The sequence below is a fragment of the Kogia breviceps genome, chromosome 8 (genome assembly GCF_026419965.1).
Source record: "Kogia breviceps isolate mKogBre1 chromosome 8, mKogBre1 haplotype 1, whole genome shotgun sequence".
Lineage (NCBI taxonomy): Eukaryota > Metazoa > Chordata > Mammalia > Artiodactyla > Physeteridae > Kogia > Kogia breviceps.
In genome coordinates, this window is record NC_081317.1 from 51,154,641 (window position 1) to 51,226,729 (window position 72,089).

Here is a 72,089-nt window from a genome sequence, read left to right on the forward strand (position 1 = left end):
CTCCATGGTTCATCTTGCTTCATTTAGTGTGGTAACTAAAATGGGGCCCTGGTTTCTGAGGCAAGCTCACCAGTATCAAGCATGTTTATTGTTTGACTGCAGATGAGAAATACGAATGTATTTGTTTCTGTTTACACTCTTTTCCAGCTGAAAACCTCTCTTTTTAGCTGTCAACAATGTCACTTCCACATTTTCATGTGATGGGTTTCTACTGCTGCTTATTTTGAAACAGAGGTGATAATTAATCTTCCCACATTCAAGCATTGCAAACATATTTCAATTTCAAATGAGATAAGACCCAAGCTGAAACGCCTACACTTGTGTTTTAGATAGCTTTGTACCATGCATTGTAACTGGCCTGGATTTTCTCTGTGGCAGTCACATCATCGATGATGAGTGTAGAAGTCTTATTTCTAATGGACAGCATCTGCAGAATAGGGAGCAGACACATTAGGAAAAGTTGGAAGGAAGAAAGGAAATGGGAATCAGGTTAATGTTAGTCATTTTGCTGACCCTATACATTTCTCTGATTCATCTACTTGTCTTTAAGTAGAAGCCTAATTTTGAAACGTACCTGTAGCATCCAGTAAACACATCTCTTCCTGTATTCAATGTCCCTGATTTGGAAGTTGAGTCTGGTCAGAATAGAATCAGAACTGTAAGAGACTTGTCAGTCATATAGTTTTTATTTACCGGTATGTGTTTGGATACTGATTTCTGGACTAGGATTTTAGTAAACATTGGTTACAGGGGACTTCATACCACTAGTTATTATACATTCATCTCAAGCTGTAAAGAGTAGAGAATAAAATTTTTAAAGGGTTACATTCTAATAACTTCTGTGTATGTATGTTATACATAGTTCAGTTTTTTTCATGGATTTTCTCTTGAAGAAATCACAAATCCCATCTAGAACCCTATATAACATGACTGTAATTATAAGTATGTATTCCTAAAGAGGCCAGTGCAGGGTCTTACATGCATCACACACAGTTCTTAGCAGGCACACATTCTGGGTTCTCATATTTCACAGGCAACCATGAAAAATCTATCCCTCTTTTTCTCACTTCCTTTTGTTTCCTCAGATCTTTTATGTGCTTCCTGGCTGGAAGTGGCTTCCAGGATATCTGCGGCCACTCATGAGTCATGCAGGCTGCTTTGATGATGCTTGGGGTCCCAGCAACTTCATAGCACCTGTACCAGGAAGTGTACCATTTTCTCACTCTGAAAGTTATTATTACCAGAAATTCTTGAGATTTCCTGGTAAATACATTTTTCTTCATTTTATAGATATGTACACATATGTATGTAGATTTATAAATATTGATTTACAAAAACAAAGATGTTCATTCACCTTAGCAACCATAACTGAGTGAAACAAAACAGAAATATTAAGCAAAGGAAAAGGGAAAAAAAAAGGAGAAATAAAAGTTGTGTACTGCCTTTCCTTACTTGACCTATAACCCAATATTTCATTTGTCACATCCTGCTTCTAGATTGAGTTTTAAGATATTTATTTTAGTATAAAACATTATTAATAATTATCTATTTAGGTATTAGGTTTTAAATTTTATTTAAAAATACATGAGGCAATTCTGAAGAAAAAATCCCCCATTTAGGATTGTTTTTCTTGGCATATTCTGACTTAGACTTCTTTTCTCTGTATGTAGAGAACAGTATAAGAAAAGGAATGATATGATGGTCCAGGAAACAAGAAAGGAGTAATTTGGAGAAGAATAAATAGTGAAGTTTGGTAATTACTTGGTAATTTGAGGTATTGGTTTTGATCTAGGAAGATATTCTCAACATAAATTAGGAAATATGAAGATAAATCTTAGAACAGAATTGAGAACTTGAAATGTTAATTAAAAAATCTGTAATCTACAAGAGGTGACATTTAAGGACTAATAATAATGGCTAACACACATTGAGCACATTTTGTATGCCAGGGATTGTCCTAAATGCTTTGCATGAATTAACTCATTTAATCCACACAACAACCCTGGACGGTAGATATTATTATTGTGCTTATTTAACAGACAAGGGAAGGGAGGAACAAAAGGTTAAGTAAATTCCACAAAATCACTTAGCTGGGAAGTGTCAGAGTCAGGGTTTCAAACCCATGCAATCTAGTCACAAAGCTTGAAGTTCAGCCAGTACAGAGGATGGTAGAGAAAGAAGAGAGGTGGATCACAGAATATTATGAGATAATTTGCACTGATGGGCCAAATGAAGTCAGGGAATTGGTGAAGAAGAGAGCATGCCTTGGAGAGTCATTAGGAAAATATGAATTGTGTAGTTTCTGAATATCAAAGATAGAAAAGCATTTCATAAAAGGTGAGATCTACAGTGATGGGGATATCAAGGAGAATGAAGACCTAGTGAGGTTTGTTAGTTCAGGTGATTAGGAGAACAGTCTCTGCAGGAGAGCTACTTCTGGAGCATCTCGGACTGAAGAAAGGTGGTCTCCTCTATGGTCGCACTGTCAATGATACAAAGTCAGCATTAGTTTCATAGAATTGAAGATTCTAATGGTTGTAAGCAATTTAAAAATAGCCTGGTTTGCTGGGAAAGTGTTGAAAAAGAAATGAGAAGATAATTACACGGCCCACTTCTTCACTTCTTTCAGTTTTCACTTAAATGTTACTGAGGCCGTCCTTGAAGACACTGAAGAAAATAACTTTCCCCTACCTCCTTATCTCCCTCTTCCCTATCTGCCACTTTATTTTTCTTCATTGCACTAATCACTCTCATATATACTATATATTTACTTGTGTATTTGTTTGTCGCTTTTTCCCGCTCAAAGCAAGCCCAGTCAGAGAAAGATGTTGTTTTGTTTACTACTTTATCTCCAGAACCTAGAATAATGCCTGGCGTAAAGCAGACACATGATACATATTCACTAACTGAATGGACCATATAATGATTAGGCCCTGACTTAATGGTGTGGCTCATTGATTTGGGTTCTGTTTTTTCACAATCTATAAGATAGGGGGATGCCTGAGATCATTTTTAAGTCTCTTCCCTCAGTATATTCACAATTCTAAAATTTCCACCCCCTTCTCCCTACACCATTTTATTTCAGAAATGAGAGGTTGTATCCTGTTTCAGAAAAATTAGAGAGCCCGAAGGCTAAATTTGGATCTCCTCAAGATGTCAAGATGCCTGGATGTGATCTCATGCACCTGTTGGTCCTGAGTCAGCTATGAATAGTTCCGCACAATAGGAAGAGCCATCTTCTGCCGCTTTGTCTCAGGCGTATTGTTTCAGCACGGTTTAGTCAAGCTCAATTCTTTGAAGCTAGAGTTGTGATTCCTCTTCAGAAACTATTCATCACTATTGTTCAAAGTCATATTTGTAGAGTATAATTTTATTTTTGAAACAGAATTTTCATTATTGGGTGACAAATCCACTAACTCAAAGTAGCTGGGTACTTCTAAGCTCCCAAGTTCGACAACCTGAGTCGGCAAACTTCATAAAGTGCACAAGATTAAGGTGCTTTATTTTCTGGGACGTGTGCACTGGGTGCCAAATTAGTCACGTTTTGTTCTTACGGTATTACAGGTAATTATATCATGGATGCTTTCCATCTTTCTTAAAGAAATATACCCTCTTGGGCTTCCCTGGTGGCACAGTGGTTGAGAATCCGCCTGCTCATGCAGGGCACACGGGTTCGTGCCCCGGTCTGGGAAGATCCCACATGCCGTGGAGCGGCTGGGCCCGTGAGCCATGGCCGCTGAGCCTGCGCATCCGGAGCCTGTGCTCCGCAACGGGAGAGGCCACAACAGTGAGAGGCCCACGTACCGGCAAAAAAAAAAAGAAAGAAATATACCCTCTGGGGGACTTCCCTTGTGGTGCAGTGGTTAAGAATACGCCTGCCGATGCAGGGGGCACGGGTTTGAGCCCTGGTCTGGGAAGATCTGACACGCCGTGGAGCAACTAAACCCATGCGCCACAACTACTGAGCCTGCACTCTAGAGCCCGCGAGCCACAACTACTGAAGCCCGCGCGCCTAGAGCCAGTGCTCCGCAACAAGAGAAGCCACTGTAATGAGAAGCCGGCGCACTTCAATGAAGAGCAGGCCCGGCTCGCCGCAACTAGAAGCAAGCCCACGCACAGCTACGAATACTCAACACAGCCAAAACCAAATTAGTTAATTAAATAAATTTAAAATATATGTATACCCTCTGAAGAAACCAACTTTCTATTTCTAGGACTTTCTGGATACTGTCTGGATATCCTTTCTATTTATGTGAGTGAACTTTAAGCAGTTTATTTTGCTTTTCAGGAAAGGAGTAAAAAAAAGAGGGAGGTACCAGGGAACTGTCTTCTGGAAAAGGTATGTAATGCACCTAAAATTATTTTTCTTCATAGGAGAGGCAAAAAGGGACAATGAATGTGGTATCGCCAGGTGCTTTTATATTCCTGTGAAGAACAGAGGAAAGTGGGTTATAGTTTAGGTCTTCTGGGTCTGGAATAAGTGTATTAATCTTCCTCAATCCATTGGCATGATGTATCATGGTTTCTACAGGGTATTTTAAAAATATTTTATTGGTTACTTGAGGACAAAGTAAAAAAGTGTGGACTGGGAGTTGAGGCAGTTAGGAGGCTCTGCTGCAAGCTAAAAATTTCACCTCAAGAATGTTTTTTAATAAATTAAGTCACTCAAATTCAAAAGCAGGGTATAAACAAATGAAGAAAGGATTCATGTCATCCTGGAAGAGGCTTTCAGTACTGCATTCTTTAAACCATTTTTAAAAACTTTATTTTTGTACTTAATAAAGACTTAGAGAACTATATTGTAATTATCTCCCCTTCTAGATGGACAGTTGTTCAATAGATGAGACTGTTCCTTCTTCACATTGAAATGCCTGGTACTTAATACGAATGATTTTCACTAGACTACCCATATGGACAGTCAGTCTGTAAAGAATGTGGAGCTCATCCTTCAACAGCAACCAGTTTTAAGAGGGACACCTGGCTATTGTCCATGACATTAGGAGCATTTTCATAGTCAATATACTTCTTAATAAACTCCCAGCTATTTCTGACATATATATCTGTGTAGACATGAGAATATGAGGGAAATACAGCAAAGGAGAGAGATAAAGAAAAAGAATGGGCAATTCAATTTATGACTTCAATTCTTATGAGAATACTGGGGAAAATGACTATGTCTATTTGTAAAAGTCAGAAAAACAATATGATTCACTACCTTAACCTTTTTCACTAAAATAGAATGTTTTCTCCCTGTATTTGTGTTCAACTTCAACCAGAGAAAATTAATCTGAATGTGAGATTGGGAGAACACTCTTTGACATAAATCACAGCAAGATCTTTTTTGATCCACCTCCTAGAGTAATGGAAATAAAAACAAAAATAAACAAATGGGAACTAATGAAACTTCAAAGCTTTTGCACAGCAAAGGGAACCATAAACAAGATGAAAAGAAAACCCTCAGAATGGGAGAAAATATTTGCAAAAGAATCAACAGAGGACAAAGGATTAATCTCCAAAATATATAAACAGCTCATGCAGCTCAATATTAAAGAAACAAACAACCCAATCCAAAAATGGGCAGAAGAACTAAATAGACATTTCTCCAAAGAAGACATACAGATGGCCAAGAAGCACATGAAAAGCTGTTCAACATCACTAATTATTAGAGAAATGCAAATCAAAACTACAATGAGGTATCACCTCACACCAGTTAGAATGGGCATCATCAGAAAATCTACAAACAACCAATGCTGGAAAGGGTGTGGAGAAAAGGGAACCCTCTTGCACTGTTGGTGGGAATGTAAATTGATACAGCCACTATGGAGAACAGTATGGAGGTTCCTTAAAAAACTAAAAATAGATTTACCATATGATCCAGCAATCCCACTACTGGGCATATACCCAGAGAGAACCATAATTCAAAAAGACACTTCCACCCCAATGTTCATTGCAGCACTATTTACAATAGCCAGGTCATGGAAGCAACCTAAATGCCCATCGACAGATGAATGGATAAAGAAGATGTGGTACATATACACAATGGAATATTACTCAGCCATAAAAAGGAACGAAATCGAGTCATTTGTTGAGATGTGGATGGATCTAGAGACTGTCATACAGAGTGAAGTCAGAAAGAGAAAAACAAATATTGTATATTAATGCATGTATGTGGAACCTAGAAAAATGGTACAGATGAGCCAGTTTGCAGGGCAGAAGTTGAGACACAGATGTAGAGGACAGATGTATGGACACCAAGGGGGGAAAGCTGCAGTTTGGTGGGGATGGTGGTGTGCTGAATTGCGCTATTGGGATTGACACGTGTACACTGATGTGTATAAAATTGATGACTAATAAGAACCTGCAGTATAAATAAATGAACAAAACAACTAATACTAAACCTTCTTTGGGTTATTTGTATGGAAATATGTTAATATAAATATTTCAGACATTACATGAAATTTCTAAAAATCTTATATGTTCTGGTATAATGTTCTAAGTCATAATTCTAGTTATTACTTTAAAATGTATATCTCAGAAATAACTAAATCTCCTTGTCAACTGCATTATTATGAACTTTCATCAAATCTTTAACTGTGGTCATTTTTAAGTCTTTTGTCATTTACAGACAGTTCTGGGTGTACTCTGATGCTTTTGCAAATATGTTCCTATAAAAGGGTTTCATCTTCAAGGAATTCATGGAAAAGACTCTGACAAGTACAGGTTTCTGGTAACTGACTATACTGCTGAACTGAATGAATAAGCATTTTCAAAACTCTAATGGAAAACTGATGAACTCATAAAAGTGCTAACAAAAGATCAAGATAAAAAAAATAATTACATGGGACTGAGTGAACTGATGAGGATGATTATAATTTTTGTGACTTTCTGTTTGAATAAAAAAAAATATACCCCCCCCAAAACAAAATAGTCAAACAACAATGGGAAGTGAGTGGGCAGAAGCAAAGATGAAACAGGATTGGTAGAATGTTAATAATAGTTGAAGCTGGTGATAGTCACATTGAGCTCATTATACAGTTCTGTTTACTTGTATATACTTAAAATTTTTCATAATAAAAAGTTTTAAAAATAAAAAAAATACAATTACATGTCTTGTACTAAAATAAAATTGCTTATCAATAACATATCTTCAAAGGTGTGCTCTAAAAGGTGTTTTATTTCCACTTCGTACCCCTTAGAAACATTTTCCAGTGATCAGACAACTCATTTGGACCTTTTCTCTGCCTTTCTATCAACAAAATTGGCAAATGAGAGAACAGAATGAGAAGGCAGACTGCTATGAGAATAAGGGGAAATAGCATTAGGCAAAGTAGAAGGGAACAGTGTAAATCAATTAGTGGAGGGATATAGATGATTTATACTTTCAGAATATACCTCCTTGATTTGCATGAGAGTCCCGTTTGAACTCTATTACAACCAGTAAATAATTTCTTGCCTTAGATGCTTGTAATATATGGCTAAAGCAGTTAGAAACTATGAATACATAGTTACTCATGTGCTATCACTTTCTCCAATAAAGTCCTCACGGTAGCAACGGTAAGCTTCCAAACATCACAGCCGTTCCTCAGAAAGAACCCACAAAGAATATAAATTACATTTTTAGACTTTTAAATGGAAATAAGTGAATAATTCAATTCACTTCTAGATGACTGTGGATTTGAGCTACCTAAGATTTTCTGGGTAGATACAAGCAATATTGCTATATATCATGAGAAATAATATTTTTGGTAGTGTTAATTATAGAGCACACAGGACTTACAAAAATTACACCTGGAAAAAAAAAGAGGCTGCTGCTTTTGCTTTTCTGGAGCTTTTCAACAATCAATTTTTGATCAATTCTGAAACCTTTTCAAAACATTAAATACAGGAAAGAAAAAGACTAGTAAGATGGAAATGGATATCACAGTTTCTTTAATTTGAGGGTTCATATATTAATTTGCTGCTAGATTTCCTAAAGATCAATCTGAAACTCTTAATTTATAGTATTTGTTTACCAATACATAGGAAAACAATAAATGTCTCAAATACCATCTGCCTGTATTTTCCCTGAAGGGCTTTGCATATTTTCAGCAAGAAACAAGTCTAAGTATCTTGTAATTTTCACCAAAATGTTTCATAATTTCACAGCAGCCCTGCTAATGAAGTACAGTATGAGCCCTTATAATAAGCCAAAATGATTCCAAATTGCAGACAGTGCTTCCTAATATTGTGAAAACAGTGAGAACTGCTGGAGAGTAGGAGAGTTGTTTCCTGCTTTGGGCAGAGAAGAAGGCTGAAAGGAAATTTCATTTTGAAAGGGGAATGAGAAAGACTATCCACCTTAGATGAAGTTCAAGGAACTCAGAAAGTTGGAGAAATGAGTCTGAGAGGACTCAATATTAGCTCTGAGCACTGAGATCTAGCAACAATTTTGGGGATAGATACCAGATCATTTCCTCATATGTGGTATATGAACATCGATGTAGAAAATCAACATTTAGATACCTGAAGAAAGGAATATCGGAGATTGCAAAATTGAATCTGAAATTAATTTCCTGGTTTGCCACAGTCATAAATCCAGGCTTTCAACACAGAGGGGAGATAGGACAGCACATGGAAGCTTATTAAGTAAGGTTGGATTCATGGCATCAATATTAAAAAGTTACTCTGACCAAGTGGAAATGCAAACACAAGGACACTAATAGTTATAGCAGCTAGTGGCTCTAATTTATTAAGTACCTACTATGTGCCTAACACTGAGGTAGTCCCCTATACGGTGTCAAATTCTCATTATTCTCCTTCAGGGTAAGCATTACCATCTTCACTTTGCAGTGAAATCTGAAGTTCAGAGAATGTGAGTCATTTGCTCAATGACTTAAAGCTAGTATATGAAAGAAGTAAGAGAAAGATCTCTGCCACATCTCATGTTCATTGTACACACCTGCCTCTGGGATCATCAAGCCACATGGGCATTTAGTGTTAATTACTCTGAGTGTGGAATGGAATATGTGTACTGAGAGTGAATGAGGAGGATATTTTTAGATGACATTGGCTTCAAATTATATTATTTTTATAGTTATGTATTTATTTTAATAGCTATTATACAAATGTCAATAGCATACTATAATTCATATCCAGCTATATCATTTTTTAGGACAAAGTAGAAAATAAGGTAGGGGCATTCTAATCCAGTTTACACAGAACACACGAATTACTGGTATGGTACTGAGGGTGACCAAAAATGTTCCAAGTGTTAATTAAATAAAGTTTAGCTGAAAGTCTTCTGAGAAAGGTGATTTAGATCTATCTATCTATCTATCTACCCATTCATCCACCCACAAATCCATCTATCATTTATATATCTATCCATTGTCTATCTAGTATGGGTTTTCACTTTCTGAATTTCCAAGCCCTTCACTGTGTCCTTTTCAGCAGTGCATTAAAATTATCTTTAGTGCTAGTCAAATATAGCAAAATTCATGAAATAGTGAGGGACCGATGTTTGAGCAAAACTAATCTAATCCAGTGTTATTCCAAACTCTGTTGATGTACCAGTCAAGAATATTAAATTATTATAAATCTATATAAATATATTATATGTAAGACATACAAAAATAGACAACATAGTAGAATGTAATAATAAAAAATAAATGTGACCAGTGGAAACTCTTTTCACCCTCCTTCCACCAAAGGTATGCATATACTACTTTCAATGCCACTGACTCTTATCTCTTCTATAATTGAGGATAGAAGATACGAATATGTCTTAGTAATTTGTATGTATCAAGTAACATCACATACTTCATCTTTTAAAAATACAAAAATTTATGATCCAGTCTTTTTCTCTGTCACAAATAAAATCACAATTAAAGAAAAGTTTTCTGAGTACCTCATTAGTGTTGAATATTCTAGGTTCTCATAGGTGGTGGGTTACAGGTGATAATTATTCTCTAAACTGAACAAAGGAAGACATTACAGTTGAAGTTGGAAATAAACATACTGAGCATGAGATGCTATAGTTTGGATTACTAAAGAAGGAAGCATAAAGTAATAAGGGTAAGATATTTGGAATGTGTAAGAACTATATACATCCCTATAATGAAATCATGAAAACGGAACAGCTTGAAATAGCAAGTAGAGCATTTAAATTGAACTTCCAAAAGGTGAAACATCTGTCCAAATTGTGCCAAAACCTACCAGTCCCATATTGGTTGGATTAGTAATTTAATAACAAATAGAACAATCTTAGAAAAATATTACCATCATCTTCAAATAACTATTGATCATCATCTCTATATAAGGATGTATATGTGCTTCCAAAACTAGGAAAACTCAATTAGCAGTTTCAAACATGTGAACATGTGAACTAACTGATATTCCATGTATATTGTTATCAAATTAGAATAACTTTAAAATTCAAAGTGATTTTGTAATGTGCAAATTTTTTCTTAGACTTTTAAATGCAAAATTCTCAGGGCTAAATGATTTACTCTTTCATGGGAAAAGTTAGTGAAATATTCTGCCTGAGTCTGTGGTAGAAATTTTGCCTATGCCATTCTCCAAAATCATTGCAAATTATAATAAAAGATTAAGTACATGCCAGCTGCAGACTGAAGTGGTGAAAGAATCAAAACCCCAAACAAAGGGAAAAGTTTTGGTTTGAAATGTATATACAAAACAATCACTACCATAAATAAAAAAGACAGTAGGCAACATGAGGCAGAGTTCAATTGTAATTATGTTAAGGGAAATTAAATCTCTTCCATCTTTTACCAATGCAAACTTCACTTCCCACATTCTTGAACCTAGTTCACTATTAAATGATGGTGATGAAAAGAAGGTATTGTATGTTGGAAATGAAATTAAATGAATAATGGTGTCTAAAAGAATAAATCTTGTACTGCTGTTGATGAAAATGAACATAAAATACAGTCTAAGGAAGGATTTTTTAATCGTTCTGAAATAACACATGAACTCCTGGGTTCCGATTTGATTTGTACCTCCCTTTTCTCATACACCCTGTGTATATATCCCTTTATGTTCACAGTACTTACAGAATCAGTAGTATAAGTTTATGTGTCCATATCCTGCATCAGAACATGAATCCTTGAAGCTAGAGCTATTTTGTCATCTTTGTATCTGTAATACACAGCATAGAGACAAATACACAGGAGAGTGATAAATACTGCATCAGTGTTGGGGAAAAAAGTCAACAACCTTTTGCTGCCAAAGCTTCAACATATAATACATGTTCAATGCATTAGATGGATTTCCCCAAATATATTTTGAAGAACTGAGACCTTAAAGGAAGGGGCTGGTATCAAACCGCCTGGAAACAACTTTTGTACCAAATCACTTAAAGCCTATAAATACAATTTTTAAAATTTCACTCTAGAGGAAAAGAGACTGACTTGAACATCTGTAATCAAACAAGTTGTCCTTGAACTAGACTAGTGGTTTTGGTGGTTTAATACAGTTAGGTTGCTTCTATTCTCAAAAGGTACTCCCAGACAACTGAGAAGAGATATACTAAATGAAGGTTTACAAAAGTCACTCAAAGTTCATGTCAAATAAGTCTGGTCCATCAAAGCAATGGTATGAAAAAAATAAACAAGAAACAGAATTTCTTGTCTTAAATATGATTAAAACTCATAGTGTAGATGACAAGAAGCAGGTTGAAGTGTTTAAGTGGACTTGAGCTGCAATGTCTCAGACTGAGAAACCAGCCAAAGATCACAACTTCTTTCTGAATCAAGTAAGATAGAGGTAAAGCCAGTTATAAAGGGTAAAAGTACTACCTACTATGAATTAGGTCTATTGTGGCAATACCAAAAAAAAAAAAAAGAAAAAAGAAAAAAAAGAAAACATAAGCTATCATGAAAACGGAATCTAATTGTCAGACTTCAGTAAGCATAGAATTGTGACATGCTAAGTGCTATATGACAGTGGTCCCCAACTTTTTGGCACCAGGGACCAGTTTCGTGGAAGATAATTTTTCCATGAACCAGGGTGGGGGATGGTTTCAGGATGATTCAAGCATGTGATGTTTATTGTGTACTTTATTTCTATTATTATTACATTGTAATATATAATGAAATAATTATACAATTCACCATAATGCAGACTCAGTGTGAGCCCTGAGCTTGTTTTCCTCCAACTAGATGGTCCCATCTGGAGGTGATGTGAGACAGTGACACCCCAAGTGTGTTGCTTATGTCCACTCTACTCCATAAGATGCAGCCTAATTTTAACTTGCCACTCAATGATAGGGTTTTGATATGAGTCTGCAAGCAGTTGATTTATTATGGTCTCTGGGCAGTCAGACCTCTCTGCTAATGATAATCTGTATTTGCAGCCGCTCCCCAGAGCTAGCATCACCACCTCAGCTCCATCTCAGATCATCAGGCATTAGATTCTCATAAGGAGCACGCAACCTAGATCCCTCGCACGTGCAGTTCACAGTAGGGTTCAAGCTCCTATGAGAATATTATGCTGCCACTGATCTGACAGAAGGAGGAGCTCAGGCAGTAATGTGAGTGATGGGGAGTGGCTGTAAATACAGATGAAGCTTCACTAGCTTGCCTCTTGCCCGCCGCTCACCTCCTGCTGTGTGGTCTGATTCCTAACAGGCCACAGACCAGTACCGGTCCATGGCCCGGGGATTGGGGACCCCTGCTATACTTAAAAAAAAAAAAAAAAAAAGTAAAGGGGCTTATTTAGATTTTAGATATTCACAATGCACCTGGTTGCTATACCATAAATCTTCTCAAAGTATTTTCAATGTAAAGAATTAAAGTCTTTATATAACATATTATAGAAAAATTTTAATATAGTAATTATATAAAAATGGTTAATGTTAATTACCAATATTTCTGATTACAAAAGTAATGCATACTCTTTTTAAAAATAAATGTTGAAATGTATTAGGAATAATATATACCCACTATGATTCTATTAACCATGGAAAACTCCATTAACATTTTGTTCACATTTATATTATCTTTCAGAAATAAATAAAAAGTACACATATATAATTTATATAGTATTATATAATTTAAAAATCCTGCTGCATATTTTATGTCTGGCATTTTTTATTCAATAAAAAATGGTTAACAATTTCTCATGTTATTAAAATGTTTAAAACATTTTTAATTATAGCAAAATATACTATCTGTATGATGATTTATCTATTCATTCTCTACTGGAGGAATTTGCTTCTTTTTTCAAACTTTTGCAATAATAACAGCACTGAAATAAATTTCCTGATACAGTAAGTCTCCTACATATGAACAAGCTCCATTCTGAGAGCAGCTTTGTATATCTAATTTGTTTGTAAGTCCAACAAACTAAGCCTAGGTACCCAACTAACACAATTAGCTATATAGTACTGTACTGTAATAGGTTTATAAAACTTTTTACACAGATAATACACAAAAATCAAACACAATAAAGAAAACATTTTTAATCTTACAGTACAGTACCTTGAAAAGTACAGTAGTACAGTACAACAGCTGGCACACAGGGGCTGGCATCTAGTGAACAGGCAAGAAGATTTACTAACTGGAGGAGGGAGAGGAGGTGGCAGATGGTAGAGCTGAAGGATCGTCAGCAATAGGAGATGGAGGGCAAGCTGCAATTGCACTCATACCTGACGTTGATGGCACAGGTTCTGGTTCCTTGCTGGATTCAATTCTATCTATTCTCTTGAAAAAATGATCCAGTGATATCTGGGTAATAGCTCTTTCTTTTCTCATCATAGATGAGACAGTAGCACTGGATTGCATTCCAAATGGCTGCTGCAACCTTCGTGTACTGTTCTACATTTGGGTCCTGTACCTCATAGACTAACAGTGCCTCCTCAAATGAAGAAAATCTCCATGCCATTTCCTGCGTCGTGAATCTCTTTGGTTCTTCAGCTACTTCTTCTTGTTCTTGTCTCTTTTCATCCTTTCTCTGGGCCTCCAATTCCATCTTTTAGCCTCGCTCCACTCTCTCAATTATTTTCACTTACGTTTCCAACATTATCGCTTGGTGCTTCTTAGCAGTATCAGCTATATCACCGCTGCTTTTATGCTTGCTTCCAGTCATCCTGGGCTTGAAATAAAGATACTGTACTACTGAGAAGAGCACACAGTGGGCTGATGCCTGGGAGCCAGTCGGAAACATTCGCCTTTAGTCAATTAAGATGGAAAAACTAAATAATCCATAGGAGGGAGCTTCAAGATGGCAGAAGAATAAGACTTGGAGATCACCTTCCTCCCCACAAATACATCAGAACTACATCTATATGTGTAACAACTCCTACAGAACACCTACTGAATGCGGGCAGAAGACTTCAGACCTCCCAAAGGCAAGAAACTCCCCATGTAACTGGGTAGGGCAAAAGAAAAAAAGAAAAAACAGAGACAAAAGAATAGGGACGGGACCTGCACCAGTGGGATGGAGCTGTGAAGGAGGAAAGGTTTCCACACACTGGAAGCCCTTTCACGGGTGGAGACTGCAGGTGGCGGGGATGAGGCGGAAGCTTCAGAGCCACGGAGGAGAGCGCAGCAACAGGGGTGTGGAGGGCAAAGCGGAGAGATTCCTGCCCAGGGGATCGGTGCCAGCCAGTTCTCACCAGCCTGAGAGGCTAAGTTTGCTCACCTGCCGGGACAGGTGGGGGCTGGGAGCTGAGGCTCGGGCTTCGCTTGGATCCCAGGGAAAGGACTGGGGTTGGCTGCATGAACACAGTCTGAAATGGGCTAGTGTGCCACAGCTAGCCGGGAGGGAGTCTGGGAGAAGTCTGGAGCTGCCAAAGAGGCAAGAGACTATTTCTTGCCTCTTTGTTTCCTGGTGGGAGAGGAGAAGGGATTAAGAGCACCACTTAAAGGAGCTCATGAGATGGGCGCGAGCCGCTGCTAACAGCGCGGACCCCAGAAACCGGCATGAGATGCTAAGGCTGCTGCTGCAGCCACCAAGAAGCCTGTGTGCAAGCACAGGTCACTCTCCACACCTCCCCTCCCAGGAGCCTGTGGAGCCCGCCACTGCCAGGGTCCCGTGATCCAGGGACAACTTCCCAGGGAGAACACACCGCGCGCCTCAGGCTGGTGCAAGGTCATGTTGGCCTCTGCCGCTGCAGGCTTGCCCGAACTCTGTACCCCTCCCTTGCCACTGCGTGAGTGAGCCAGAGCCCCCGAATCAGCTGCTCCTTTAACCCCGTCCTGTCTGAGCGAAGAACAGATGCCCTCAGGTGACCTACACGCAGAGGCAGGTCCAAATCCAGAGTTGAACACCAGGAGCTGTGCAAACAAAGAAGAGAAAGGGAAAACTCTCCCAGCAGCCTCAGGAGCAGTGGATTAAATCTTCACAATCAACTTGATATACCCTGCACCTGTGGAATACCTGAATAGACAATGAATCATCCCAAATTGAGGAGCTGGATTTTGGCAGCAATGATATATACATTTCCCCCCCCTTTTCCCTTTTTAGAAGTGTGTATGTGTATGCTTCTGTGTGATTTTGTCTGTATAGCTTCGCTTTTACCATTTTTCCTAGGGTTCTGTCTGTCCTTTTTTTTTGTTTTTCCTGTGGTTTTTTTTTTTTTTTAAAGTATAGTTTTTAGCATTTATTATCATTGGTTGATTTCTTTTTTGGTTTGGGTGCTCTCTTCTTTCTTTCTTTTTAAAATATTTTTATTACTTAAATTTTTTAAAAATAATTATTTTCTATTTTAATAACTTTATTTTACTTTAACTTCTTCTTTCTTTCTTTTTTTTTTTTTTTTCTTCTCCCTTTTATTCTGAGCCATGTGGATAACAGGCTCTTAGTGCTCCAGCCAGGCTTCAGGGTTGTGCCTCTGAGGTGGGAGAGGCAAGTTCAGGACACTGGTCCACAAGAGACCTCCCAGCTCCATGTAATATCAAATGGCGAAAATCTCCCAGAGATCTCCATCTCAACACCAAAACCCAGCTCCACTCAACTCAATACAGTGCTGGACACCTTATGCCAAACAACTAGCAAGACAGGAACACAAACCCATCCTTTAGCAGAGAGGTTGCCTAAACTCATAAGGCTACAGACACCCCAAAACACACCACCAGACATGGACCTGCCCACCAGAAAGACAAAGTCCAGCCTCATCAACCAGAACAGAGGCACTAGTCCCCTCCACCAGGAAGCCTACACAACCCACTGAACCAACCTTAGCCACTGGGGACAGACACCAAAAACAACAGGAAATACGAACCTGGAGCCTGCAAAAAGGAGACCCCAAGCACAGTAAGTTAAGCAATACAAGAGGACAGAAAAACACAGCAGATGAAGGAGCAGGGGAAAAACCCACCAGAACAAACAAACGAAGAGAAAATAGGCAGCCTACCTAAAAAAGAATCCAGAATAATGATAGTAAAGATGATCCAAAATCTTGGATATAGAATGGAGAAAATACAAGAAATGTTTAACAAGGACCTAGAAGAACTAAAGAGCAAACAAACAGTGATGAACAACACAATAAATGAAATTTAAAATTCTCTAGAAGGGATCAATAGCAGAATAACTGAGGCAGAACAACGGATAAGTGACTGGGAAGATAAAGTAGTGCAAATAACTACCGCCGACCAGAATAAAGAAAAAAGAATGAAAATAATTAAGGACAGTATCAGAGACCTCTGGGACAACATTAAATGCACCAACATTCGAATTATAGGGGTCCCAGAAGAAGAAGAGAAAAAGAAAGGGACTGAGAAAATATTTGAAGATATTATAGTTGAAAACTTCCCTAATATGGGAAAGGAAATAGTTAACCAAGTCCAGGAAGCACAGAGTCCCATAGGGATACATGCAAGGAGAAGCATGCCAAGACACATATTAATCAAACTCTCAAAAATTAAAAACAAAGAAATAATATTAAAAGCAGCAAAGGAAAAAAAAAAACAAATAACACATAAGGGAACCCCCATAAGGTTAACAGCTGAACTTTCAGCAGAAACTCTGCAAGCCAGAAGGGAGTGGCAGGACATATTTAAAATGATGAAGGAGAAAAACCTACAACCAAGATTACTCTACCCAGCAAGGATCTCATTCAGATTTGATGAAGAAATTAAAATCTTTACAGACAAGCAAAAGCTAAGAGAATGCAGCACCACCAAACCAGCTTTACAACAAATGCTAAAGAAACTTCTCTAGGCAGGAAACCCAAGAGAAGAAAAAGACCTACAAGAACAAACTTGAAACAATTAAGTAAATGGTAATAGGAATATACATATCGATAATTACCTTAAATGTAAATGGATTAAATGCTCCAACAAAAAGACATAGACTGGCTGAATGGATACAAAAAGAACCATATATATTCTGTCTACAAGAGACCCACCTCAGACCTAGGGACACATACAGAATGAAAGTGAGGGAATGGAAAAAGATATTCCATGCAAATGGAACTCAAAAGAAAGCTGGAGTAGCAATTCTCATATCAGACAAAATAGACTTTAAAACAAAGACTATTACAAGAGACAAAAAGGACACTACAGAATGATCAAGGGATCAATCCAAGAAGAACATATAACAATTGTAAATATTTATGCACCCAACATAGGAGCACTTTAATACATAAGGCAAATGCTAACAGCCATAAAAGGGGAAATCGACAGTAACATGATCATAGGGGGCTTTAACACCCCACTTTCACCAATGGACAGGTCATCCAAAATGAAAATAAATAAGGAAACATAAGCTTTAAATGATACATTACACAAGATGTGCTTAATTGATATGTATAGGACATTCCATCCAAAAACAAGAGAATACACATTTTTCTCAAGTGCTCATGGAAAATTCTCCATGATAGATCATATCTTGGGTCACAAATCAAGCTTTGGTAAATTTAAGAAAATTGAAATCCTATCCACTATCTTTTCCGACCACAATGCTTTGAGACTAGATCTCAATTACAGGAAAAAAATCTGTACAAAATACAAACACATGGAGGCTAAACAATACACTACTTAATAACCAAGAGATCACTGAAGAAATCAAAGAGGAAATCAAAAAATACCTAGAAACAAATGACAATGAAAACACGATGACACAAACCTATGGGATGCAGCAAAAGCAGTTCTAAGAGTGAAGTTTATAGCAATACAATCCTACCTTAAGAAACAAGAAACATCTCAAATAAACAACCTAACCTTACACCTAAAGCAATTAGAGAAAGAAGAACAAAAAACCCCCAGAGTTAGCAGAAGGAAAGATATCATAAAGATCAGATCAGAGATAAGTGAAAAAGAAATGAAGGAAATGATAGCAAAGATCAATAAAACTAAAAGCTGGTTCTCTGAGAAGATAAAAATAATTGATAAAACATTAGCCAGACTCAAGAAAAAAAGGGAGAAGACTCAAATCAATAGAATTAGAAATGAAAAAGGAGAAGTAACAACTGGACCTGCAGAAATACAAAGGATCATGAGCGATTACTACAAGCAACTACATGCCAATAAAATGGACAACCTGGAAGAAATGGACAAATTCTTAGGAATGCACAACCTTCCAAGACTGAACCAGGAAGAAATAGAAAATATAAACAGACCAATTACAAGCACAGAAATTGAAACTGTGATTAACAATCTTCTAGCAAATCTTCTAACAAACAAAAGCCCAGGGCCAGATGGCTTCACAGGTGAATTCTATCAAACATTTAGAGAAGAGCTAACACCTATCCTTCACAAACTCTTCCAAAATATAGCAGAGGGAGGAACACTCCCAAACTCATTCTATGAGGCCACAATCACCCTGGTACCAAAACCAGACAAAGATGTCACAAAGAAAGAAAACTACAGGCCAATATCACTGATTAACATAGATGCAAAAATCCTCAACAAAATACTAGCAAACAGAATCCAACAGCACATTAAAAGGATCATACACGATGATCAAGTAGGGTTTATCCCAGGAATGCAAGGATTCTTCAATATAAGCAAATCAATCAAAGTGATACACCATATCAACAAACTGAAGGAGAAAAACCATATGATCATCTCAATAGATGCAGAGAAAGCTTTTGAGAAAATTCAACATGCATTGTAAAAACCCTCCAGAAAGTAGGCCTACAGGGAACTTTCTTCAACATAATTAAGGCCATATATGACAAACGCACAGCCAACATCATCCTCAATGGTGAAAACTGAAACCACTTCCACTAAGATCAGGAAAATGACAAGGGTGTCCAATCTCACCACTATTATTCAACATAGTTTTGGAAGTTTTAGCCACAGCAATTAGAGAAGAAAAAGAAATGAAAGGAATCCAAATCAGAAAAGAAGCAGCTGTCACTGTTTGCAGATGACATGATACTATACATTGTGAATTCTAAAGATGCTACCAGAAAAGTACTAGAGCTAGTCAATGAATTTGGTAAATTAGCAGGATACAAAATTAATGCACAGAAATCTCTTGCATTCCTCTACTCTAATGATGAAAAATCTGAAAGTGAAATTAAGAAAACACTCCCATTTGCCATTGCAACAAAAAGAAAAAAAAAATATCTAGGAATAAACCTACCTAAGGAGACAAAAGACCTGTATGCAGAAAATTATAAGACACTGATGAAAGAAATTAAAGATGATACAAATAGATGGAGAGATATACCATGTTCTTGGATTGGAAGAATCAACATTGTGAAAATGATTATATTACCCAAAGCAATCTACAGATTCAATGCAATACCTATCAAACTACCAATGGCATTTTTCACAGAACTAGAACAAAAACTTTTACAATTTGTATGGAAACACAAAAGACCCTGAAGTGCCAAAGCAATCTTGAGAATGAAAAACGGAGCTGGAGGAATCAGGCTCCCTGATTTCAGACTATACTACAAAGCTACAGTAATGAAGACAGTATGGTACTGGCACAAAAACAGAAATGTAGATCAATGGAACAGGATAGAAAGCCCAGAGATAAACCCATGCACATATGGTCTCCTTATCTTTGATAAAGGAGGCAAGAATATACAGTGGAGAAAAGACAGCCTCTTCAATAAGTGGTGTTGGGAAAACTGGACAGATACCTGCAAAAGAATAAAACTAGAACACTCCCTAACACCATACAGAAAAATAAACTCAAAATGGATGAAAGACCTAAATGTAAGGCCAGACACTATCATACTCTTTGAGGAAAACATAGGGAGAACACTCTATGACATAAATCACAGCAAGATCCTTTTTGACTCACCTCTTAGAGAAATGGAAATAAAAACAAAAATAAACGAATGGGACCTAATGAAACTTCAAAGCTTTTGCACAGCAAAGGGAACCATAAACAAGATGAAAAGAAAACCCTCAGAATGGGAGAAAATATTTGCAAAAGAATCAACAGAGGACAAAGGATTAATCTCCAAAATATATAAACAGCTCATGCAGCTCAATATTAAAGAAACAAACAACCCAATCCAAAAATGGGCAGAAGAACTAAATAGACATTTCTCCAAAGAAGACATACAGATGGCCAAGAAGCACATGAAAAGCTGTTCAACATCACTAATTATTAGAGAAATGCAAATCAAAACTACAATGAGGTATCACCTCACACCAGTTAGAATGGGCATCATCAAAAAATCTAGAAACAATAAACGTTGGAGAGGGAGTGGAGAAAAGGATACCCTCTTGCACTGTTGGTGGAAATGTAAATTTATACAGTCACTATGGAGAACCATATGGAGGTTCCTAAAAAACTACAAATAGAACTACTGTAAGACACAGCAATCCCACTACTGGGCATATACCCTGAAAAAACCATAACTGAAAAAGAGTCATGTACCACAATGTTCATTGCAGCTCTATTTACAATAGCCATGACATAGAAGCGACCTAAGTGTCCATCAACAGATCAATGGATAAAGAAGATGTGGCACATATGTACAGTGGAATATTATTCAGCCATAAAAAGAAACAAAATTGAGTTATTTGTAGTGAGGTGTATGGACCTAGCATCTGTCATACAGCGTGAAGTAAGTCAGAAAGAGAAAAAACAAATATCGTATGCTAACACATATATATGGAATCTAAAAAAAAAAAAGAAAAATTGGTCCTGAAGAACCTAAGGGCAAGACGGGAATAAAGACGCAGACCTACTAGAGAATGGACTTGAGGATATGGGGAGGGGGAAGTGGAAGCTGGGACAAAGTGAGAGAGTGGCATGGACATATATACCCTACCAAATGTAAAATAGATAGCCAGTGGGAAGCAGCCACTTAGCACAGGGAGATCAGCTTGGTGCTGTACGACCACCCAGAGGGGTGGGATACGGAGGGTGGGAGGGAGACGCAAGAGGCAGGAGATATGGGGATATATATATAAGTATAGCTGATTCACTTTGTTATAAAGCAGAAACTAACACACCATTGTAAAGCAATTATACTCCAATAAAGATGTTAAAAAAAAAAAGAATTACAGATGTAACATCAAAGCCACAGTGTAATAGACATCTCCAAGCCTTCAACAACACCTAGAAGTAGGTGCTCAATGCATTTTTTCCACTATAATACTCGTATAATCAGATATTATACCCAGAGAGTAACACTAAATTCCTCAAAATTTTATGGTAAACATGGTAAATTTTAAAATTCATAATAATAATAAAGAGATGCTATTCAATTTATATTTTTAAAACATCATATTACTGGCTTAAATAAAAGAAATGAAGAAATATTCCAACGTAAAATAATCTACAATTCAAATGATTAGTGATAATCATTAGATTCTGTAAAACCAAGGTAAATGAGTGATTCAAACAAAATTTATCCCTCTTTACAGTCTTTTTATATTCTATTAAATAAGTGTACTGTATTGAGTGTATCATCTTTTAATATAAGTCAATAGGGACACAGTAACAGCCTAAGCAGACTTGCTTCTTAGACCCACTCAGCGGAAAATTTACAGAAAACGAAGAAAATATACATCAAGAATATGTAAACAAATAATATCCCCATATGAGGATACTGGAGTAGCCAGAATAGAGTATCATGGAAAAAATGCCAATAAAATTTTATTACATTTATGGAGGGTAATTTTAGGATTACCCAGGGTTTTAATTCCTATTGTCTAGTTCTAGGAAGATATTCTTCTTAGGATGCAATTTAAAAAGTATGGATTTTGAAGTCAAATAGACGTGATTTCAAATTTGACTCTGTTCCATCTACTAGTTATTTTATTTGTAGAAATTTGTTCAGTTATCCTGAGCCACATTTTACCCATTGTATAAAATTTATTAATATGTTTTGATTATTAGATTCCTAGTAGAATTAAAAGCACTAATGTGTGTAAAGAGCCTAGTAGAATAACTGATTCTTAGTAAATCTTTATTGTTAGCTCCCTTCTCTTTGTTACTGAAGGAAAGAATTCTAGCAGAAGAAAACATATCATGTTCTACTTATTCCACCTAATTTATTTCATCCATGGAAGTAAAATGATTTCATGCTAAACATTCCATGTTTTAAGAATTACCTTTCAAAACATCAGGGTAGCAGGATTTTATCAAGAAAGGTTGGATTTCCAATGATAGAGGTAACTGTAATACATCAAATTCAATAAGCCTCAATATTCTTTGCAAATAATCATAATTCTCCAAACTCCATGTAAGTCACACTATGCCTTTTAAGTCATGAGTTGATAAAGATCAGGGCTCATATTATCTTTTGCCGTATCACTAAGTGGCACCTAGAATATACCCAAGATAATGAAACACAATATACAATATTATCCTCTTCTCTCTCTCTCTCTCTCTCTCTCTATATATATATATATATATGCATCTAGATTTACAAATCATTGATTACATTGAACTTTCCCCATATATTCCAGCAATGTGTCAATTCATTTTAATAATAACCTAAAAGAAAGAGAGAAAAACTACTTTACTTGTAGTTTTATAGTAACTAATTAGCAAATCAGACACCTGAACTCAGACTCATTGTGTCTGTACTATAACATGTTGGTAGAGCCTAGCTGCAAGGCTGGGAACTTTGCCTAAAAGAAAGTGTAGATATTCCAGATTTGTTACTCCAGGCTTGGTGTCTTGCCAGGAAAACCTTTAAGCAGTTCAGATAGTTTAGGAAAAGGGCAGTCAGCTGAAACAATGCTGACAGAATAGGCCACTAAGTCCAAAATATTAAACACTAGGGTAAGTGTGAGTTAAAAGCCAGTCAAGTAGGTGAGGACAAATGTTGGCAAGAATCTGAATGGAGGACATTCATAGATACTAAACATCCAGTGGACGGCATGCAGAGTGAACGTTAAATAATGATTATGCAGATCCTGGTACAGAGGAAACATGTAATCTCAACCAGGAGGATTCCTGCTGGGACAGGAAAAAGTGTCTGGGCAAGCTGACAATTTCCTTCTATAGGAGGGGGCTTTGTGGTGTACGTTTCTTGTTAGGGAAGCCAAATGTTCAGACACAACTTGGATGCTTTGAGCTGAGCATCTAGCATCAGGAACGAAGCAATTATGAAACCCACCTAAGTTCTCTTACCTTTATTTTCTGAGCCAGAAGTGCTTGGGCTGAAAAGATTGTAAGATTTGTTCCATTTCTAGGATCTTGAGGACTTACCTCTAGTTTCTTTATTTTCTTTGTTAAAGGTGGTTTACTTGACTAAAATCTCCTTGATGGCATAGACAAACTTCTCATTTTCACTTTTTACTGTCAGTGTCTTGTATGATGATGCCTAGTGTAGGCATTGCTGAAAACATATTATTAAATAGAATAATTATTTTTGACAAGGAAAATGTCCTCTTATCTTTTGTATTTTATGCATCTAAATAGAGGTCTTTGATTGGCTTGAGGGAGTTCAGAATAGCTTTTTTGAGTATGTTTAGGTTATTATAAAATAAAAAAATCCCTGCATTTATTTTTTATGTAGCATAAGTACAAATGCTTTTTGGCATATGAAAACTAAACACTGGTACTCTGATACATAGGAAGAGCCAGGTCATTTATATTCTACTTGGTAACAATATAAATGATGAGATGCTAAATATTCACACACACAAAAGATAAAAACCTTAAAAGAGAAATTCGAAAAGAAGTCTTAAAGGATTTCTATTCTGCCTCTCTTAGAGAAAAGTGCTGTTTATTATGTTTGTGAATCATTTTGGTGATGAAAATAGAGTTGGAAAAAAGATAGGGCAATGTACAACGTAGTGTCATCTCTTTCTTTGATTTATTTTCTAATAGGGGCGGGGGGAAACAGGAGGGCAAATCATACAAATATTTTAGTAATAATAAAAATATGATTTATTTCAATCTCTTTTTAAAATGCCACTCTGCTTCAATCAGAGAGTGAGATGGTCACGCAAACAAATTCGGAACTAGATGATACAACTTTTCAAAAAGAAATGATTGCTACAGGCTGAATAAATGCACACATTCATAACACAAGTTGTCTTGTGTTTTCTCTAGCTATGCATATAGAAATTTATGGTGAAATATTACAATATAGTATTTATAAGGCCAGACACTCAAACAGAATTGCTGAAATTACAGGACACTGCAACCTGCACTGCTGCCTTGCATTTAGGCCAACATTTTGGGGCTTAAGATGGTTAATTTTATATGTCAACTTGGCTAGGCCATGGTTCCCAGATATGTGGTCACACATGAGTCAACATGTTTCTGTGAAGGTATTTTTTAGATAAGCTTAACATTTATTCAGCCAACTTTGTTTTTATTTGTTTTGTTTTTTTTTTTTGTTTTTTGCAGTATGCGGTCCTCTCACTGTTGTGGCCTCTCCTGTTGCGGAGCACAGGCTCTGGATGCACAGGCTCAACAGCCATGGCTCACGAGCCTAGTCGCTCCGCGGCATGTGGGATCTTCCCGGACCAGGGCACGAACCCGTGTCCCTTGCATTGGCAGGCGGACTCTCAACCACTGCGCCACCAGGGAAGCCCTATTCAGCCAACTTTGAATAAAGCAGATTACCTTCCATAATGCTGGTGGGCTTCATTCGGTCTGTTAAAGACCTTAAGAGAAGAAGACTGAAGTTCCCAGAGGAAGGAAAAATTCTGCCTACAGATTGCCTTTGGACTCCAGCTACAACATGAATTCTTTCATTAGTCTCCAGTCTGCTGGACTGCTCTGCACCTTTGGGATTTGCCAGCATGTTTCAGAATGGAATGACACATTTGAAAGTCACTTACACATTTTTCTGTTAACATTTGTTCTTGGATATGAATCCTCCCATTCGTTAAATTGACTCATTATCATTCAGAACTCCTTTCCTTTAGTGCTTTTGGAAATTTTGACTGTGAGCTCATCTTCAGCAGGAGTTATTTTTTTGGTGGGGATTCCTTACACCTTGTAATTTCAAATTCAAAGTACCCTTATAAGGCATTTTCCAAGTTTTCCCTTCAGAATCTAAGTGTTTTTACTGGGTCCAGACCAGTTTTTATATTAACCTTTATTCTGGGATGAATACTATCAACTGAGACTTCAAACTGAGGCATAGCCTTGACATTTTGATGTTTCTCAGTTGACCCTATTTCCATCTCTGTATGTGTAGGATTTAGTCAATTTCTCTCACAAAACTTGCATTCAAAATGGTACAAAGATATTAAGGGGACACACAACTCTATATATTTCTTTTTGATAAGGGACATTTGAGAAGAATGGAGAAACCTACCACGCAGACACCTGGGTTAAGAGCTCTAAGGCAGAGGGCACTACAAGTGCTTGGAGTGTTGGAGGAACAGCAAGGAGACAAGTGTGGCTAGAACATAGTGAGAATGAGTGTGAGATGGGTGAGATGATGTCAGAAAGGCGGTAGGAGCCAGTTCATGTAAGGTCTTGTAGGATACCCTTGTATGCAAGGATGAGAGCAGAGAGAGAAGATGGTGGCTTGGAAGAGAGTGGTAACAGTAGAAATGGTGAGAAGTTTTTAGATACTGGATATAGTTTAAAGTTATAATTTGCTGTTGGGATGATTATGAGTTTTTAAAGAAAAGAGAGGATTTAATTTTAGGAGTTTTATAGCTATGTGACCTTGGGCTACTAACTTTAACTTTTGTAGGTATATTTTCTCATATATAAAATCCATTTTACAGTAGCCATTAGCTACATATAAATATGGCTATTTACATTAAAATTAAAACTAATTAAATAAAATTAAAATTCAGTTCATGAGTAGTATTAGGCACATTTCAAGTGCTCAGTAGCCCCATGCATTGAATGTTTCCATAATTGCACCAAACTTTCATTGGAAAGCGCTGGATTAGAATATTTTTAAAGGCCTTTCTACTCAAAATTTAATAATTAAATAATCCTAGTGGAAACATAGTGGATGTATACTGTTGCTATTTGTCGGTTAATTTATTTTGGCCAATAAGCAGTCTTGTTTAGGTCATCAGTAAGTGCTTACTGAATTCAATTGAGCCGAGACCAGTACAGAAAACCGTGATACCTCTGACCTGAACAGAAGGCTAGCAGCTGCAATAGAAAAAAACCAAAAAACCCCAAAGAACGGGTGGGGGGATGTGAGACATCAAAAAGAAGAATGGTCAGCTCTTGAAAACTGATTAGTTAGGAAGTTGAGAAAGAAGGAGAGGACAACTGGACATTTGAAACAGCTGTGGAAAGGAGAAAACAAGTCAGAAGAAAGAGCAGTAGTGGGTCAGATGGGAAGTTGTAGCCCTTATAGTGCAAGCAGGTACTCTGGTGTGCATAATAAGATACTTGGAGAAAGAGATTAACCTGGAAACAATTTTTGGTGTTTATGTATTTTCTTCTTTACATTCCTATGTACTTAGTTACTTCTCTACCTCTTAAAACACATAGGAAAATGTATACATTGTATAAATAATTGCTGAACTAAATTGAATTGATTGAATGCAACTATTTTTGAACTTTTTCCTCCAATGTACACAGAGTTATGGTGGAAATATTTTAGTCTAACAAAAAAGGAAAAACCCTGGAATCCTTAAACTAGCTTATGCATATTAGCAATAAAATATGCATTTCCAGTTGGCATCTGTTTATTAAATAATTCACTTAGTTTAAATTTTGTCTAAATATCTTTCCCCAATAATTTATAAAATCTCCTGTCAATGAAATGAAATAAACCAAATTCATTTTTTCTCCCTCTCTTCCTGCTTCTGTCTCCTTTACTACTACTCACCTCTCTGCCCTCCAAGATGATAACAGGAGGGGTCTGAGATATACCAAAGATGTTATTAATTTATTCTGTGTTATATAACAGTGTCAGAACTGATAGACCATTTTAGATGAGTGAAATACATGATTTATATGTTTAAGAGCACTGGGAATTTTTTTAACAGAGCTCTAATTTAAAAAAAAAAAAAAGATTATTAACTCACCTTCCTTTCTTTTTCTGCCATCCAATCTCCAGGTCCTTCTGATATTGCTGCAAAAATTGAGGAAAACACTTTCTCACTGAGATCAAGCAGGGCTCTCTTGTAGTCCACTTTTGTTGTCTTGATAACACAATTCTAGAATATATCATGTGTTTTTGGTCTTCAGTTACTTTGAAGGGAGGCACACTTGGTGAATTCGCTGTCAAGTGGTTTTCAAAGGAGCCACTGCTTGTGCCTGATAGAGACCACAGGGCAGGACCCAAATGGTAAATATTTAACAATGGGGAATTCTTCTTCCCTTGCTTATACTCTGGCACAGATTTGTAATACTAATAATCACCTTTAATTAATAGGTGGCTGTGCCTAAAGTCCAGTCTCCCAACAACAAATTACATACACATCTATTAAACCTTTTATTGCTGATGCCTCTTTTGCTGCAATAATGCACTCATCCTTCGATATGAACACCAAAATCATTGCCTGATCCATCATAGATGCTAAAAAAAAATTGTTGAATGAACAAATGTATAAATAAATGAAGGCTGAATCCTGCTATATCTTTGAGTGATTGTATTCCATTGTTTATGTAATAATATTGCCAGGTTTGATGAGGATGATAATGATAATAACAAGCAAATCCCCTGCATTTTAGATTGTATTGCAATTGGCAAAATCTTTTCACATATATTGAGTCAACGAATTTTCATAGAGAAAGGAGAGTTGAATTCACTTATTTTTTACAGGTCATTAGTATTGGTAACTCCCATCCGGGTAAGTCCCTTTGTCATTGATTCTAGGACTTCTTTAATTATACTGAACTGTGACCATAATGATTTATCTTGAACTGAAAGGTATTGAGGAGCAAGGAGGTTTCATGATGTTAAACATGTAAGGTTTTATCTAAAGGAGGCATTAGAAGTAAAGAGAATATTGTCACCAAAATATTAACAGTCTACTTATATGATGCTGTGTAAACACTATGCCAAAGAAATATATTCCTTAAACAACTTACATTCTAAGCCCAGGATCATACAACTGGGGGCAGACACAGAAGAATGAAAGAAAAGTTACTTGTGAAAGCAATAATTGTATACTTCAGTGTTCTATCTCTGGCAGTTTAATTAATATTTGTCTTGAGAGATAACTTGTTTGCTCTCAGAAGTTTAAAGCATCATATCCTAAAGTGTTATTATGCAGGATGGAAATCGGTGTAACTAAATGTGATCAACATGGAGATAGGCTCTCTTCAAGGAAGGACTTGTGTCTGGGCTACAGGAAGTTGTGGAGGGCAGACAGCGGTCATCAGACTCTCTCTCGTTCTCAGCTCCTTCAGGGCAGGCCTCAGCTGCAGAGAACTGCGTTCTTGGTCTCCCTCATCTGGTGACTGAGGTAGGACATTTCCCCTGGCACCCCGGACCTCCATCTCAATGTCTACATCGGGGAGCACAATCCAGGACACCAGAAAAATGGCTCCCTACTTAACGTTTGAGAAATCATCCAGGTTTTTACTTCTGAATTCTTAGAGCCTATAAATGCCCTTATGCAGCAAGAATCTCTGAGGGCTTCCCTGGTGGCGCAGTGGTTGAGAATCCGCCTGCCGATGCAGGGGATAGGGGTTCGTGCCCTGGTCCGGGAAGATCCCACGTGCCGCGAAGCAACTAAGCCCGTGAGCCATGGCCGCTAGGCCTGCGCGTCCGGAGCCTGTGCTCCGCAACGGGAGAGGCCACAACAGTGAGAGGCCCGCATACCGCAAAAAACAAACAAACAAACAAACAAAAAAAGAATCTCTGAGACCAGACTCTGCTGTACAGCATTTCCCAAACTTGATAGTCACTGTTTTCCCCCAGGAACATTTCACCAGACTATTGTTCTGCAGAAAATGGGTTAGAGAATTGGCACAGCAATTCTCCTGGTCCACTGTAGGTTGATTTCTCAGCCATGAACTCAGATAAATATTTTTGAACATATTACATTTTGCTGTACCGTCTGTTGGGGAATAATGAGATTTCTTTGTGCCCGTTAAAAAAATTATACCTGATTTTTTTCCTATATCTATCCTTTGTAAGTCACAAGGGGACCTTCTTCATCTTATACCTCTCCTATTTCCCCAGGATGAATTCTGATTCTCCTTAGGTGCTTCTTTGTACTTCAAGCACCCTCTAACTCCCTTCCTCACTCCTTGGTTGCAGTATTGCTGAACTATAGCTATATTTACATTGTCTTCACTATTGACCCATTTGCTTTCCACATGCCCACTCTCTCTTTCTCCACTATTAAATATGTATGTATATATGTGTCTATATGTGTACATATATGTGTGTGTATAATTTTTTCAGAACCATTTGAGAGTAAATTGTTTACATTATGATATTCTACCTTAAATATTTGAGTGTGTATTTCCTAAGAGTAAGCATTTTCTTACATACCCACAGTGTAGTTCCCAACTTCAGTAAATTGATCATTGATCTAGTAACTTTCTCTTATTTGCTATCTGTATTCCAATTTTGTCAGTTGATCCAGTAATGTCCCTTAGAGCATGTTCTCTCAGTGAGAAGGCCCTTCCTGAACATGGAAGAATGAGCAGAGACAGGGATAATAATTTCATTGTGTATTTTTTTACATATTGGATCTGGAGTAAAATCAACACCAACTAATACTCCTTGAACAGTTGGCATGTACTAGGCACTTTTACATAGATAATCTTGTTTAATCCCCTCAATAAGGCTATAAAATAGCAGTATCCCCATTCAGCAAATGCTAGAACTGGAACTCAGGGAGTTTAACTGACTAGGCTAGAAGAGCAAATAAGAGATGGCTAATCCATTAAGCTAGCCCTTGGGGACTTTGTCTCTTCATCTTTGAATATGACACAGGCTCTACAGGCATAAAAAAATTCAATATTATTTTATTATTTGTTAAATAAACTGACTGAATGGACAGCTGGATGAAGAGACAGTACCAAGGAGAGACAATGGATTCTCAAAGTCCCAATTCAGCAATGACACGCAGTTAGAGGAGGCCTGTATGCCATTTTCTGTGTGGGTTGCAGTATTCTGGGATATAATGATGATACTTTGCTGGGAAAAATTATGTTAATCCTAGAAAATTCTCTAACAAATTCTGTTTCTTGATATGCCTTATATTTTACGAAGAATTACATTTCCTGGCCACTGGATTAATTTAATGTAATTGTCATGTTCTTGTTAGGACATGCTCTAGCCCTGTGGATAATGAAAGCTCGCTAAATAGAAAACAATAAAAAATAAAATAAATTGGAATAGGGTTTAAGAAGGAACAAATTAACAAGACTCTTACAAGGGGTGTAACTCCTTGGAATGGAGAGCCTTTTATTTTTGTAAGGAGGCATCATTAATTATTCTAATCATGTGTACTCAAAGAAGAATATTCAAGAACCTTTCAAAGGAGGGTTCAAGCAAGTTTATATCTTATTTTTTTCCTAAAGAATCTAGAAATTCCACAAATCAGCAGCTGAAAAATGTGTGTGTGTGTGTGTGTGTGTGTGTGTGTGTGTGTGTGTGTGTGTTAAGGTAGTTTGCACAAAGCTCCATCATTATTGAGGAGGTGATGATGTTAGATTTGTCTCAACAAGGGATTCATTTATCAATTGGAGCTATCTGAATTTCCAGAAATTCCCCTTCTACTCCTGGATCCAATCTGGCTGTATATTTCCTTAAATGACTCAGAACCATTGCATTCTTTTTTTCCTGTTCTAACCTAGAGCTCTGTATGAGAGTGGAACTACAGTCATTTCCCTTCAACTGTTCTGAATATGAGTAAATTGAATTAAAAAACCCCCACTGTTGTACATCTCTGTAGCCTTGCCCCTTAGAAACAACACTCAGGAGCTCTTGTTTTTGAGACTGTTCTTCCAGCATTCAGATTTAGGTACAGCAGGGGATGGAAGAAGCAATTTTCAGATTCCTTGGTGGGCTGGATTAAATTACTCCACAGGCCATATGTCTCACAGACCTACTAGAGTGGATTAAGTGTTTTGCTTCCTCTTTGCATTAGAGTATTTTTTCATAAGAGAAAGAAAATGTTAATGCAGACCTAATAGGGGAGAGACAGACAAACAAACAAACAAATTCAGTTAGCAAAGAAGCATCCGTGATATTTCCTGCTGGTGCAGGTCAGCCAGGACCAGATGGATTTGAAGATGAAAAGGTTGAAGCAGGCCAATCTGGTTGGAATTCATTAACAATTAATACTTATTCCATCAAGGACCAAGAGTAACCAGCAAGTTTGGGTTTCTTAAAAGATTTGTTTGTTTTAAATTCCTTTCTATAGTTTTATGACCTAGACTATTAGAACTTAAAAATAAAAAACCTAATATACCTATAATTGCATATGGAGGAAAAACATAGGCAGGTATACGGAGTTAAAAAGACTTGGGTTGTGATTCAACAACCATATGAACTCTGACATGGTATTTAATAATTTGAGTCTATTTTTCAATAGTAAATTGGAAATAACAATAATTGTCAAAATTAACCTTTGCAGATATTACTAATAGAAAATTTGAATCCTGTTTTTTTAACTGTTGAACACAGATTCTCAACTACAATCCTGTATTTCCGCTTCTGTAGAGAATGAAAATAAAGTCTTAGAACCTATGATGTTAGCTTCCATTCTTTTTTTTTTTTAACATATTCATTGGAGTATAATTGCTTTACAATGGTGTATTAGTTTCTGCTGTATAACAAAGTGAATCAGCTATACATATACATACATCTTCATATCTCCTCCCTCTTGCGTCTCCCTCCCACCCTCCGTATCCCACAACTCTAGGTGGACACAAAATCCCGAGCTGATCTCCCTGTGCTATGTGGCTGCTTCCCACTGGCTATCTATTTTACATTTGGTAGTGTATATATGTCCATGCCACTCTCTCACTTCGTCCCTGCTTACACTTCCCCCTCCCCGTGCCCTCAAGTCCATTCTCTATGTCTGTGTCTTTATTCCTGTCCTGCCCCTAGGTTCTTCAGAATCTTTTTTTTTTTTTTTTTTTTACATTCCATATATATGTGTTAGCATACAGTATTCGTTTTTCTCTTTCTGACTTACTTCACTCTGCATGACAGTCTCTAGGTCCATACTCCTCACTACAAATAACTCAATATCGTTTCATTTTATGGCTGAGTAATATTCCATTGTATATATGTGCCACATCTTTATCCATTCATTGGTCGATGGACACTTAGGTTGCTTCTATGTCCTGGCTATTGTAAATAGTGCTGCAGTGAACATTGTGGTACATGACTTTTTTTGAATTATGGTCTTCTCAGGGCATATGCCCAGTAGTGGGATTGCTGGTTCATATGGTACTTCTATTTTTACTTTTATAAGGAACCTCCACACTGTTCTCCATAGTGGCTGTATCAATTTACATTCCCACCAGCAGGGCAAGAGGGTTCCCTTTTCTCGACACCCTCTCCAGCATTTATTGTTTGTAGATTTTTTGATGGTGGCCATTCTGACCTGTGAGAGGTGATACCTCATTGGAGTTTTGATTTGCATTTTTCTAATGATTAGTGATGTTGAGCATCCTTTCATGTGTTTCTTGGCAATCTGTATATCTTGTTTGGAGAAATGTCTATTTAGGTCTTCTGCCCATTTTTGGATTGGCTTGTTTGGTTTTTTGATATTAAGCTGCATGTGCTGCTTATATATTTTGGAGATTAATCCTTTGTCAATTGCTTCATGTGCAAATATTTTCTCCCATTCTAAAGGTTGTCTTTTTGTCTTGTTTATGGTTTCCTTTGCTGTGCAAAAGCTTTTAAGTTTCATTAGGTCTCATTTGTTTATTTTTGTTTTTATTTCCATTTCCCTAGGAGGTGGGTCAAAAACAATCTTGCTGTGATTTATGTCATGGAGTGTTCTGCCTATGTTTTCCTCTAAGAGTTTTATAGTGTCTGGCCTTACATTTAGGTCTTTCATCCATTTTGAGTTTATTTCTGTGTATGGTGTTAGGGAGTGTTCTAATTTCATTCTTTTACATGTAGCTGTCCAGTTTTCTCAGTGTCACTTATTGAAGAGGCTGTCTTATCTCCATTGTATATTCTTGCCTCCTTTATCAAGGATAGGGTGACCATATGTGCGTGGGTTTATCTCCGGGCTTCCTATCCTGTTCTGTTGATCTATATTTCTGTTTTTGTGCCACTACCATACTGTCTTGATTACAGTAGCTTTGTAGTATCGTCTGAGGTCAGGGAGCCTGATTCCTCCAGCTCCATTTTTCTTTCTCAAGATTGTTTTGGCTACTTGGGTTCTTCTTTGTTTCCATACAATTGTGAAATTTTTCATTCTAGTTTTGTGAAAAATGCCATTGGTAGTTTGATAGGGATTGCATTGAATCTGTAGATTGCTTTCGGTTGTATAGTCAATTTCACAATGTAGATTCTTCCAGTGGTGTATCTCTCCATCTGTTTGTATCATCTTTAATTTCTTTCATCACTGTCTTATAGTTTTCTGCATGCAAGTCTTTTGTCTCCTTAGGTAGGTTTATTCCTAAGTATTTTATTCTTTTTGTTGCAGTGGTAAATGGGAATGTTTCCTTAACTTCTCTTTCAGATTTTTCATCATTAGTGTATAGGAATGTAAGAGATTTCTGTGCATTAATTTTATTTCCTGTTACTTTACCACATTCATTGATTAGCTCTAGTAGTTTTCTGGTAGCATCTTTAGGATTCTTTATGTATAGTATCATGTCATCTGCAAACAGTGACAGATTTACTTCTTCTTTTCTGATTTGGATTCCTTTTATTTCTTTTTCTTCTCTGAATGTGTATAAAACATCCAAAACTATGTTGAATCATAATGGTGAGAGTGGGCAACCTTGTCTTGTTCCTGATCTTAGTGGAAATGTTTTTGGTTTTTCACCATTGAGAATGATATTGGCTGTGGGTTTGTCATATATCACCTTTATTATGTTGAGGTAATTTCTATGCCTATTTCTGGAAGGCTTTTTTTAATCATAAATGGGTGTTGAATTTTGTTGAAAGCTTTTTCTGCATCTATTGAGATGATCATATAGTTTTTCTCCTTCAATTTGTTAATATGGTATATCACATTGATTGATTTGTGTGTATTGAAGAATCCTTGCATTCCTGGGATAAACCCCACTTGATTATGGTGTATCATTGTTTTAATGTGCTGTTGGATTCTGCTTGCTAGTATTTTGTTGAGGATTTTTGCATCTATGTTCATCAGTGATATTGGCCTGTAGTTTTATTATTTTGTGGCATCTTTGTCTGGTTTTGGTATCAGGGTGATGGTGGCCTTGTAGAATGAGTTTGGGAGTGTTCCTCCCTCTGCTACATTTTGGAAGAGTTTGAGAAGGATAGGTGTTAACTCTTCTCTAAATGTTTGATAGAATTCACCTGTGAACCCATCTAGTCCTGGGCTTTTGTTTCTTGGAAGATTTTTAATCACAGTTTCAATTTCAGTGCTTGTCATTTGTCTGGTTATATTTTCTGTTTCTTCTTGGTTCAGCCTCAGAAGATTGTGATTTTCTAAGAATTTGTCTAATTCTTCCTGGTTGTCCATTTTATTGGCATATAGTTGCTTGTAGTAATTGCTCATGATCCTTTGTATTTCTACAGTGTCAGTTGTTACTTCCCCTTTTTCATTTCCAATTCTATTGATTTGAGTCTATTGATTAGTCTGGCTAATGGTTTAACAATTTCGTGTATCTTCTCAAAGAAGCAGCTTAAGTTTTATTGATATTTGCTAAGTCTTCCTTCATTTCTTTCTCATTCATTTCTGATCTGATCTTTATTATTTCTTTCCTTCTACTAACTTTGGGTTTTCTTTGTTCTTCTTTCTCTAATTGCTTTAGGTGTAAGGTTAGGTTGTTTATTTGAGATGTTTCATGTTTCTTGAGGTAGGATTGTATTGCCATAAACTCCCCTCTTAGAACTGCTTTTGCTGCATCCCATAGGTTTTGTGTCATAATGTTTTCATTGTCATTTGTTTCCAGGTATTTTTTAATTTCCTCTTTGATTTCTTCAGTGATCTCTTGGTTATTTAGTAGTGTATTGTTTAGCCTCTATGTGTTTGTATTGTTTTTACAGATTTTATCCTGTAATTGATATCCAGTGTCATACCATTGTGTTCGGAAAATATACTTGATACGATTTCAGTTTTCCTAAATTTACCAAGGCTTGGTTTGTGACCCAAGATATGATGTATCCTGGAAAATGTTCCATGAGCACTTGAGAAAAATGTGTACTCTCTTGTTTTTGGATGGAATGTCCTATGAGTATCAATTAAGTCCATACTGTTTAATGTGTCATTTGAAGTTTTTGTTTCCTTATTTACTTTCATTTTGGATGATCTGTCCATTGGTGAAAGTGGGATTTTAAAGTCCCCACTATGATTTTGTTACTGCCAATTTCCCCTTTTATGGCTGTTAGCATTTGCCTTATGTATTGAGGTGCTCCTATGTTGGGTGCATACATATTTACAATTTTTATATCTCCTTCTTGGATTGATACCCTGATCATTATGTAGTGTCCTCCATTGTCTCTTGCAATAGTCTTTATTTTAAAGTCTATTTTGTCTGATATGAGAATTGTTACTCCAGCTCTCTTTGGATTTCCATTTGCATGGAATATCTTTTTCCATCCCCTTACTTTCAGTTGCTATGTGTCCCTAGGTCTGAAGTGAGTCTCTTGTAAACAGCATATGTACAGGTCTTGTTTTTGTATCCATTCAGCCAGTCTATGTCTTCTGGTTGGAGAATTAAATTCATTTACATTTAAGGTAATTATCGATATGTATGTTCCTTTTACTATTTTCTTAATTGTTTGGGGTTTGTTATTTTAGGTCTTTTCCTTCCCTTGTGTTTCCTGCCTAGAGAAGTTCCTTTAGCATTTGTTACAGAGCTGGTTTGGTGGTGCTGAATTCTCTTAGCTTTTGCTTATCTGTAAATGTTTTAATTTCTCCATTGAATCTGAATGAGATCCTTGCTGGGTAGAGTAATCTTGGTTGTAGGTTTTTCCCTTTCATCACTTTAAATATGTCCTGCCACTCCCTTCTGGCTTGCAGAGTTTCTGCTGAAAGATCAGGTGTTAACTTTATGGGGATTCCCTTGTATGTTATTTGTTGCTTTTCCCTTGCTGCTTTTAATTTTTTTTTTTGTATTTAATTATTGATGGTTTGATTAATATGTGTCTTGGCATGTTTCTCCTTGGATTTATCTTATATGGGCCTCTCTGTGCTTCTTGGACCTGACTGACTATTTCCTTTCCCGTATTAGGGAAGTTTTCAACTATAATCTCTTCAAATATTTTCTCAGTCCCTTTCTTTTTCTCTTCTTCTTCTGGGACCCCTATAATTTGAATGTTGGTGCATTTAATGTTTTCCCAGAGGTCTCTGAGACTGTCCTAAATCCTTTTTGTTCTTTTTTCTTTATTCTGGTCTGCGGTAGTTATTTCCACTATTTGATCTTCCAGGTCACTTATCCGTTCTTCTGCTTCAGTTATTCTGCTATTGATTCCTTCTAGAGCATTTTAAATTTCATTTACTGTGCTGTTCATCATTGTTTGTTTGCTCTTTATTTCTTCTAGGTCCTTGTTAAACGTTTCTTGTATTTTCTCCATTCTATTTCCAAGATTTTGGATCATCTTTACTATCATTACTCTGAATTCTTTTTCAGGTATACTGCCTATTTTCTCTTCATTTGTTTGGCCTGGTGGGTTTTTCCCTTGCTCCTTCATCTGCTGTGTATTTCTCTGTCTTCTCATTTTGCTTAACTTACTTTTTTGGGGTCTCCATTTCCCAGGCTGCAGGTTCGTAGTTCCTGTAGTTTTTGGTGTCTGCCCCCAGTGGCTAAGCTTGGTTCAGTGGGTTGTACAGGCTTCCTGGTGGAGGGGACTGGTGTCTGTGTTCTCGTGCATGAGGCTGGATCTTGTTTTTCTGGCGGGCAGGACCGCATCCAGTTGTGTGTTTTGGGGTGTCTGTGAACTTATTATGATTTTAGGCAGCCTCTCTGCTATTGGGTGGGTTTGTGTTCCTGCCTTGCTAGTTGTTTGGCCTAGGGTGTCCAGCACTGTAGCTTGCTGGTCATTGAATGTAGCTGGGTCTTAGAGTTGAAATGGAGATCTCTGGGAGATCTTTCGCCGTTTGATAGTACGTGGGGCCAGGAGGTCTCTGGCGGACCAATGTCCTGAACTCGGCTCTCCCACCTCAGAGGCTGAGGTGTGACACCCGGCCAGAGCACCAAGACCCTGTCTGCCACATGGCTCAAATATGGGCAAGGCGCCCTTGCTTTGAAACTTTCATTTGAGGAGCTTGGCGAGAAACTTTGCCATATATGAGCAGTGAGGCAGAGGCTATCCTGAGGCACTGGATCTGTCCTTTCCCTGCGTGAGAGCCCAAGCACCGAGATCTCACCCACAGCTTCCTTTCTTTTATCAAATTTAAAATGGTAAGATGCTGCGGGAGTGGGAGAAGGAATGAAAGTGAATAAAACTGAGGAAGATTTTGAAATTTCTGGATGCTTTGTTATCCTTTTTCTTTTAAAACCCAAGAAAAGACAGTAAATGTGAGTTCATCATTACAAAGAAATAAATCTGAAATCACAACAAAGCATTTTCCCTGTGGCCCTCATGGCCTTCCAAGGTAATTGAGTCTAAAGAAGAAAACAGAAACATATTATAAATAGAAACTAATAGACTAAATAGAAATAGAATTTGTAGTTTTTTAAAGAAAAACTCATATTGATGATATAACCTATTGTGTTAATGAGTGCTTATATACTTATAGATAAAGTCAACCAACATTAAAGGACTCTCCAGTGTGGGCTCCTCCAATATTAGCCCTGTGTTTAATACATCATGTTTCAAAAATGAACCCGATGATGTCATTTAGACATACCCTATCTGTGACGACCAGACATCCTTTGGAGGAGCACATATTAAGTCTACTTTATGGATCAAGAGAATGAGAGGTCTTCCTAGGATTATATAAATAGAGAAGGATATTTGCATCTCCTGAATACTGTGTCTGGGGCTTCACTTTTGTCTCCCATACTAGCTCTCAGCGAGCATTATGTCAAAAAAAGCAGTATTTCTCTTCTGGTTCATCTGAAGAGATTTGTAAGGTCAAATACACACACCTAATTAGTGGAAAGTGAAATAAACACTATTCAAGGTCTCTTAACTCTATGATGGGGTAAGCTGCCAGCCAGAGCGGTGTATGACTGACGACACAACTAAGCAGAGCGTTTAGACAACTGTGTGCACTAGGTTTTGCTTAGCAGCAAAGGAAGTACTAAATAAATTGAATTTTAAGTCATCTGCAAATTAGACCATTAGTCACAGAGGCAGCTAAGTGGGCAGAGACACGGACTGTGCATATATAATGATTTTTACTTTACTACCAAATATACCAAATCTTCTTCCTTTGCTTTAAATTCTCACAATTGGGCTGAATCTAGAGGATGGCAAAACGCTATGTGGTTAACCCATTGCTTCCCAGACTTTTTAATATTATAGCAAATACAGATATTGCGTATTAAAAACAGCACATATGGGCCTTCCTGGTGGCACAGTGGTTAAGAATCCACCTGCCAATGCAGGGGACACAGGTTTGAGCCCTGGTCCGGGAAGATCCCACATGCCGTGGGGTAACTAAGCCCATGCGCCACAAATACTGAGCCTGTGTGCCACAACTGCTGAAGCCCGCGCACCTAGAGCCTGTGCTCCACAACAAGAGAAGCCACCACAATGAGAAGCCCGTGCACTGCAACGAAGAGTAGCCCCCGCTCACCGCAAGTAGAGAAAGCCCACTTGCAGCAACAAAGACCTGATGCAGCCAAAAATAAATGAATTTAGTTTTTAAAAAAGCACATATTGTTCCAGATATCACTCATGAAGCAAGTTTGAATGCCACTGAAAGGAGTCATCAGTTGCAAAATGAAGTGCATATCTTAAATGTAAAGATTTATGCTTGAAACAGTGCATGCTAAGAGCCCTGCCTGGCCTCTTACTGTCCCCTACACCTGAACCCAACTACGCATACCTCAGGTTGAACACAGCACTCTTTAGATTGGAACACACTTCCTTTAGCAAAGTCTTGACTGCCTTGTTTGAGCGAAGATGGTTCAACTTCAGCACTGAGGTGCTGCAGTAGAGTCACGCTGTGTACACCCCTAAGCAACAGTGAGTGCTGAACTCAGCTTTACAATGCCTGCTGCCTGTGAGGACAGCAGGGTGCTGTTGGTCCACTATCCAAGAATTCCTTGATGAGTCTGTTTGTAACCAACCTAGGGTTTCTGTGTACCTCAGGCCCTACCCAGAAGTTCCAAAGATGCACTGACTCAATATCATGTACCATCCCTTTAAAGCATTTGCAGAGCACCAACAAGAACATGGATCCCTTTCATGAAGCATCTGCTTTGCATCTTTCTAATTGCCACCTTAAAGACAGAGTAACAATGTCAAGAATTAGCAAGTAAAATCAGCTCTCCACTATCTGGTCTGTTCCATAAAGGATCTCTTGTACTAAACATTCTGTGTGGAACAAGAACAATGGCAGCTGAAAAGCCACAGAACTTGAAACTGGTTCAGGTGAAGGAATATTTTACGAATTGCTTCTATTATATTATAGTAGGCAGTATGTCACCAAAACCTGACAAGTTTAGGAATAATCTCATAATTTACACTCTAGGAGAACTCACAAAAACATTTTGAGGTTAAGAATTCATTGGAACAGAGAAATAGTTTCACTTACAGTGATGTGAGTTAGAGGGCTATAAATCACCAGAGAAGTTAGCAGATTATTTTCCAGAGTATGTCAATTCACTTGGATAATATTTATTAATAATATTTTCCTAATTATAGGAAATTGTATAAATATAAATTAAAGTTAATTAGATATTACTCATAATTCAACCACCCAGAAGCAACTACTATAAATATATTGGAGCACATCTTTCTAGTCACTTTTCTATGACTATATAAATATGTATACAAAATATTAAGATACATTGTTTGTAAGTAAAAGTTCTAGCCACCAATTCCAGTGTGTGGGGGGAGGGTTTCCACAACACCAAGCAATTCTCTGACACCAGTTGGATGTCCTACAGTTCAACTCAATTGAGTTGACAGTATCCACTGAGAGAAAGCATCAGATTCCACAAGGTTAAGGGTTCAGTCCCATAAGACTGACCCCACCCCTGCTTCAGATGCCAGTCACAAGGTCAGGTAATCACCTCTGCTTCTAACTGACCAGCTGTAGGTTGGAAATTCCAATGACCCCTTTCTTGGTTTCAATTAACGTGCTAGAGAGGTTCACAGAACTCAGGGAAACATTTTACTTACTAGATTACTGGTTTATTATAAAAGGATACAACTCAGGAACAGTCAGATGGAAGAGATGCAGAGGGCAAGATATGGGGAAAGGACACAGAGCTTCCATTGTGAAGGAGAGTGGGGCTTCTCTCCAGTTGCCCCACTCGCCTCAGATATCCATGTGTTTACCAACCTGGGAGCTCTCCAAACACCATCCTGTTGTTTTTTTATGGCGGCTTCATCATATAGGCATGATTGATGAAATCATTGGCCATTGGCGATTGAACTCAATCTCTAACCGCTCTTCCCTCTCCCAATGTTGGGGGTGGGACTGGAAGTTCCAACCCTCCAATCACATGGTTGGTTCTCTAGCAACCAGCCCCCCATCCTTAGGTTCCCTAGGAGCTTTATAAAAGTCATCTGATTAACATAACAAAAGAAGCCTTAGGAAATTCCAGAGGTTTTAAGAGCTCTGTGCCACAAACAGTGGATGAAGACCAAATATGTATTTCTTATTATATATCACAGTAAGCTGTTGCTTTTAACTAGTACATGTTGCAGATATCTCCCCTCCTCATTACTTTTATAATACTGCTATGGACTGAATTGTGTCCTCTCCGACAAATTCAACGTGTTGAAACCATAACCCACAATGTGTCTGGAGCTAGATAGGTCTTTAGGAGGTAGTTAGCATTAAATTAACTCATAAGACTGTGGCCTTGTAAGAAGAAGAAAAGAAGAACAACAGATTCTCTCTCTCTCTCTCTCTCTCTCTCTCTCTCTCTCTCTCTCTCTCTCTCTTCTGCCATGTGAGGATGCAGTGAGGTGGCTATCTGCAAGTCAGGAAGATAGCTCTTACCAGAACCAGACCATGCTGGCCCCATGATCCAGACTTGCAGCTTCCAGGGCTGTGAGAAAATACATTTCTGTTGTTTAAGCCACTCAGTTTATGGTATTTTGTTATGGCAGCCCAAGCAGAGTAAGACCTAGACAGACTTCATTTGTATATAGTTTCTAGTTATCTTTGGTCATCATTTTCCTTTTCTAGTTCCTTTTCTTCCCTTCATACCTGACTGTTGCACACTGTCGTGATACTCAGGAACTGTATATGTTCTTTTTTTCAAAGAAAGAAACTTCCCAAACAGCATGAGGTGTTGAAAGGGATATCTTGGAACTTCCTTGAAAATGAATTGTGAGTATCTTCTCTAGATGAGAGTTATGATATAGCACCTAAAACATGAGAATGAGTCTCCTAAATCATAGATTGTTAGTGCTTTTCGCTTTTAGCAGTATACTTGACAGATAAAAGGAAGGTGTTTATATGTCAACTTTAAGAATATTTGTTAGCTGAAGTATGGAGAAATTACAAAACATATTATGGAACACGTGAGAAAAGAAATGAGAGTGACTTCTGATGAGAAATCACACATTTGTAGGACACAAACTGTAGTTCCTTGTAAAACTTTCAACAGTGCTTGTGAATGGTGGGCTACAGAGCCAAGAGTAACCCTTAACTACTTTATTTATTTATGATTTGCTTATTAACAGACCATTTTCCTACTTATATTTCAAATAGTAAAATGAATTTGCTTTCCTCAGTTTACATCAAATGGTGTTGAAGGGAAGCAATTTCCAGAATGTGCTGAGAGAATGGGCAAAGGAAAATCATGCCAAGATTTTAAAACACTCCAGAACAAGGTACAAAGTAAAATTTCTCCTTAGGATAGCAGATGCATTAGCAGTAGGCACATTAAAAGTCTGTTCCTAGTGACAGGGTCTGTTTCTCAGGTATACATCATGAAAAATAGAGAAGAGAATGAATGTTGAAGAAAGTATGGAGAGAAGAACTAACTGTCTATAGGTCATAGCTTATGAGGAGTCCTTACTCTGGAACTGGGGCTCCTGAGGGAGATATCAGGCAATAGTCTGCAGTTCTCAAAAGTTAAAATGGGGGAAACAGAATCCCAGGTTGCTAAACAACATTTCCAAGGTCACCCAACTAGCAATGAATCCAGAACCAGTATTAAATTCTTCAGATGCTTGAGTTTCGTTTTCTTTCCACTCCACACAATGACAACCATAATATTCCATATCTGCAAGTATGACAGTTTTCATTTGTAAGTTTTCAAGTCTACATTTACCATATACACCTAATCCTTAAATCAAAATAGGAAGATAACCTAAAAATAAAACTGACATTATTTCTTATTTCCAATCTCTCTTCCTTCTTTTGTTTTTTGGTCCCTAATTTTTATGCTAAAGACATTTATAGACAATGTTACATTCTGGGGAAAAATATAATACCTCCAAATCCCTTAGTGAATATTCTTCATCAATTAATTTGGTTTCATAAGCACTCCAGAAGGAATACAAATAGCATCTGTATTTAGAACTGATTTTTTTCCTGCAGTGCCTTGGCAGGAGGGGGAAGTTGAAAGAGTGGGGTTATTTGGTAAAACTCTTTGCCCTTTTCTTTTTGTAAATGTTGTCTTTTTTTGTAAATGTCAAGTCCAAATTATAGGTGAGTATTGGCAGAGTTGCACAGACTATCTGAGACCCATTACAGCCTCTGGCATTTGTGCTGCTAAATTTGTAATGAGTTGCAGGTGTTTGTGATTGAATTTTGTGTTGCCTTTGTGATTGGCTCACTGCTTCACAGTCCATTAAGGCTACGCTTTTTTTTTTTTTTTTTTGTGATGTTAAAATTCTGGTGATACAAAAACTCCAGTTAAAAATTAAGGTAGATAGTAACAGTTTTAACAGACAGTATGGTCTGTATGTTTTAAACCATGTCGACTTTCACAATAATCCATGGGGGCAGTCACCAGTTCAAGAATATATCTCAAATATAATGATAATAGTTTGACATATTTCATCGAGGACTGAAGTTGGAAGCTACCATTTAGGCCATCTTCTACTCGAACAGTTCTCAGCGCTTCAATGTGGATAAGAATTACAGGGAAGAGATCCTTCTTTAAAAAAGAGTTCTGTTGCCTCTTTTTCTTTCTCTAAGATTTAGACTCAACAAATGTGGGCATAGATGCCAGCAATCTGTATATTAAAATCTGTATATTAAAAACCAAGATCTTAGGTCGTTCCTAAATACGTGTTTCATATATGACTCTTTCAGAAGCACTATATCTAGCTCACTTCCTTTGCTTTATAGGTGAGGGATGAAGACCAGAGATTATAGAAAAAAAGATCTATTTGTGTTTCCTGAAGATTTCGTGGAAGAGGCAAGTTTAGTCAGATAGCATCATTCCCACTTCAGAATTATTGTTGTTTTTCTATTAGTTTAGATTATCCACAGATTTCACTGGGGCTTGTAGAGCTTAGTAATTATCCTGGATTAGTACAGAGGTAGCATATACTATATTTGGTATATCAAGTCCCTATATATAATCTGAAATATGTATTTTATAGGTATGCATGTGTGTATAGTCGACAAGGCAAATAAGATGATAATATAGAGTAGTTCGTAGAATGTCTGATATAGAAAGGATATCAATTGTCATATGCTATTGCAAATATGGAGACTACAACTTTTAGATATATGAATATCTTTCAGGATCTTACCCAGTTTCAGGATTATCACTAATAACATATTACTAGTAAGTATTTTATGAACACTTACCATGATCTTTTGATGAGCATTTAGTATGTATTATTCCAGTTTACTATGACAATAACCTTTTGAAGCTGGTACAATTATTTATTTAACCTTTTTTCGACAGGTGAGAAAATTGAGATTTGGAAAGTTTAAGTAACTTATCCAAGGTCAAAGAGCTAGTGAGGTGTGAAGCTTGGATTTGAACTTAAGAACTCTGATTCCAGAGTCAGAGCCCTTGCGAACCAATGCCCCAATGCCACCCTGCCTTGGATATGTAGAAACATCACTACAGTATGGACCTACAGATAGCTGATTACTAGGGAGTGCTGCTTGATGAAATAAAAACTAAATAAGCACTATTGTATTTGCCTCATCTGATTCCGTACTTAATTTGTAGATCATGCCAGTGAATGCATAGCTGCCATATATATATATATATATATATATATATATATGTATATATATATACACACACACACACTCATTCCTGCAGTTTGATAAGCTGCAGCTCTGAATAAGATCAAGTATAAATAAACCTATTTATGTATGTGGGTATACGTGTATATATATATTTTCTATTTCCAGGATATGTGTATAAAATTAACGGAAACACTAACAGAAACACACCAGAACACAAATCATTTGCTGCATGATTTTCTTAACCCGTATTTTAATTTGGTGGTGTTTTATTTTGAATTTTAATTTTGCCTAAAGCTTGCTATCTTATTTAATTAAAATATTTACATAGGACTCATGTATATATGTCAGATACAAGTAGTGTTGATTGGGTGCTTAGTGCCTGATATACAATACGCACTCAATATTTGTTGAAATAAAGCATGTATTAGGAAGCATAGAAAATGTTCATATACAGTATCTGTGTTAGTCATGGTCCTGGCAGGAAACAAATGTTCACCTAAGGGTTTAGCTAAAGCTACCCAAGAAAAGGACTATTTACAAAGGTTTGGGCAGTGAGGTATTCAGGCACTAAAAACAGCGGGAAGACATTACTACCCGTGAAAGGGCAAGAGGAAGAAATGGAGTTACAAGTGCCTGATAAAAGCTGGGCTAAGAAAAGAAGAGAACTGCCATGCAGAAGCTGTTACCATGGTCAGCTAGTGAAGAAACCATAGCCACACAGGGAAAAGGATGGGGACCCGACAGGAAGAGGAAGTTCCTCTCATTGTTGAATCTCAAAGAGAAGCTTAAGGGAAAATGAATCTAGGTGATACATATCACGGATGTCAGGCATGGCCAAGAGTAGAGTGGAGAGGGGTACAAAATAGATCTGGGGTATAAGCTTTATATCATTTTATGCCATCTTTTCAACAATAATGTATCTTAGTAATTATCTCCATCACAAATAAATTTTTTATTTATTTTATATTATCAAAAATATGTATTATGTCACCAATATCTAGATGTTGGGGAAAAATTCACTTAACGGGAAAGTCAAAGTCCATGCTCTTGCTGAGATTATCTTTTAGAAAATAAGAAGACAGAAAATAAGACAAATGATGGAAAAAAGTTATTTCAGATAGTGGTAAATGCTGTAAAGACAATGAAATATGGTTTTCCAATGATAGTTACTGGGAGAGGAGTAACTGGGAAAGAGATGACTTTAGACTGTGTGAGAAGGAAAGGATTCTCTGATGAGGTACTATTTAAGCAGAGACCTATAGGATTTGAAGAGTCTATGGAGAGGACAGCCTTTTAAAATCTGACAGAAAAGTGCTCCAAGAAAAGGGAACAGAAAGCACAAATGCATAAGACAGGTACAAGCTTGGTGGGTTATGTGAAGAACAGTCTAACAATGGCAGAGAGCCACGTGTTTTGTGAATATGGAGGAGAGTAACACAGGAGATGGTGGGTAAGATAACACAGGGCCTTGGGCTGAGTTTGGATTGCATTTACAGGACAATACAATTCCCTTGGAGGATTCTGAGCAGGGAAAAGACGTTATCTGATTTACGTTTTTAAAAGATCCCTCAGGTTGCTGCACTGAGAATAGATTACTTAAAAAAAAAGGCAAGAGAACAGGCATGGATACCTACTAGTATCGTTAGCAGTGGATATGGTAAGGAGTCGATAGAAATGAGATGTATTTTTTTTTTTTTTTTTAGCGTCAACATTCTTATGTGAATAGTGAAGAAAAAGGCGGGTGGGGAGCAAAATAATCACTACAGCTTTGGTTTGAGTAACTGGGTGGATGACAATGTCACTTACTGAGGGGGAGACTGAGATGGTAGTGGGTGGGAAAATGAAAAGAATTGGTGCATTTCATGTTTGAGATGCTTATGAGACATCCATGTGGAGTTTATAGCCATGGAGCTGGATTGGATTATCTAGAGAGAGAGTGTGCAAAAAGAAATGAGAAAGTTGAGCACACAACTGACTCAAAATTAAAGTACTTTTAATATATGGCATTCTTTTGGATACCTGAACTCAAACTGATGGCTAAGAAAGATTTTATTTTTCTCTAGAATGTATTCAGCCTATAAATCAGTGGTTTTCAAATTTATTTATTTTTTTTAGCATCAGAAATACTTTGCAAGCCAAATCTTGTGAAGGAAAACACTACATAAACATATTGAAATGTTGATTATATAAGGCTGGGTATGTATGGGGGGTTATTATAATGTTCTCACTACTCTTGAATGTGTTTAAAACTCTCCATAAAAAAATAAAAGCATGAAAGAAACTGAGTGGAACTGTCCTATTTAAAGCAAGGGATGAGAATCTCAGGCCCGTTTCCTCATCTCCTTAGATGCTCTTGTATGGAATCTTTATAATTCCTCAGAATAAACTTTAAAGTTCCTGCCATTGATGAATACTTCTGAAACCCCTATGATAAATTAATTAATTATGGGTTGGAAATACTGCACAATTACTATGGAAAACACTTTACAATTGTTATCTTATTAATGTTTAAGACCATCTTATATAATGGGTACTGTTAGCATCCCGCTTTTGAAAATGGAGCAACTGTGGCTTAGAGAGGTCATGTAATTGGCTCCAGTTCAAGTAGCTGGTAATTGGAGGAGCTGTGATCCAAGCTCATGCTGCCTGACTTCACATTAATAACTACATTAATTACAGCAGTTGACACTCAAATTAACTTCAACAAAATAATAACAACCACAAATTCAATCAGTCCTTTATTTAGGATGAGAATTTTCCAGTTAAGAATAGTAAAGATGTTAAATCCTGTCTGTGCATTTCTTCATGAGCTTTCTCTGCATTTCTCAGTGTTTCTCAGTGTTTCTCTGTGTTTCTCAGAGCCCTAAGTTTTTACTCTTTTCTCTTTCTATTTACCAAATATTAAGCATGGAAAATGAATATCAAATAAAGTAACAGTGACTGGCATTTACTCCTAACTTAGTGACAGCAGAATATGGAAGTTCAAATAAATGATTAATTAACTCAGTAAAGCACCAACCATGTACAGTAACACCCATTTGAAGGCATTTTTCCAGGTTGCTTTGTCTTGACTATACTATTATCACTTTATTTTAGCTGAGATTTATGTCCAAATCAGGGAAAACTTTGATCCTGATATTTTTTTTGGAGATCAAAGTTTCACAAGTTAACACTGAGCTTTACAAGGTCTCAATGCAATGCATACTGTTGTAACGTATTAAACTAATGCAAAAGAATAATTTGCACTGGTGTTGGGAAATGTAACTTATGTATACGCAGGTACTCCAGTGCTGTTGTAAACAATAATCAAGTTGAAATATGGAAAGAAAAGTGAATCTTGTATGACAACACACCTCAATCCACTCTTTTTCTTTTTCTCTGACCATTTTGCTCCTAGATTTTAAAAGACCAGTTTGCCTGTTTGTGTAAGTAAATTTGTTTGTGTATTTCATTGTTTTTTTTCTTAGTATTTGTTGGGGAAAAGGGAAATGTAAAAGCTATTTTCTTGGTCTTTCTTGTTCTTTTGATTGCTGAATGATGCAGAAAATATATTACTATTTTTTAACACAGGCTCAATTCATGTGTAAGACATCCAAGCAGATGCTATAAACATTATGTCACTTCCAACCTCATAGTTTCAGCCAGCAGAATGACTTTTTAAATCATGGTGATCACAGCAGAACTTTGATTCTTCAGTTGTGAAAGGAGGTAGAGAAGCCCTTCCCATCTAAAGTAATTATATTATAACTCTATCAGAACACTGATTTTGAAATAAAACTACATATGAAATGATACCTTTCTAATTAAAATGATCTGTGACCCTGCCCTTCTCTCTCCCCCTCTTTCTCCCTCTCTCTCTCTCTCTCTCTCCCTCCTTCCATTTTCTTAACTCTGTTCCTTTCTCTTCCTGTCCTCCTTCTATTTCTCTCACCCTATATCTTTCCATCTTTTCCCCTTTTTCTATCTTTCTTCTCTCCATTGTGGTATAAAATACTGGAGAAACTTTGACAATTACAATATTAAGTCTTTAATCAATGTGGTATATGTCTTCATTTATTTAGTTCTTTAATTTTATCAAATGCTTTATAGCTTTCTACATTTATATCTTATACTCTTCTGGTAGATTTCTCAGGTATTTGATAAATTTCATGCTATAGTAAGAAGTAACTGTTATAAAATTTTATTTGCTAACTTTTTGTTAGTGGTATATAAAATAAATTGTGTTGAGCAAACTTATTAAGTTCAATAATTCATTTTAATACTGTGCTTGTGGATTTTTTTTGATTTTCTATACCCACTCATATCTTCTGCAAATAATGAGAGTTTTATTTTTTCCCTCTCTAATCCTTATACCATATGTCAGTTTGCTTGCTTGTTTGTCTTTCTTTACAGCATTACTGGGACCTCAAGTTGAGTATTGAAAAGGAATGGTGGTCCTGGGCACCTTGTTTTTTTCCCTAATTGAAAGAGAAAGTATTCAATATATCCAATTAAATATATGTTATAGATTTTTGGTGTAGATTTTGTAATATGTGATACAATTTTTTTTGTAGATTTTTAACCCATATCCAGGAAATTCCTTTCTACTCTTAATTTTGTATGCATTCTCATGTTCAGAAAAATATACCGAATTTTATCAAATGTTTTATCAAGCATCAGAATTGGACTCAGCCTGGAAATTTAAAACCTGATAGAAATTCCTACAGTAGCCATCTGTGCCTCAACTCTTTTTGTGTGTAAATATTCTAAATTAAACCATTTCTTTAATAGTTGTAAGATTATCCAGATTTACCATATCTTCTAATTTCAATTTTGTTTATTTTCACTGTTAGGAATGTTTTTAAAATTTACATTTTAAAATTTATTACCATTAAGTTATGTATAATGTTATATTATGCTAGTTTTAGTAACTATAGTACTTTTAATAATGTCCTTTAAAAATTCTCAATATCAGTCATTTGTATGTACCATCTCTTTATTTTTCAATGATCAGTATTCTTGGGAGCATATCCATTTTATTACTCTTTACAAATATCCAACATTTGTATTTGTTGATTTTTCATTATATACTTTTTTAAATCAGTATTTTTTTTTTTTTTTTTTTTTTTGCAGTATGCGGGCCTCTCACTGTTGTGGCCTCTCCCGTTGCGGAGCACAGGCTCCGGACGCGCAGGCCTAGTGGCCATGGCTCACGGGCTTAGTTGCTCCGCGGCATGTGGGATCTTCCCGGACCAGGGCACGAACCCGTGTCTCCTGCATCGGCAGGCGGATTCTCAACCACTGCGCCACCAGGGAAGCCCAAAATCAGTATTTTTATCTCTATTTCCTTCTTTCTAATTTCTTTGTATTTGATTTGTTTTATAATTCTAACTTCTTGAGTTGGATGCTTAGCTATTTTTTTCTGCTCTTTTTCTTTTTTAATATATGGATTTAAGGCTATAATTTCCTTCTAAATGTAGATTTATATGCACCTTATCATTTAATTAAAATATTTTCTAATTTTCATTTTAATTATCAATATTACAATTTAGAAATGTAGAAATGTACAATTTAGAAATTTCTGACATATGGGCATCTTCTGGTTATATGTTTACATTGATTTTAACTTAACGTATTTGGGTCAAAGAAAGTTTTCTGCATGATTTCAATTCACTGGAATTTTTCACTGGAATCTTTGACAGCATATTTTAAATACCTGGAAATATTTCACATGTACTTGAAAATGATATGTATAACTAGATCAACTTTGTTATAAGCAATGATCTAACAATCAAAATCTAACAGAAGAAATTTGAAAGGTCTATGACCTTTACTCTTATCATTAGGAACATATGAAGATTTGGCCCTTGATGTAATCCTGCTTGTAACACTAAGTCAAAGTTATAGGAGTATATTGGACCCAAGATAAATCCTACATACTAACTGAGCACCTCAAACTCATTTATTGAGTACTCTGTAATTGATAAGTAGGAAGTAGTTAATGTGAGATAGCTGACCCTGAGGAGTTTACACGAAATTAGTTTTTATTTTGCTAAAGTAATTCTTTATGAAAGTCTCCATAAAGAATAAACCATCTCCCAGGGGCACTGCCTTGCTTTTTAGGTAAAATTGCCCATACTTACAGGTAAATGCTTCTGCTGCCCACTCCCTGAGAGACCAAACCTCTAGGATATTCTAAGCGCTATTTCTTACATCATCAACCTGTACATTTCCCCAGGGATTCTGATTATACCTATTATCTATTACTTCTGAGTTTAGAATATTTATGGAAAAGTTCCCACCTCTCCAGAGCTATTCTTGTATGTTTTTGGCTATAGGTATTTTCATAAATCTGATCCATATCTTTCTATATGCTAAGAACTTCTAATGTTCTAGGCCCACAAACAGTATTCTCTATTTCTCAGCACTAAGCATTTATTAATTTTAAATAAGTATTCTTAATGTTAAGAACTTTGGATACAAGGGTAGGCCTGTGTACTCAGGCATCCATCTTGATTGATTCCTTAGCTTTTTTTTTCTTCTGAGTCTTTCCCAGTCTCTTTTGATGAGAACTGAAAAATCTTCCATTTATAAAGACTAACTGTCCAAGGTGAAGTGCAGCATGGATGTGCTATCATAGTTATTCAAAGGGGTAAAGGGGATCATAATATGCCACCCCCCAAAATACCACTTTTCCTGTATTATTCTGAGCTTAAGGCCATTGAAAATCAACAGATGCAGAAAGAAGCCTTCTCAGGGCTTCCCTTAACTGTCTGACAGCAGAAACCTCTGAGACATGAGGACTACCTTAAATCCCCTCTCCCAGTGGAGTTTTATTGCTATGAAAAAATGAAAATTCAGCATTGAGATGGGCCTTCACAAACAAACTTGATTAAATAACCCTTATCTTCCATTGGTTTCCCCCACATATTTGCTTTCCCACAATTTACTGACCCTAGAAGCTCAAAATCGTTTTCCTTTCTCTTGTCATTTCTCCATAGATTTATTGTCCTTTGTTAAAACAGTATATAAACCTCCAGGTCTGATTGCCTCTTTGGAGTTTTTCATTTCATTTCTGTTAGCCCCATATACATATGAAATAACCATGTTCCCCCTGTTAATCTGTATTTTGTCCATTCAATTTGCAGGGTCCCTGTTACTGAACCTAAGAGGATAGAGGAAAAAGGTTTTTTCCTCCCTGTCAGTGATGTATCTATAGTATGTGAAAAGACAGGTAGCCCCTGCTTTCTGAAAGTTCACTTTAAGCCACTTTGCTTTTAGGATATACCTACATTAGTACCTGTTTTCACTAACCAAAAGAAAACTGAGCAGGGTTTTTGCTTTTACAAAAATGTCAAAAAGCAAAAATAGTGTTCAGTGTTTGTTTTGCAGTGAACCATTATAGAGGAAGCATGCCCTGAGCAGTGAGAGTGGCATCACCAACTCCTTCCAGGGAACTACACTCAGAATCAAGTCACCATTGCTTTGAACTGTGTTTGTGAGCATCTGTGCTTGTCTTGATTTATTTTGTGTATCTGTTAGCAACATGGGTCCTAAGGTAATTGCATCTTTGCTTTACATCATGTTGGCTTTCAGATAGTGGGGGAAAACTTTATAGGTGTGCTAAGTACTTACAGCCTCACAGAGTAGATGGCATAGTTATATTTCCAAATAGGGGCACTGGGGAAAGAAATATGGATAATTTTAGGCAAGAAAAATGAGGGAGGCAATGGAAATAAGATAGGAAATTAAATGACATAATAAGAGGTAGTGGAACCCATGACGTTTCTCACAGAAGTAGAACAGATAATCCTAAAATTCACATGGAACCACAAAAGACCCCAAATAGCCAAAGCAATCTTGAGAAAAAAGAAAGCTGAAGGTATAACCCTCTCAGACATTAGACTATGCTACAAAGCTACAGTAATCAAAACAGTATGGTATTGGCACAAAAAAAACAGACACATAGAATAGAACATATTAGAGAGCCCAGAAATAAACGTATAGTCGACTAATCTACAACAAACGAGGCAAGAATATATAATGGAGAAAAGACAGTCTCTTCAACAAGTGGTGCTGGGAAAACTGGACAGCCACATGTAAAAAACTGAGATTAGAACAATTCCCCACACCATATACAAAAATAAACTCAAAATGGTTTAAAGATCTAAATGTAAGAACTGAAACCATAAAATTCCTAGAAGAGAACATAGACATAACATACTTTGACATAAATCATAGAAATATTTTCTTAGATCAGTCTCCTAGGGCAAAATAAATAAAAGAAAAAACAAATAAATGAGACCTAATTAAGCTTAAAAGCAAAGGAACCATTGACAAAATGAAAAGACAATCTACTGAGTGGGAGAAAATATTTGCAAATGATGCAACTAAGAAGGATTAATATCCAAAAATATACAAACAGCTCATACAGCTCAATGTCAAAAAAACAAATAACCCAATCAAAAGATGGACAGATCTAAATAGCCACTTCTCCAAAGAAGACTTACAGATGGCCAACAGGCACATGAAAAGATGCTCAACGTCATTAATGTTTAGAGAAATGCAAATCAAAACAACGAGATATCACCTCACACCTATCAGAATGGCTAACATCAAAAAGGACACAAATAACAAATGTTGGCAAGGATTTGGAGAAAAGGGAACCCTGTATACTGTTGGTGAGAATGTAAAGTGGTGCACCCACTATGGAAAACTGTATGGAGGTTCCTCAAAAAAAGGAAAAATAGAACCACCATATGATTCAGCATTTTTACTCCTGGGTATACATCTAGAAAAAATGAAAACACTAATTAGAACATATGCATACACCCCAATATTCACAGCACTGTTTACAATAATCAAGACATGGAAGCAACCCAAATGCCCATCAGCAGATGACTGGATTAAGATGTGGTATATGTATACAATGGAATATTACTCAGCTATAAAAATAATGAAATAATACCATTTGTAGCAACATGGATGGACCTAGAGAATATTATGCTTAGTGAAATAAGTCAGACAGAGAAAGACAAATGCTATATGATATCACATTTATGTGTAATCTAAAAAATAATACAAATGAATGCAAAACAGAAACAGACTCACAGACATAGAAAACAAACTTTGGGGGGGAGGGACAAATTAGAGGTATGCTATTAACAGATACAAACTACTAGATATAAAATAGATAAACAACAAGGACATACTGTGTAGCACAGGGAATTATACCCATTATCTTGTAATAACCTATAATGAAATATTACCTGCAAAAATACTGAATCACTATGCTGTACACCTGAAACTAATATAATATTGTAAACCAACTATACTACAATTAAAAGAAAAAGAGGTAGTGGGTAGGTCAGTTTGGCTAGAACCAAGATTCAAGGAATAAGAGAGTGGAAGCTGAGGCTAGTAAATTGGGACCAAGCTGTGTAAATTGAACCATGTCCCTCCCTTGCACAGCATAAAACACTTTGCTTCATATAAGCAACAAAAGCCTTAACCTGTCCTTGCAATGATCTGAATAACCTGGTCTTTGCCAACTGCACAAAGCTGAACTCCCGATTTTCACTGTTTATTGTATGGGCTCTAGCTCACAGGCCTTGTTTAGGTTCTTCAAACATGCTTTTCCTGAAAATATCTTCATGACTTTGTATATGCTGTTCCCTTGGCCAAACCTTATTTTTAACTTTTTATTTTTATTTATTTATTTATTTATTTATTTTTTTTGCGGTATGCGGGCCTCTCACTGTTGTGGCCTCTCCCGTTGCGGAGCACAGGCTCCGGACACGCAGGCCTAGCGGCCATGGCTCACGGGCTTAGTTGCTCCGCGGCATGTGGGATCCTCCCGGACCAGGGCACGAACCCGTGTCTCCTGCATCGGCAGGCGGATTCTCAACCACTGCGCCACCAGGGAAGCCCTAACTTTTTATTTTTTTAATCAAAGCTAATTCTTCAGATCTCAGCTAAATTTTTCTATCTAAAAAACAGTTTTTGATTCCTCCCTTCAATAACTTCAGGAAACCCTACTACACTCTCTGATAATACTCTCTAACTCTATTTCATAGTACTTAACAAACAGTAATTGAATAATTGCTTCTGTAATAGTTCTTTAAGTTGTTTCTCCCACTGACAGAGGAACAGAAGCTTTGCCAGGGCAGGAACTGTGGCTGTTATAGTCAGTAAATGGAGATTATGGAGAAGAATTTGAATTCCAATTGGAAGGAATTTTTGAAGCATCAAACTCAAACCAAAGACATAATGATGACTAAGATAATAAAAGTAAACATAAAGATTTGAAAAATCAACCTCCTATTTATACATTTATCTCCCATATAAAATTTTAAGTTAATTGATAGAGGTGATTCTTGTTTCATTTTCAATTGTAAGCCTGAAAATCTTTATAATTTATTTTTACAAATATGCTGTAGAGTTGTGTATAAAAGACACTGAATTAGAAATTAGAACATCTGTATTCTAATTCCTATTAGCTGGATGATTACGTTACCTCTTTCATATACCTGTATCATTGTCAGAATGTGAGGTTTGAATAAAACCATGTATATAAGTTGTTTTGACATTGAAAATATTTTATACTTTAGCTGTTATTGTTATCTCAACATTCTGAAGTATTTAAGAAATTGTAATCACTGTATTAAAAGTTGGAGTTTTGTTATCAGAAAATTCCTCAAACATTTGTGATTTGAACATACCCTCTGGAGGCTAATAAATTAATGGACTTTTATATTATTATTTTTAGTATATTCTTGATTCTTACTTAAAAGTGTCTTCTCCCACCTTGATACTTTCCAAAGAATGCTACCATGTTGTTATTTTTGATTGCTTGAGGTTATTTTTGAAGACTTGGGTATATATTTCTTGGTTGGATGATGGCATACTCAGCTGTCAATGTAATGAGATCAATCCTAGGCATCCTCATATCAGGGTCCTCTTTTACAGCACCAGGTGTACTGGGATATCTACTCTACATCCATACCATACTTCTGGTAACACACTGGTTTTTGATAAATGGATGTTGATAATGGTGAGTGTTGACCTGGGCCAACAATATTATTTTCAGCTAATATTTTTCAGCTATTTGAACAAGATAAGGAGTGTGTCGCCACACATCAACAATAGCCAGAAGGTAAAAGATATGTTCTGTTTCTCACTAGAGTCACTTCAATGAGGTGTCAATCAAAGTATGTTAGTCTAGTTGTCAGTACCCACATTAATACTGAAAGAAGCATTAAGCTGTACAAGACAATAAAGACAAGCTGGAGAGGTATCAGCAAGTCATTGGTTTTAATCTTAGTCAGATTAAATATTCATTTTGACAAACTAAAAAAAATTCATCTTAAAAAAAATAACAGAAAAGCTGTTGATTGTCAGGTCATTCCTCTAAAGGATCAAGGGAGGAGGGACTGGCAACTATTCTCCTTAAATCCTTCCTTAGTGTTGGTAGTTTGCAAATATGGAGCATTTATTGTTTGATTTTTTTGCCTTCCTTACAACCTAAGTTTGGCAGACACCCTACAGCATATTCTCAGGGAAAAAGAAAAAAACTTAGACATTTCAACCATCTGCCAGATATACCTATCAAATTATTCATTTCTCAGGCTGCTTAAGGTTATTTAAATTCATAGCTTTTCAAACTACTGACAAGGTTTGCACACTGTGAAGAAAATGAATATTGTTAAGGGTTAAATGGACAGCTTCACACTTTAAATGCATTATATATTCACCCCAGGCACTCTCCTACTGATTTTTCTCTTTATTATTTTATTTTACGATCAGGGACTCTTCATAATTGTGGACCATGCTGACAATCTGCATGACAACGGAAAGATTCAAATAAAACTGACCCAGGTATAGGACAACAGTTGCATTATACCTAAGGAAACAAGATTTCACATAAATTTTAGATATACAAACAGTGCTTTGAGAAAGAAAGGTACACAAAGTTGAATCTACATTCTGCCTTGCTGGGCATATATATCCTACTCTATGCAATTTGCATGACTTGACATGTAGACAGGCAAGATCACCTTTAGAAGTGGTCGTCATTAAAATGAAGGCTGTCTATCAAGAGAAATGGTCTCCCAGAAATCAATACCTTAAAAACCCTTGTGGCTAACTGTTCTGCCAGGCACTTTCAAATTTTTATAACACTGAAAAATAGTGTGGAGTAAGTAGAGGTTTCATTTCTTTGATTTCTTTTTATCACATTCTGTCAGTCCTCGATCAAATTTCATAACTCAAAGACATACATTTACCACCAGGGGTAGTTCAAAGGGATGTTGACCTTTGATTTACAAAACCCCTTAGATTTACTCTGTGCTTTTCCTGAGAAGTTCTCCCTTTCCACATACCACCAGAATTTCTTATACAAATAAGAAAAAGCCTGCTGAGTTCAGGACATGGCTAATGGCTGAGCTGGACCTTACTCCCCCTCGTGGCCAAGGGGTCATACTTCATGATCCTGCTTTTTGTTGATTGGTTTGCAAAATTGGTTTGGGGAGAGATTGCAAAGTATTGTAATAAACTTTGATGCAAAGGGGCAATCATACTGTGAGTGTCTGACAAGTATTGCATGTTTGTAAATAATTACACTTGGATCACAAGATTTGGATTATGACGCCCTTATCATAAAACCTTGATCTTTCCTGTTAGACACACTTGGCAAAAGACATTCTAATCCTCCTTCAGAACTAAATAAATCAGCTTAGGCCAGTTACTTAACTTTTCTGAGCCTTGATTTTTCTTACCTGTAAAATAGGGCTAATAATTATCTCCAGGTCATAGAATTCCTGGGTACAATAAATGAGAAAATATATTACAAGAACTTGGATCCATGATTTTGTAGACTGTTGAAAATGAGTTGTGATATGATCGTTGATATGATGATATCATTTTTCAAAATAATTGCTATAATGATAACTGATAGTTGTAAGGATAGTTCTCACCAGTTTCATGTAAAATAGTTACATTCTTAATTTATGAATTATGAATATTGTTCATTTATTAGAAGTCCTCAAGTTAAGATATATAGAAAGTGGTAATTGTTTTTATTTTTCCTTCTGTCTAGGGAAACAAGATCACAATTATGAAGAGCCAAGTCTAGGCAAGCTCACACAAGTCTGAAACTAAAACACTGCCCCTTTGCACTGAAAACAATATAAAACTGTATGGTTATGATAGCACTCATTAAACCAAAATACTCAAATTTTATATAAAATATGCAGTGTTATATTAGATATTGTTGTTTCAGTAAAATTTGCATTACTTAGAGGATAATAAATAAACAAAAATGAGATTTCTACAAAGATTGGGGACATTTGGCTATTTGCATAGACCTTGAAGTTCAGAGGCAGTAGAGCATATATGGGTTCTGGGGTCAGATGTTCAGAGTTTGGATTCTGGCTCCATCACTTGAAGGTGATTGTGACCAGGAAAAGTCTCCTAAATATTTGTTTCCACATCTGCAATAGGGGGATAACAATAGCTTCCATCTTATAAGGTTGTTTAGAGGATTGCATAAATTCATATGTATAAGTAAGTGTATGAAAGATAACTGACAGCCAATAATAATAATACTAGCTAACCTGTATGTTCTTCCTCCACATGCATTGCCTGATGGATGTTTGATGACATTTTTGAAACTAAAGAATATATCAGTTGAATATTCTTAAAATGCTTAGACCTGGGATTATGGTTACTGATTGATCATCTTCAAGATAATGAGGAAAGAACAAATAGATGTTCTCTTCCACCCTTGACCTTAACAATAATCTTGATATAAAGCAATAAGGCTTCTGTTAGATACAAATAGGATTTCCTAAACCTGGAATACCTCGTACACTGAAATGGATTATCGAAGGAAGTAGTAAAATGTATTTCTTTGAAGAACGTAAAAAATGAGTTTTTTAAAGGTGAGAAGGATGCTTTAGAAGTTGATTATACCTGCAGGCCAGCAGATGAAAGATTAGACTATCTTACTTTGCTTTTTATGAGTCATCTTCAGCAACATGGAGCAGACTGAGAAGACTTAGGCCCTAGACTATTCTCCCCCATATCCTAAGGCAGATACTGTGGACACAGACCTATGTGTAGATTCTGAAAACCAGCAGTCAGAGGAGTATGTATGGAGTGGGGAGTTTTCTCCCTGATGTAACTGGCATTGTTACATGATTGCAGGCTGGAATGGGAAGCAGTGTTTCTATAGTATCTACCCATTTCATCCCTCCTTTATCCTCTCCCAAACTACAAATAGCTTATAAAAACTACACTCAATTCAGCAAGATAAAAGCAAACTAAAAATAATTATGTGAGCCTTTCTGGACTTTGGGGAGATGAACTTGGTAGAGAGAGTCAGGGATGAGATTACTGCAAACAAATATTGGCTGTGTGGTCCTGCATAACCGATCGAAGTGGATGCTAAATTTTTCTAAAGGCTATCGAAAGGTAGAAAACACAGTCAGCTACATAATTCAGGTATCCAAAAAATACAAATAAACAAGCCGATAAACAAAAAATAATGAATTTCAAGTAAAATACAGTGATTCCTCTTTCTAGGTTCAAACAGCAGCCTTCTATTGCTCACAGAAATGGATTTCACAGTTTGCTGATTCTTATAATGCCCTTCAGTGTTGGCTAATGGTGGACAAAACAAGTGCAACATAAGCTACCAGGCAAGGGTTGGTCTGTCAGTGAGAACCAGGGCTCCAGTATGTGGCTGGGATACAGAGGCCACACTCTCTTCCCTGGCTAAGGGGACTATGATGAACAAAGCAAAGGTGCAGACCTAATGGCATTAGGGAATTTCTCAGGTGAAAAAATAGGGACTAAAGTAGAGGACAGAAGACAGAAATCCAGTTATCCAAACTGGGGCACAAAATGAAGATGCTGTCTGAGGAACAATGCCTAATTCCAGTTATAGACCTGAGAGACAAGTTCAGAGTCAAATCAGAAGTGAGAGATTCAGGATGTGTAGTTCCCAAACAGTTGGTTGGGAAGGATTTATTAAGTCCATTCTGATTCAAGTGAGAGTAGTGCTAGAATAAACTTAGAGGTTGAGGTACAGCAACCCTAGCTGGAAGGCGTGACACAGTATTATTGTAAGATATTATGAGAGTACTTGTTCTGCCTTTCTTTCAAAACAAATCTAAAATCTCAGCAGACTCAAATAGAGAATATTGTAAATGGACATGAACACATTAAAATTTTTCAGAAGGCAATTTGAAGTTATTTCTTTGTCATTAAGCTTGTTTTGACTACTTGTTTTGAGGTTCTAATAACTTTGATACAACTCCAAGATGTGCCACTATTTCAGAAACCCTATAACTTCCTCATATCTACACTTCTATTATGATTTCAATTTGCCTTCTAAAGCCCTTCAGTCTTTCTTTTTGCTATTTCATTGCTTCCCTTCCCTACTACTTATTCTATAAAGTATTGCTTTTTCACACTTTGACCATATTATTCTTGCTTACAGTATAGGACAATAAAATTTATTATTTAACCCAGGTGAAAATATTACTTCATCTGTTTTCTACCACATTCTATATAGTTATACTCAATATTTTAATTATCCTCTGTTGCTTTAGTGTATTGTGGCAGGCTGTGCAGAAATTAAGTAACACAGCCCAATAGGTACAGTGATAAAGAAAAATAAGTGTATCTAACATATTGAAAAAAATATTTATCTCTTCTGAGGACTGATCTAATGAAAACAAAAAGGAAAACTCAAATATATATTTTTAAATTGCTGTCATCACATAGGTCGCACTGGTAGCAAGGGAAATAATTTTGTGCTTTAGAAAACAATGGTCTGCTGCTACTTTTTCTTTCTTGGGTAAGAAAATTCCCCTGAAGGTATACATATGAGGGTGAAGTTCAATAACATTTGGAGTTGCCTGACTTGGTGTCAGTTTGAAACTTCAGATTTCTAAATAAAATTGACAAAGTCATTTATAGAAACTTCACATTTTTATCCTTGGGACTAATAGCAGCAGGGAATAGAAGCATCTAACCAGCAAGATAGAAAGAAAGGTCCCATGATGCTTTGTGATTTTTAAATGAAAATAATAGAAGATGAAAGCAAATCTTTATTTTGTCTTGTTTGTGATGCCTAATAATTATGCTTGAGGGGATAAAAATACTCATTGAAAAAAGAAACATTTAAAAACGATAGGCTAAGCTATGCCGATTCAGGCTTGACTACAATTCTTTGTTAATCCTTTTAGAAAAGGACCTTCTCTCAGACATCTCCCTGAAAATGGCTTGAGGTTGAGTTATTTTTATTTTCTGGTAATTCATTTATTCAATATTGAGCAACATTTTACAATTACTATTACTATATTCAAAGAAAGCAGTGGAAGATACAAGAAAAAGATATGGTGTCTATTTTGTCTGTAAATGAGAAAATATATTCTTACCTTTGTAATCTAAGTACTTAGCATGCTATTTATAAAGTAGGCACCCAAATTTTGTTGAATTTTAATGAAGAATCTCAGACTAGTAAGAGAAAGGAATAGCTGCAATATGCTAAGAAAAATATGTAATAGTATGCATGAAACACAAAGGATGCACAGGGAAAGAAGTTCACGCTCCTACTCAGAGAAGTCAGCCCAGGTAAGAGGATAGTTGAGCTGAGTTTTACAGGAGGTGTAGGTGTTTATCCATGAATTAAGGGAAGGGAAGAACAAGCCATGATATGCAAGATGTGTATTGTAAATCCATCTTGTGTTGTTTATATCACTGACTTTTAAAATTTAGAAGTTAGAAGGTTATCTTCTAGAAAAAGGTGAAAACAAATGATAGCTTATCATATTTGGAAAAAGATGAAAGATGTTTAGAAAAAGTAAATGTGCTTAACAAGTAATACAATATTCAAGGCAGCAGGAAAAACACAAACCAAAACAAATGAGATGGCATTTGCAAGTACTGACAAGACTTTTAAAATCATAAATTCAAGATTGGTTGAAAAAACCAATAAAATGGAAAACATTTCTGGAAGACATTTTTTCAAGCTAACTCACAACACACCTTAAACATATTTGACCCAGCAATTCTACTTCTAGGGTTTTATATAACCCAGGTATGTACCAATATTATATAACAACAGCATAATTAAATATTTATTTATAAAAAAGTAAAAGCACACCAAATATCCAACAGTAACAATGGTCAAGAAACTTGAATATGTCATCTAAAGAAATACTACCCAGAACTTGAACATTATGTCTTTTAAAACATTTGATGTCAGAGAAGGTTGCTCAAAATATAATATTAAGTAAATAAAAAGGATACACAACAGCATATATGTAATGACATCGATGTATTCAAGCAAATGTATCTATTGCAACATCCACTCTATTCAGCCAACAGCAATGGTCTTGATTTTGGATTCATGAGTAAAGATTCGGTTCCCCCAGCAGCAAGATTACCTTGCGTTAAAAAAGGATATAAAACAGGCAACGCAATAAACCCTGTATACCTAGAGACCAAAAATTCTCCCTTCATTCCAAAAATTATTTCCCTCCCTCTATGTACATACCATTTCTCCAATCAAGAGGTGGAGATATATCCTTTCCCCTTGAATTGGGCTGAACCTTTAACTGCTTTCTGGTATTCTGGGATTTTGAGTCTAAGCATCATGAAAGCCTGGCAGTTTATGCTTCTTCCTTACTGTGACGTGACTGCTAAGAAGCTACATGGATAGCTTCATGACATGAATCAAGGTGCCAAGATCATAGTCCCAGCTGAGTTTCTGGGGAGTATTAGCATCAGCCATGAGAATGTCAATACTCCAGCCCCAGTTGAGCTGTCCAGGCTGATGCTACAAGGAACAAAGTTGGGCTTTCCTCCTGCCCTGTCTAGATGGCAAATAAATGGTGCTGATTTAAACCACTAAGTTTTGATACACAGCAGTAGAAAAACAAAACAAGAGACAACTCCATAGTGGAGTTGTTCCCTTCCACGAGACTTTTGAAAGTCCCATCCACTTCAACCACTTTGAATTTGGGATCCACATGGATACAAAATTCTAGACTGTTTGGGTGTCAACCACCTCAGTTCAGGGATGCTAACAGATCTGTGGTGCCTTCAGCTTTTATGCCTTATAGTTATGTAGTCTCTTGAGGAATACACGATTAACTTCCATTTACTAGTACAACCACATTTCATAAATATCATTACTCAATAAACAATCTGGGCAACAAGTTCCAGGTGTTTGGAGATCCTGTACATGCTACTTTGGACAGCTTCTCATTTTTCTGGGATCTTAGTATATTCCAAGAAGTTCCTTGAATTATCATTAAAAGGAGTATTCAATCAAAGGACAAATCTTCAAGTGTCACGAGGTAAAGGAGGTAACTGCCGTTTATCCTTTCTTTCCATCTATCTAACTGTATTTACATTAGGCTCTTTCAGGCTTTCACTGAGTGATCTCTCTATGACAGAAAGCCAGATTCATTTTTTCAGGAGGCGGTCACTTCTTTTTTTGACAACTTGTGTTTCTACATTGATTACCATGCAACAGTAAAACCCTCTTGGGTTGGTGCCCGGGCTATTCTTCCTACCTATAAATGGTGAATGGGTTACCAGATTGGTAGGTTAGGGAAACATGTCAGGGATGCTTCACACAGCCTTTCTGCCCCATTTCTCTAAAGAGCTTGGAGGACAGCAGGAAGCATTCTGCTCTGCTCCTCCTTGATAGTATTTGTCAGAATAAGCCATGCTAGCTGGGAAGGCCTGTGGTGATACATTACTGCCTGTGACTTTATAGACATGTCTGATCAATTATGGGGTTTCTTATTAGGAAGTCAAATATTGCCCCATATCTAGTCAACATTCTTCAATATAAAATTTATGGGCGTGACCATATATGTTGTTGTCTATACTCAGAGACTTTTGAGAATGAGCGATGGTACCAAATAGAATAAACAAGTGTTATTGTTTAGGCAATACCAACTTTAGCTCCAATAAAGCTGATGTATATATTCTGTCTGATTTGTTCTTGTGGTTTATCACTTAATTGAGTCAGGCCTTATGATGGGAAGAATAGTGCTATTTTTTGGATCCCTTAAAATCCTAAAATTGATAATTTCCTAAAATTTTCTAGCTTTCAGAGCAATGCCTTACAAAAGTGAATTACTTAAACTAGTCAGTGTGAAAAAAAAATCTGGAAAATTATACTATTAATATTGCTTTTCTTCAAAGGGTAATATTTTAGGCTAATTTCAATATGAATGAACTATATATATTTAAATTATATATATAAATATGTATATATATATATGGAGAGAGATATTCTGTGTTTGAATTTTTACAAGTATTTCTTTTTTACAAGTATTTCTTTGATAATCAGGAAAAATAAATTAAAGAAAAAAGTCTCATGATAAGCAATGAGTATGCTTATTATGTAACAAGGCTTACATTATCTCACTTAATCCTATTAAGAACATATGAAGAAGATCTCATTTCCCTGTCTTATTAATAAGAACACTGAAGTTCAAAGATATTGTGCCCAGGTAATGATGAAACCAGAATTTGAATTTAGGCCTATTTGGGCCCACAGTGCACGTGGTTAATTGTGGTGTTATGCTGCCTTACTCTTCAGCTCATGATGGCTGATAATTGAGTTGGGAATTGATAGCTCATTTCTCATTTCACTCTATGTTATATGGCTGGTTCCTGTGTGAAGATAAGTGCACCTGAGCTCAAGTCTCAGATCAGCAGTGAGCATTCATTTCTAATTACCAAGAATGTCTAGTATCATATTTTCATAGTCATAGAACAATTCCTTCACATCTAACATACACATTCCAATCTCAGTGGAAATTTTACTATGTCTTGCTTTCTATTTAGTCCTCATAGGATTGATTTACATGTCTTGGATATAGCATTTTACATATTTAGCTGTTTCTCAATTTTGTAATATTCAGCACATTGTCTGTTGGTTTTATTTTGTTTCATAACTTACTGTAGAATCAACAAATGTGTGGATGCACATGAGTACAAGACTGATTAAGCACAACGTACTACATTCAATCATGTGTGCTGACAATTGGAATTAAATTTCACACCAAATCTTGTTTTCCATGTAATAGCTCACTTATCTTTTTAAGGGAAAATTTACTTATGCTGAAAGATCAGCTGTGAATTAATTAGATTTAGAGAGGCCAGAATGAAGGCCTATGGAAATGACTGTGTGATCTTTTACCTATACTACAGATGTTATTCATTCAACTCTAAACATATTCTTCTTTAAAATATATGAATTTTATTGAAAAGAAAATGAACCTACACTAGGAAAATATGTATTGATTTTTAAATATTAGTGTTTTAATTGGCATTGGAATACTCTGTGCTTTGGACTCAAAATAGGAAACTGATCTTACTCTGAAGAGTTGCTGTGTAGTGATCAGCTCTGAAAGAAAGTGGTGAAAATCAAGAAAAGCTGCTAGGAGGAATGAGGTTGAATGAATGCAATATCAATAACATGAATGCTGCCCATTGGAAGGAGGGTATTTGGAGTGCCTTTCTAGTTTACCTACTGAAATTCTTACTTAGTCAATCTACACCTTGATTTTACCCATTATGAAGTAAAGATGATAATAAGGAATGCATTCCGTAGGAAAACTTTAAAGAAAACAGAATTGTTTTGAAAGTTCTTATGATAATATATAGCACAAATCTTCATAAATATATTGATATTAATTTTTGAAACAGAAATAATATGATAATAGCCATCCAAAGATTAAGTCCCTTTAACTAATGTGTCTACTAAGTTTAAGTATGGCCAGTTGTTAGATATTTTAAAAGTTCACATAAATTTCCACTAAAGATTATGACTTGCATACTTTGAAATATTATTTTTCTTTAAGTGACAACTTATTTCTCTATTTAGTAAACAGATATTCAATGCACAGAGTACATATAAAGAGAGTTACTTCTTACCCATAGGAGTTCATTATCTTGTTGGGGGGTATAAGCATCACCCTGTCAGGAAAAAAATGGATTGCTTATGAATGAAAATTGCTTAGGTTCTCTAGGTTGAAGTAAAATGAAACGCTTTTTTTTTCTAGAATGATTAGGCAACTTGTGAAAAATTGATAAAAGGTTTTTCTCTTTTACAATTCCTATTTTTAAAAAAACTCTAACTTGCCTACGTTCAATACAAAACATCATATATTAAAGTAGTAAAAGTTCATCTAGTGCCAAACACTTAGAGGTTTACAAATATTTTGGCACAAAGAGCTAGGGAGTAGAGGGTTCACAGCAAGGGGTCAATGTTTTTTCCCCCTTGACTCAAATTTAGTTGGTGTTTATTGTTTAATGTAGAATATTTTAAAAAATGTAATGAAAAAATGAAAGCATTCTCTTTTCCAGAGCATTTTACTTTAGTCTTAGATCTTAACTTAAATAAAAAACCTTGACATAAAAATTGTATTAATAATTCATGGACTATATTAATGGCTGAGTTAAAACTTTAACAAGTTGGTATTACAAAACTGTCAAAAACGTAACAGCCCTGCCTTCTTTAATTTCAACTGCTTCTGATGAAGCGTAGGGAAATGCCTTATTGGTGTGCAGTGTTACCAATTATCTGACAGAGCCAGAGTGTATTTCCAGCTAATCAGAAATAAGAGTGCAGAATTAAATCTCCCGTGTGAAACTCATCATTTACATATTTATGATTCAGAAATGATAATAAGGCTAATGAGAAACTCACATAGTGCCTTTAAAAGTCAAGTCAACCTACAGTTAATTTTCAACAGACAAACCTCCTCACACATGGTTGCAGAAAGATGATGTCTGTTGATAACAATTTATTTTAATTAAACATTACAAGTTACATAGACATATCCATACATTATATAAGGGGGTTTGTTTTTTAAACTGCCACCTTCGGGTTAACACTGAGATACAAGGTTAATGGAAATGGGTGTAACATGAGGAGCTTATACAAATAAAATGCTTTGGGGAAAATGGTGATAAAATATGCCTGCATGCACACATCTAACCCCAGCAGTGCTTTATATGTGTCTGCAAGGATCAGAGAGGAGGTGACCAGTTGTAGTTTGTGAGGGCTCTTTAAAGCTGTTGAGAGCTTGGAGTTGTGTGTTGCATACACATTTCTGAGTTGAGGCAATATGTCGTATGCTATGATTATGCTCATTAAGTGGCACTATCTTCAGGGCCAAGGCATTTGAATATGCTCACTGCTGCAACATCATTAACTAAAGAGATGACATGCTCCCACCCTTACATCCACTCTCACTAAGAAATTCCTTATACAAGTCATTAATTTGCTGATGTTGGCAGATAACCCTTTCTGTGTATAATATGGGTTTTAGTTCTCTGTGGGTGTTCTTATCTGTGCAAGTATTTGGGGCACTTTAGCAGACCTTATTTTCAAAGCATACTTTTTTCCTCTAAGGTGGCTTTAAAATAAACTTGATTTGAAAAGTTTTAGTACCATAAAGTGTGCTTATTCCTATTTTACTTTCCTTTTAAGCTCATAGCCTAAGAATTTTTGCATTGAATAACATTGCCCTGTGAGAAAGAATAGAGACTTAGCGTTTTTCAGCTCTGTTACAGTGCTGTGTAACACCTACTGTTTTCAACATCATTATGATGATAATAACATAACAATAACAATAAAGAATAACAAAAGCAATAACAATAACTTATATAGTCATGGGAACAACAGAGGACAAATATAGATCTAGAAAAGGAAAACGTCATCATATCCACATTGCTGTATTCATTTTCTATTGCTGCATAAGAAATTACAACAAATAGTGGCTTAAACAATACATTTATTATTTCAGTTTCTTTGGGTCAGAAGTCTGAGCACAGGCTAACTTGATTCCTTGCTCAGGGTCTAACAGGCTGCAATCAAGGTGTCTACTGGACACCTCTGAGGCTCATTGTCTCTTCCAAGATAAAATAGTTATTGGCAGAGTTCAGTTCCTTTTAGTTGTAGGACTGAGGCTGTAATCTCCTAGAGGTTATCTACAGTTCCCTTCTATGTGGTCCTGCTCCATAGATGGTTCACATCATATCAGCTTGCTTATTTGAAGTCAACAGAGGAGTCCACTGCTCCAGTCCACTAAGACAGTGTCTTATGTAATGCAACATCATCATAGGAGTGACATCCCATCATCTTTGCCATATTCTATTGGTTAGAAGCAAGTCATAAGTCTTGTTCTCACTCAAGAGGACAAGTTTGTGAATCATTGTGGGTGACCTTACAATGTGTCCACTTGTCCATCACAGTCACTGAAAGGCAGCATAGAACACTAGTTAAAAATATAGACCCTAGTTTACACATGCTCAACTATTAGCTCTATCATTTACTAGCTACGTGACATTTGCAAGGTACTTAACCATTGTGTGCCTCATTTTTTTCATGCTTAAAAGAAGGCTAATGATGAGATCTGTACCTAATCTTGTTGTGAGGATTAAGTGCATTAATTCATTTTAGACACTTAGAATACTGCCTGGTACATAGTAAGTTCTCAATAAATATTACTGTTGCTGACTATTATGGTGGAATAAACAATTCTCATTTCCATATTCTTTAGGGAAGATATAACACTACATACATATATATATATGTATTTGGAAACCTTCCAGTGAAATGACAAAAGTCATACTTTACCACTACGTTATTTCCCTTGTGCCTACCAAGATATCTATGATTTTAATCATTGAGTTTATTATTTGTGCTATGCCCTTATATCTTGACTTTGGAGGTTACCCCATGAATAAAGTTTATGCCCTGAAACCTCATTTGCTCCAAACATAGCAATGCTAGATAAAATTAAAAACAAACAAACAAAAAACCAACAACAAAAAACAAAACCAAAATGACCCAAGTAGAGTAAAAAAAAAAATTAATGCCTAAGATAAAAGACCTGGAAAATGTTAAGCAGCTGTCAAGTAAGAAATGACTCTATAACTAGAAGCAGGAAGAGATACCTAGAGTATGGCTATATGGACCAAAGGTGACTGAAAACATTCTATGTAAAACAGGGCTGAAGCTAGGCTAGGGTCTTGAAACTAGGGACTGAGTTTGGACTTTTCCTGCCAACCTCAACTATGATGGCAGGTGAGGAAAAACAAATCTATTTTTTATATGAGAAATGAGCTGAAACATACACAGACACACACACACACAAGCTAGACAGGCGAAAGGAAATATGGAGAGACCCCTTCCATAAGAATCTAACAAAAACTTGCTTGATGTCTCTGCGCTTGAATCTGCAACCTTCCCAATAACCCACAGGCAGTAGAAAACCTCAACTGGAATTATAAGGTCTGGTTATGGAAAGGAGGACTGGAAGAACTGTGGAAACAACTGCAGAATAACCTGGCCATTTGGAATAAGCACAGAGGGAAAGAGAGAGAAAAAATTATAAATAAAAACAAAGGCAAATAGCCTCCACCTAAAATGAATTTACAAACAAAAATGTTAAAATACACTTAGAAATATAATACCAAAAAAGATAAGTAGAACATGAATTTACTGCAGTGAAAATTACTTTCACACAAACATTTTTAAAAAGTATAAAATAAGCATTTTATTGTGGCCAGTGAAATAAAAGTAAGACATGACTTCCATAAAAAATACAAAAATTTGAAAAAAAATACAGATAGAAATTAGACTAGAAAAGATTAATAGAATATGAAGTAATTTAAAATATTTGAAAATAAAATTATTTATTTAAATAAAAAATAAAAAGGATAAAATTTAGAGTTAACACAGTAACAAGAAATGAGTGAACTGGAAGGTATACTAAGGCTTTTAAAAGAAAAAAATATAAAGAGATTTTTAAAAAAGCAAAGATTTTTTTTTAAATACAAAAGAACATTTAAGAGACATGAAGGATAGACTGAGAAACACCAAAATTTGTCTAACAGGAGATTTGGAAATAATGAATGGCAGAAATAATGACAGCATATATTTGAAGAAATAATTATTGAGAGTTTTCTATACTTAAAGGTAGACATGAATTTCCAGTTTAAAAGTTCATTTAAATTGCAGCTCTATTTACAATAGCCAGGACATGGAAGCAACCTAAATGTCCATCAACAGATGAATGGATAAAGAAGATGTGGCACATATGTGCAATGGAATATTACTCAGCCATGAAAAGAAATGAAACTGAGTTATTTGTAGTGAAGTGGATGGACCTAGAGTCTGTCATACAGAGTGAAGTAAGTCAGAAAAAGAAAAACAAATACCATAGGCTAACACATATATATGGAATCTAAAAAAAAAAAAAAATGGTCATGAAGAACCTAGGGGCAAGATGAGAATAAAGACGCAGACCTACTAGAGAATGGACTTGAGGATATGGTGAGGGAGAAGGGTAAGCTGTGACAAAGTGAGAGAGTGGCATGGACATATATACACTACCAAACGTAAAACAGATAGCTAGTGGGAAGAAGCTTCATAGCACAGGGAGATCAGCTTGGTGCTTTGTGACCACCTAGAGGGGTGGGATAGGGAGGGTGGGAGGGAGGCAGACGTAAGAGGGAAGAGATATGGGGACATATGTATATGTATAACTGATTCACTTTGTTATAAAGCAGAAACTAACACACCATTGTAAAGCAATTATACTCCAATAAAGATGTTAAAATAAAAGTTCATTTCAAGTACCAAGCTGCATTTTTCAAGGTAAAAGTAAGTCTATACCAAGGAACACTATAGTAAAATTATATAAAGTCGAAAACAAAAGAAACAATCTTGAAGCTGAATGGAAAGGAAAAAGCAAGAGATAACTGTGAACAAATGGGTATCATTAGCAAGAGTAATTTCTAGAAGAAAATGATGTATTTGCTTTAAATAATCAGTTAACAATTTCTTTGGATTTAGTCTGTGTTCTTATTAATCTGTATATCTTTTAATATGGCTACCATTATTATTCCCATTTTACAAATGAGGAAATTGAGGCTCTGAGAAGTTAAGAGACTTTCCTAAACTTATATAGCAGTTAAAAGGCAAAAGGTATTTATCTTATGTTTTTATAAACAGCTTATTATTTGAGAGTAAGGACTAAATCAATATTTTCCAAGATCATATAACAGAAAGAATTTAGCACCCTAGTCACTCAAATAACTCTTGGAAATTGCACTTAATTAAGAAGATGAGTGAACCCAGAGAGAATGCACAGGATGTAAGTAAAAACAGAAGCGTAGAGCTTGACAAATGATGTCAGTAAATTTGCTTAACTGTAAATTTGATTTACAGTCAAATTTTACTGACTGTAAAAATAATAACTATTTTCTGAATTCAAAAAGGTAAAATAAAAACTCTGAAGTATTAAGATGTGTTAATTGGGATGATAGTTATAATGCAGAGTTAAAGCATAGCAAGTTTTACTGCCATTTTGGGAGGAAGACAAAAATACTGAATAACAGTTGACTTTATTAAATATGTCAATAATATATATTAAAATTATATTCTAAAAAATATATATTATAACTTACATATATTATGTATTATAAATTCCTGGTAGTATATGGATAAAAGAAGATTATGGGTTGTAGAAAACAGTACTAATAGTGGCAGAGAAGGAAAAAAAGAACGGTAAACCCAAAATGCACAATAAAATGGTGGGAAAACTTAAAGAATATCATCACAATAAATGTAAATGGATTATATACACCTACCTAAGTACAAAAAGACTTTTTAATAGGAAAAAAATTATCTAGCTATTACCTCCTTTAAAAAAAATCACAACACAAATAAAACCACATTGAAATGTTCCTAACAAAAAAAGGCAAAGGATATATTGAACAAAAACTGTTCAGAAGAATGCTATTTGCCAATAAAATAATAGGCAAAATTAAAATTAGGGCAAAATATTAACATAGATTAAAAAGTATATGGCATAATAATCAAAATAAAATTTACATAGAAGGCATAAAAATTATAAAATTTTACATACATAACATAATTAAGAAAGCAATAAAGTGAAAAATTTATCAGATACCGATAAACCAAGCAGTTAAAGAAAGAAATCCTTAAGCTCAACTTATTTTTATATAAAACTGACTATAATTTTAAAGAAATGATTATTCACAAACACATTTTTAACTGTAAGGCAATTAAAATAGAAACCAACACTTAAAAGATGGATTTAAAAAATAATTTATGCTTCAAAATTTTAAAAGCTTTCAGAAATAACTTACAGTTTCTTTGAAACTTCACTTCCTTGAATGTTTTTATAAATCTACGTGTAGTATTTTATATTCTTTTTCTTTTTTCAGTTTCATCTTGTTAAACACTTGGTCTTTTTGTTTCAACCTGACAAAATCATCGTAGATATTAACTCACTCTATAACTAGTGTAAATTTTATTCCTCCATGATTGGTGTCAGTTTCTATATTAATAAAAATCTC